The sequence below is a fragment of the Zea mays genome, chromosome 10 (genome assembly GCF_902167145.1).
Source record: "Zea mays cultivar B73 chromosome 10, Zm-B73-REFERENCE-NAM-5.0, whole genome shotgun sequence".
NCBI classification, from domain to species: Eukaryota; Viridiplantae; Streptophyta; class Magnoliopsida; order Poales; family Poaceae; genus Zea; species Zea mays.
In genome coordinates this window covers 150,459,985-150,531,871 of record NC_050105.1, presented here as the reverse complement: position 1 = coordinate 150,531,871, position 71,887 = coordinate 150,459,985, and the positions used below count along the sequence as shown (strand labels likewise).

At 45.8% G+C, this 71,887-nt stretch overlaps 2 protein-coding genes across 6 annotated transcripts; both read left to right on the top strand.

Moving 5' to 3' along the window:
* Positions 1 to 25,182: 25,182 nt before the first annotated feature.
* On the top strand, positions 25,183 to 29,413 carry LOC100283899 (pyruvate kinase, cytosolic isozyme). Its single transcript, NM_001156797.2, has 3 exons — positions 25,183 to 25,708; positions 27,108 to 27,569; positions 28,338 to 29,413. The coding sequence occupies exons 1-3, from the start codon at positions 25,436 to 25,438 to the stop codon at positions 29,148 to 29,150; spliced, it is 1,548 nt and encodes a 515-aa protein (NP_001150269.2). The 5' UTR covers positions 25,183 to 25,435; the 3' UTR covers positions 29,151 to 29,413.
* Positions 29,414 to 29,635: 222 nt separating this feature from the next.
* LOC100502151 (uncharacterized) lies at positions 29,636 to 33,558 on the top strand. Of its 5 annotated transcripts, none has more exons than XM_008664070.3 (10): positions 29,636 to 30,157; positions 30,285 to 30,513; positions 30,630 to 30,722; positions 30,812 to 30,981; positions 31,100 to 31,242; positions 31,342 to 31,522; positions 31,666 to 32,266; positions 32,490 to 32,602; positions 32,744 to 32,987; positions 33,083 to 33,558. In XM_008664070.3, exons 1-10 carry the CDS (start codon positions 29,988 to 29,990, stop codon positions 33,320 to 33,322), a joined length of 2,184 nt encoding a protein of 727 aa, XP_008662292.1. In that variant the 5' UTR covers positions 29,636 to 29,987; the 3' UTR covers positions 33,323 to 33,558. The 5 variants fall into 5 exon arrangements, with proteins under 5 accessions (XP_008662292.1, XP_008662291.1, XP_035819066.1 ...); XM_008664069.4 differs by having other exon boundaries at positions 31,663 to 32,266; XM_035963173.1 differs by having other exon boundaries at positions 33,065 to 33,508.
* Positions 33,559 to 71,887: the final 38,329 nt, after the last annotated feature.

Genomic DNA, 71,887 nt, shown 5'->3' with positions numbered 1-71,887 from the left:
ACCGTTGGCCCGGCCGACCGTTGGCTCACCGGACAGTCCGGTGCACACCGGACAGTCCGGTGAATTTTAGCCGTACGCCGTCAGCAAATTCCCGAGAGCGGCTGAGAGCACCTAGAGGGGGGGTGAATAGGTGATCCTGTAAAAATCAAACTTATAGCCACAAAAACTTGGTTAATCGTTAGCACAATAATTGCCAAGTGGCTAGAGAGGAGCCAAGACACAATAATCACAAGAAATCAATCACAGAGATGACACGGTGGTTATCCCGTGGTTCGGCCAAGTACAAAACTTGCCTACTCCACGTTGTGGCGTCCCAACGGACGAGAGTTGCACTCAACTCCTCTCAAGTGATCCAATGATCAACTTGAATACCACGGTGTTCTTCTTTTCTTTGATCTTTTCCCGTTTGCGAGGAATCTCCACAACTTGGAGTCTCTCGCCCTTACAATTGAATTTCACAAAGAAGCACGGAGTAAGGGAGGGAAGCAACACACAAATCCACAGCAAAATGCGCACACACACGGCCAAGAAACGAGCTCAAGAGACTATCTCAAAGTTCACACTAGAACGAGCTCGAATCACTGAGAATGACAAACGAATGCGCAAAGACTGAGTGTGGATGATCAAGAATGCTCTAAGGTTGCTTGGTGTCCTCCTCCATGCGCCTAGGGGTCCCTTTTATAGCCCCAAGGCAGCTAGGAGCCGTTGAGAACAAATCTGGAAGGCCATCCTTGCCTTCTGTCATCGGGCGCACCGGACAGTCCGGTGCACACCGGACACTGTCCGGTGCCCGATTTATTTCCTTAAACAGCGCAGCCGACCGTTGTCGACTGTTGCAGATCTGGCGCACCGGACAGTCCTGTGCACACCGGACAGTCCGGTGCCTCCTTCCGACCGTTGGCCAGACCACGTGTCGCGCGCAGATTCCGCGGCCGACCGTTGGCTCGGTCGACCGTTGGCTCACCGGACAGTCCGGTGCACACCGGACAGTCCGGTGAATTTTAGCCGTACGCCGTCGGCAAATTCCCGAGAGCGGCGTCTTCAGGTCGAGGCAGCCTGGCGCACCGGACACTGTCCGGTGCCCCAGACCGAAACAGCCTGTTGGCTGTACACAGCCAACAATCTCCTTTTCTTCTTCTCTCTGTTTCTAACACTTAGATAAATATATTAGTACACAAAACCAATGTACTAAGGCTTAGAAACATACCTTTACTTGTGATTTGCACTTTGTTCATCCATGGGCGTAGATTCACATTTAAGCACTTGTGTTGACACTTAATCACCAAAATACTTAGAAATGGCCCAAAGGCACATTTCCCTTTTAATCTCCCCCTTTTTGGTGATTTATGCCAACACAACATAAAGCAACTAGAACAAGTGCAAAATCACTTGAAATAGAACTCAAATCTATTTTGATTCATTTTTGGCATATATGGATCATCCTTTGCCACCACTTGGTTTGTTTTTGCAAATCAAACTCAAATCTCTATCTCTAAGTCAAACACTCATGTTGAAGCATAGGGAGAGTCATTCCAAAAGAGATTGATCAAAGATTTCAAAAACTCCCCCTATTTCCCATAATCAATACTTCTCCCCACTAGAAGCAAACTTTTGACGAAAGAGACAATTCAAGAGTTTTGAACAAACCAAAAGCTCTATTTTACTATTTTCAAAATCTCTCAAGTGGTAGCTGATCCATTTATTGCTTTGGCCTTTATTTTCTCCCCCTTTGGCATCAAGCACCAAAACGGGATCAATCTTGGCCCCTTAACCCCATTGCCTCACCAAAATCTTCAATTAAGAGTACAAAGGCAATAAAATCATAGAGATGAACTTGGAATAAGTTACCCTCTCATCGGAGTGCAGTGGAAGTCTTGCATGGTCCAAGTTCACCTTTCCCTTTCAATCCACCTTCGAGACTAAATCAAGCAAACTCAAGCAAATGGTTAGTCTGAAAGGGTCAAGTTGTTACACATCTCCCCCTAAACATGTGCATCACTTTGCAACGGACTTGTGAGGTCCAGGGAGTGTTTGTACAACTTGAGCACCACAATAAGCAACAAAATGCATAAAGGAACATGATCAAAAGCATAACTACATGTATGCTACAATTCAATCCAGGTTCCGCGAATCTAAGACATTTAGCTCACTACGCAACCTGCAAAAGGTCTTCTCATCTAGAGGCTTAGTGAAGATATCGGCTAGCTGGTTCTCGGTGCTAACATGAAACACTTCGATATCTCCCTTTTGCTGATGGTCTCTCAAAAAGTGATGCCGGATGTCTATGTGCTTTGTGCGGCTGTGCTCAACAGGATTCTCCGCCATGCGGATAGCACTCTCATTATCACATAGGAGTGGGACTTTGCACAGACTGTAGCCAAAGTCCCGGAGGGTTTGCCTCATCCAAAGTAGTTGCGCGCAACACTGTCCTGCGGCAACATACTCGGCCTCAGCGGTGGATAGGGCAACAGAGGTTTGTTTCTTAGAATTCCATGACACCAGGGACCTTCCTAAGAATTGGCACGTCCCCGATGTACTCTTCCTATCGACCTTACATCCAGCATAGTCGGAGTCTGAGTATCCAACCAAGTCAAAGGTAGACCCCTTTGGATACCAGAGCCCGAAGCAAGGCGTAGCAACTAAATATCTAAGAATTCGCTTCACCGCCACTAAGTGACATTCCTTAGGATCGGATTGAAATCTAGCACACATGCATACGCTAAGCATAATATCCGGTCTACTAGCACATAAATAAAGCAAAGAACCTATCATTGACCGGTATGCTTTTTGATCAACGGACTTACCTCCTTTGTTGAGGTCTGTGTGTCCGTCGGTTCCCATCGGCGTCTTTGCGGGCTTGGCGTCCTTCATCCCAAACCTCTTTAGCAAGTCTTGCGTGTACTTTGTTTGGGAGATGAAAGTGCCATCCTTGAGTTGCTTCACTTGGAACCCAAGGAAGTAGTTCAACTCGCCCATCATCGACATCTCGAATTTCTGCGTCATCACCCTGCTAAACTCTTCACAAGACTTTTGGTTAGTAGAACCAAATATTATGTCATCGACATAAATTTGGCACACAAACAAATCACCATTACAAGTCTTAGTAAAAAGAATTGGATCGGCTTTCCCAACCTTGAAAGCATTAGCAATTAAGAAATCTCTAAGGCATTCATACCATGCTCTTGGGGCTTGCTTAAGTCCATAGAGCGCCTTAGAGAGCTTACACATGTGGTCGGGGTACCGTTCATCCTCGAAGCCAGGGGGTTGCTCCACGTACACCTCCTCCTTGATTGGCCCGTTGAGGAAAGCGCTCTTCACATCCATTTGGAACAACCTGAAAGAATGGTGAGTAGCATATGCTAGCAAGATACGAATAGACTCTAGCCTAGCCACAGGAGCAAAGGTCTCCTCAAAGTCCAAACCTGCGACTTGGGCATAACCTTTTGCCACAAGTCTAGCCTTGTTCCTTGTCACCACCTCGTGCTCGTCTTGTTTGTTGCGAAACACCCACTTGGTTCCCACAACATTTTGCTTGGGACGAGGCACCAGTGTCCAAACTTCATTGCGCTTGAAGTTGTTGAGCTCCTCCTGCATGGCCAACACCCAGTCCGGATCTAGCAAGGCCTCCTCTACCCTGAAAGGCTCAATAGAAGAGACAAAAGAGTAATGCTCACAAAAATTGACTAATCGAGATTGAGTAGTTACTCCCTTGCTGATGTCACCCAGAATTTGGTCGACGGGATGATCCCTTTGAATCATCGCTCGAACTTGGGTTGGAGGTGCCGGTTGCGCTTCTTCCTCCATCACATGATCATCTTGTGCTCCCCCTTGATCACACGCCTCCTGTTGATGAACCTGTTCATCGTCTTGAGTTGGGGGTAGCACCGTAGTTGAGGAAGATGGTTGATCTCGTTCATCTTGTTCCTGTGGCCGCACTTCTCCAATCGCCATGGTTCGTATAGCGGCCGTCGGAACATCTTCTTCATCTACATCATCACAATCAACAACTTGCTCTCTTGGAGAGCCATTAGTCTCATCAAATACAACGTCGCTAGAAACTTCAACCAAACCCGATGATTTGTTGAAGACTCTATACGCCTTTGTATTTGAGTCATAACCTAACAAAAACCCTTCTACAGCTTTGGGAGCAAATTTTGAATTTCTACCCTTCTTCACTAGAATGTAGCACTTGCTCCCAAATACACGAAAGTACGATACATTGGGTTTGTTACCGGTTAGAAGCTCATATGACGTCTTCTTGAGGAGGCGGTGAAGGTAGACCCTGTTGATGGCGTGGCAAGCCGTGTTCACGGCTTCCGACCAAAAGCGCTCGGGGTCTTGAATTCTCCAAGCATAGTCCTCGCCATGTCGATTAGCGTCCTGTTCTTCCTCTCTACCACACCATTTTGCTGTGGTGTGTAGGGAGCGGAGAACTCGTGCTTGATCCCTTCCTCCTCAAGGAACTCCTCCACTTGAAGGTTCTTGAACTCGGAACCGTTGTCGCTTCTTATCTTCTTCACCTTGAGCTCAAACTCATTTTGAGCTCTCCTGAGGAAGCGCTTGAGGGTCCCTTGGGTTTCAGACTTATCCTGCAAAAAGAACACCCAAGTGAAGCGGGAAAAGTCATCAACAATAACTAGACCATACTTACTCCCTCCTATGCTCAGATAGGCGACAGGTCCGAAGAGGTCCATATGCAGCAGCTCCAGGGGTCTTGAAGTGGTCATCACATTCTTGTTGTGATGTGCTCCTCCCACTTGTTTACCTGCTTGACAAGCTGCACAAGGTCTATCTTTTTCGAATTGCACGTTAGTCAAACCTATCACGTGTTCTCCCTTTAGAAGCTTGTGAAGGTTCTTCATCCCCACATGTGCTAAGCGGCGATGCCACAGCCAGCCCATGCTAGTCTTAGCTATTAAGCATGCATCTAGACCGGCCTCTTCTTTTGCAAAATCAACTAAATAAAGTTTGCCGTCTAATACACCCTTAAAAGCTAGTGAACCATCACTTCTTCTAAAGACAGACACATCTACATTTGTAAATAGACAGTTATACCCCATGTTGCATAATTGACTAACAGATAGCAAATTATATCCCAAGGACTCAACTAAAAACACATTAGAAATTGAGTGCTCATTTGAGATTGCAATTTTACCTAATCCTTTTACCTTGCCTTGATTCCCATCACCGAATATAATTGAATCTTGGGAATCCTTATTCTTGACGTAGGAGGTGAACATCTTCTTCTCCCCCGTCATATGGTTTGTGCATCCGCTATCAATAATCCAGCTTGAACCCCCGGATGCATAAACCTGCAAGGCAAATTTAGGCTTGGGACTTAGGTACCCAACTCTTGTTGGGTCCTACAAGGTTAGTGCAAATTTCCTTAGGGACCCAAATGCAAGTTTTGTCTCCCCTGCATTTTGCCTCTAACTTCCTAGCAACTATCTTCCTATCCTTTCTACAAATAGCAAAGGAAGCATTTAAAGCACAATAAATTGTAGAAGGTTCATTAACTACTTTCCTAGGAGCATGAATAGTATTCTTTCTAGGCACGTGATGAATAGCATTTCTCCTAGTCATACTTCTACCATGCATATAGGAAGAACTAGAAGCAGTCATGGCATAAGAATCATAAGCATGTGAATCAAAAGCATCATAACTTCTAAAAGCATTTCTAGAATTTTTCCTATCATGATACAAAAAGGCATGGTTCTTTTTAGCACTAGTAGCCATAGGGGCCTTCCCTTTCTCCTTAGCAGGAATGGGAGCCTTATGGCTTGTTAAGTTCTTGGCTTCCCTTTTGAAGCCAAGTCCATCCTTAATTGAGGGGTGTCTACCAATAGTGTAGGCATCCCTTGCAAATTTTAGTTTTTCAAATTCACTTTTGCTAGTCTTAAGTTGGGCATTAAGACTAGCTAATTCATCATTCAATTTTGAAATAGAAACTAAGTGTTCACTACAAGCCTTAATATCTACATCTTTACACCTAGTGCAAATTTCAACATGTTGAACACAAGAGTTGGATTTATTTGCTTCTACTAGTTTAGCATTTAAATCATTGTTAACACCTTTTAAAGTAGAAATGGTTTCATGACAAGTGGATAGTTCAAAAGAAAGCATTTCATTTCTTTTAACTTCTAAAGCATAGGATTTTTGAGCTTCTACAAATTTATCATGCTCTTCATACAATAAATCCTCTTGTTTCTCTAAGAGTTTATCTTTCTCATTCAATGCATCAATGAGTTCATTTATCTTATCTATTTTAGATCTATCTAAGCCCTTGAATAAGCATGAATAGTCTATGTCATCATCATCACTAGACTCATTATCACTAGAGGAAGCATAAGTGGAGTCTCGAGTACTCACCTTCTTCTCTCTTGCCATCAGGCATGTGTGACGCTCGTTGGGGAAGAGAGATGACTTGTTGAAGGCAGTGGCGGCGAGTCCTTCATTGTCGGAGTCGGAGGAGGAGCAATCCGAATCCCACTCCTTTCCGATATGTGCCTCGCCCTTGGCCTTCTTGTAATGCTTCTTCTTTTCCCTCTTGTCCTCCTTTTCCTGGTCACTTTCATTATCGGGACAGTTAGCAATGAAATGACCAATCTTACCACATTTGAAGCATGAGCGCTTCTCCTTTGTCTTGGTCTTGTTTGGCTGTCCCTTGCGACCTTTAAGCGCCGTCTTGAAGCGCTTAATGATGAGGGCCATCTCCTCATTATTTAGTCCGGCCGCCTCAACTTGCGCCACCTTGCTTGGTAGCGCCTCCTTGCTCCTTGTTGCCTTGAGAGCAATGGGTTGAGGCTCATGAATAGGACCGTTCAACGCGTCGTCCACGTATCTTGCCTCCTTAATCATCATTCGCCCGCTTACGAACTTCCCAAGAACTTCTTCGGGTGACATTTTGGTGTACCTGGGATTCTCACGAATATTATTCACCAAATGAGGATCAAGAACGGTAAAGGACCTTAGCATTAGGCGGACGACGTCGTGGTCCGTCCATCGCGTGCTTCCATAGCTCCTTATCTTGTTGACAAGGGTTTTGAGCCGGTTGTATGTTTGGGTTGGCTCCTCCCCCCTTATCATAGCAAATCTTCCAAGTTCGCCCTCCACCAACTCCATCTTGGTGAGCATGGTGACGTCGTTGCCCTCGTGAGAGATCTTGAGGGTGTCCCATATCTGCTTGGCATTGTCCAAGCCGCTCACCTTATTGTATTCTTCCCTGCACAAAGATGCTAAAAGAACAGTAGTAGCTTGTGCATTTCTATGGATTTGTTCATTTATAAGCATAGGACTATCCGAGCTATCAAATTTCATTCCATTCTCTACAATCTCCCATATGCTTGGATGAAGAGAGAATAAGTGACTACGCATTTTGTGACTCCAAAATCCGTAGTCCTCCCCATCAAAGTGTGGAGGTTTGCCGAGAGGAATGGAAAGCAAATGCGAATTCGAACTATGTGGAATACGAGAATAATCAAATGAAAAGTTCGAATTGACCGTCTTCCTGTAGTCGTTGTCGTCGTCCTTTTGGGAAGAAGAGGATTCGTCGCTGTCGTAGTAGACGATCTCCTTGATGCGCCTTGTCTTCTTCTTCTTCCCATCTTTACGTCTGTGGCCCGAGCCAGAGTCGTTGGATTTATCATCTTTTGGCTCGTTGACGAAGGACTCCTTTTCCTTGTCGTTGATCACGATTCCCTTCCCCTTAGGATCCATCTCTTCGGGCGGTTAGTCCCTGTCTTGAAGAGAACGGCTCCGATACCAATTGAGAGCACCTAGAGGGGGGGTGAATAGGTGATCCTGTAAAAATCAAACTTATAGCCACAAAAACTTGGTTAATCGTTAGCACAATAATTGCCAAGTGGCTAGAGAGGAGCCAAGACACAATAATCACAAGAAATCAATCACAGAGATGACACGGTGGTTATCCCGTGGTTCGGCCAAGTACAAAACTTGCCTACTCCACGTTGTGGCGTCCCAACGGACGAGAGTTGCACTCAACTCCTCTCAAGTGATCCAATGATCAACTTGAATACCACGGTGTTCTTCTTTTCTTTGATCTTTTCCCGTTTGCGAGGAATCTCCACAACTTGGAGTCTCTCGCCCTTACAATTGAATTTCACAAAGAAGCACGGAGTAAGGGAGGGAAGCAACACACAAATCCACAGCAAAATGCGCACACACACGGCCAAGAAACGAGCTCAAGAGACTATCTCAAAGTTCACACTAGAACGAGCTCGAATCACTGAGAATGACAAACGAATGCGCAAAGACTTAGTGTGGATGATCAAGAATGCTCTAAGGTTGCTTGGTGTCCTCCTCCATGCGCCTAGGGGTCCCTTTTATAGCCCCAAGGCAGCTAGGAGCCGTTGAGAACAAATCTGGAAGGCCATCCTTGCCTTCTGTCATCGGGCGCACCGGACAGTCCGGTGCACACCGGACACTGTCCGGTGCCCGATTTATTTCCTTAAACAGCGCAGCCGACCGTTGCCGACTGTTGCAGATCTGGCGCACCGGACAGTCCGGTGCACACCGGACAGTCCGGTGCCTCCTTCCGACCGTTGGCCAGACCACGTGTCGCGCGCAGATTCCGCGGCCGACCGTTGGCTCGGCCGACCGTTGGCTCACCGGACAGTCCGGTGCACACCGGACAGTCCGGTGAATTTTAGCCGTACGCCGTCGGCAAATTCCCGAGAGCGACGTCTTCAGGTCGAGGCAGCCTGGCGCACCGGACAGTCCGGTGCCCCAGACCGAAACAGCCTGTTGGCTGTACACAGCCAACAATCTCCTTTTCTTCTTCTCTCTGTTTCTAACACTTAGATAAATATATTAGTACACAAAACCAATGTACTAAGGCTTAGAAACATACCTTTACTTGTGATTTGCACTTTGTTCATCCATGGGCATAGATTCACATTTAAGCACTTGTGTTGACACTTAATCACCAAAATACTTAGAAATGGCCCAAAGGCACATTTCCCTTTCAGCGGCCTCTTCGGCCGAGGCAGCCTGGCGCACCGGACACTGTCCGGTGCACCACCGGACGGTCCGGTGCTCCAGACCGAAGCAGCCTTCTGCTGTACACAGCCAATTCTTTTCTTTTCTTTTTCTTCCTGTTTCCAATACTTAGACAAGTATATTAGTACACAAAACCAATGTACTAAGACTTAGAAACATACCTTTGCTCTTGATTTGCACTTTATTCATCCATGGCATAAATTCACATTTAAGCACTTGAGTTGGCACTCAATCACCAAAATACTTAGAAATGGCCCAAGGGCACATTTCCCTTTCAATCTCCCTCTTTTTGGTGATTTATGCCAACACAACATAAAGCAACTAGAACAAGTGCAAAATCACTTCAAATAAAACTCAAATTTATTTTGATTCAATTTTGGCATATATGGATCATCCTTTTCCACCACTTGGTTTGTTTTTGCAAATCAAACTCAAATCTCTATTTCTAAGTCAAACACACATGTTGAAGCATATAGAGAGTTATTCCAAAAGAGATTGATCAAAGATTTCAAACCCCCCCTTTTTTTCATAATCAACACTTCTCCCCACAAGAAGCCAACTTTTGACAAGAGAGACAACAAAAGAGTTTTGAAAAAGCTCTATTCTACTATTTTCAAAATCTCTATTTTCAAAATTTCTCAAGTGGTAGCTGATCCATTTATCGCTTTGGCCTTTATTTTCTCCCCCTTTGGCATCAAGCACCAAAACGGGATCAATCTTGGCCCTTTAACCTCATTGCCTCACCAAATTCTTCAATTAAGAGCAAAATAGGCAATAAGAATTTAAAGATGAACTTGGAAAAGTTACTCTTTTCATCGGAGTGCAGTGGAAGTCTTGCATGGTCCAAGTCCACCTTTTCCCTTTCAATCCTTCTTTAAGACTAAAGCATCAAACTCAAGCACAGGGTTAGTCTCAAAGGGTCAAGTTGTAACACATCTCCCCCTAAACATGTGCATCACTTTGCAACGGACTTGTGAGGTCCAGGGAGTGTTTGTACAACTTGAGCACCAATATTAAGCAACAAAATGCATAAGAAATATGATCAAAAGCATAAACACATGTATGCTACAATTCAATCCAAGTTCCGCGAATCTAAGACATTTAGCTCACTACGCAGCCTGCAAAAGGTCTTCTCATCTAGAGGCTTGGTAAAGATATCGGCTAGCTGGTTCTCGGTGCTAACATGAAACACTTCGATATCTCCCTTTTGCTGGTGGTCTCTCAAAAAGTGATGCCGGATGTCTATGTGCTTTGTGCGGCTGTGTTCAACAGGATTTTCCGCCATGCGGATAGCACTCTCATTATCACATAGGAGTGGGACTTTGCTCAGATTGTAGCCAAAGTCCCGGAGGGTTTGCCTCATCCAAAGTAGTTGCGCGCAACACTGTCCTGCGGCAACATACTCGGCCTCAGCGGTGGATAGGGCAACGGAGGTTTGTTTCTTAGAGTTCCATGACACCAGGGACCTTCCTAAGAATTGGCACGTCCCCGATGTACTCTTCCTATCGACCTTGCATCCAGCATAGTCGGAGTCTGAGTATCCAACCAAGTCAAAGGTAGACCCCTTTGGATACCAGAGCCCGAAGCAAGGCGTAGCCACCAAATATCTAAGAATTCGCTTCACCGCCACTAAGTGACACTCCTTAGGATCGTATTGAAATCTAGCACACATGCATACGCTAAGCATAATATCCGGTCTACTAGCACATAAATAAAGTAAAGACCCTATCATTGACCGGTATGCTTTTTGATCAACGGACTTACCTCCTTTGTTGAGGTCAGTGTGTCCGTCGGTCCCCATCGGAGTCTTTGCGGGCTTGGCGTCCTTCATCCCAAACCGCTTTAGCAGATCTTGCGTGTACTTCGTTTGGGAGATGAAGGTGCCGTCCTTGAGTTGCTTCACTTGGAACCCAAGGAAGTAGTTCAACTCGCCCATCATCGACATCTCGAATTTCTGCGTCATCACCCTGCTAAACTCTTCACAAGACTTTTGGTTAGTAGAACCAAATATTATGTCATCGACATAAATTTGGCACACAAACAAATCACCATCACATGTCTTAGTAAAAAGAGTTGGATCGGCTTTCCCAACCTTGAAAGAATTAACAATTAGAGAGTCTCTGAGGCATTCATACCATGCTCTTGGGGCTTGCTTAAGTCCATAGAGCGCCTTAGAGAGCTTACACACGTGGTCGGGGTACCGTTCATCCTCGAAGCCAGGGGGTTGCTCTACGTACACCTCCTCCTTGATCGGCCCGTTGAGGAACGCGCTCTTCACATCCATTTGGTACAACCTGAAAGAATGGTGAGCGGCATATGCTAGCAAGATACGAATTGATTCTAGCCTAGCCACAGGAGCAAAAGTCTCCTCAAAGTCCAAACCTGCGACTTGGGCATAACCTTTTGCCACAAGTCGAGCCTTGATCCTCGTCACCACCCCGTGCTCGTCCTGGTTGTTGCGGAACACCCACTTGGTTCCCACAACATTTTGCTTAGGACGAGGCGCCAATGTCCAAACATCATTGCGCTTGAAATTGTTGAGTTCCTCCTGCATGGCCAACACCCAGTCCGGATCTAGCAAGGCTTCTTCTACCCTGAAAGGCTCAATAGAAGAGACAAACGAGTAATGCTCACAAAAATTAACTAATCGAGATCGAGTAGTTACTCCCTTGCTGATATCACCCAGAATTTGGTCGACGGGATGATCCCTTTGAATCATCGCTCGAACTTGGGTTGGAGGTGCCGGTTGCGCTTCTTCCTCCATCACGTGATCATCTTGTGCTTCCCCTTGATCACACGCCTCCTGTTGATGAACCTGTTCATCGTCTTGAGTTGGGGGATGCACCATTGTTGAGGAAGAAGGTTGATCTCGTTCATCTTGTTCCTGTGGCCGCACTTCTCCAATCGCCATGGTTCGTATAGCGGCCGTTGGAACATCTTCTTCATCTACATCATCACAATCAACTTGCTCTCTTGGAGAGCCATTAGTCTCATCAAATACAACGTCGCTAGAGACTTCAACCAAACCCGATGATTTGTTGAAGACTCTATACGCCTTTGTATTTGAGTCATAACCTAACAAAAACCCTTCTACAGCTTTGGGAGCAAACTTAGAATTTCTACCCTTCTTTACTAGAATGTAGCACTTGCTCCCAAATACACGAAAGTAAGATACATTGGGTTTGTTACCGGTTAGTAGCTCATACGAAGTCTTCTTGAGGAGGCGATGAAGGTAGACCCTGTTGATGGCGTGGCAAGCTGTGTTCACGGCTTCCGACCAGAAACACTCGGGGGTCTTGAATTCTCCAAGCATCGTCCTTGCCATATCGATTAGCGTCCTGTTCTTCCTCTCTACCACACCATTTTGCTGTGGTGTGTAGGGAGCGGAGAACTCGTGCTTGATCCCTTCCTCCTCAAGGAACTCCTCCACTTGAAGGTTCTTGAACTCGGACCCGTTGTCGCTCCTTATCTTCTTCACCTTGAGCTCAAACTCATTTTGAGCTCTCCTGAGGAAGCGCTTGAGGGTCCCTTGGGTTTCAGACTTATCCTGCAAAAAGAACACCCAAGTGAAGCGGGAAAAGTCATCAACAATAACTAGACCATACTTACTCCCTCCTATGCTCAGATAGGCGACGGGTCCGAAGAGGTCCATATGCAGTAGCTCCAGGGGTCTTGAAGTGGTCATCACATTCTTGCTGTGATGCGCTCCTCCCACTTGTTTACCTGCTTGACAAGCTGCACAAGGTCTATCTTTTTCGAATTACACGTTAGTCAAACCTATCACGTGTTCTCCCTTTAGAAGCTTGTGAAGGTTCTTCATCCCCACATGTGCTAAGCGGCGATGCCACAGCCAGCCCATGCTAGTCTTAGCTATTAAGCATGCATCTAGACCGGCCTCTTCTTTTGCAAAATCAACTAAATAAAGTTTGCCGTCTAATACACCCTTAAAAGCTAGTGAACCATCACTTCTTCTAAAGACAGACACGTCTACATTTGTAAATAGACAGTTATATCCCATATGACATAATTGACTAACAGATAGCAAATTATATCCAAGACTCTCCACTAAAAACACATTAGAGATAGAATGCTCATTAGAAATTGCAATTTTACCTAACCCTTTTACCTTGCCTTGATTCCCATCACCGAATATAATTGAATCTTGGGAATCCTTATTCTTGACGTAGGAGGTGAACATCTTCTTCTCCCCCGTCATATGGTTTGTGCATCCGCTGTCGATAATCCAGCTTGAACCCCCGGATGCATAAACCTGCAAGGCAAATTTAGGCTTGGGACTTAGGTACCCAACTCTTGTTGGGTCCTACAAGGTTAGTCACAATTGTCTTAGGGACCCAAATGCAAGTTTTATCATCCTTGCATTTTGCCCCTAATTTCCTAGCAATCACCTTTCTATTCTTTCTACAAATTGCAAAGGAAGCATTCAAAGCATGATATATTGTAGAAGGTTCATTTACTTTCCTAGGAACATTAACAACATTTCTTCTAGGCATATTATGAACAGCATTTCTCCTACCAACATTTCTATCATGCACATAAGAAGAGCTAGAAGCAAACATGGCATGAGAATCAAAGGCATTATATGCATTACAACTACTATAAGCATTTCTAGGTTGTCTTCTATCATAGTACATAAAGGCATGGTTCTTTTGCACACTACTAGCCATAGGGGCCTTCCCTTTCTCCTTGGCGGAGATGGGAGCCTTATGGCTTGTCAAGTTCTTGGCTTCCCTTTTGTAGCCAAGTCCATCCTTAATTGAGGGATGTCTACCAATCGTATAGGCATCCCTTGCAAATTTTAGCTTATCAAATTCGCTTTTGCTAGCCTTAAGTTGAGCATTAAGACTAGCCACTTCATCATTCAATTTAGAAATTGAAACTAGATGTTTACTACAAGCATCAACATTAAGATCTTTACACCTAGTGCACGTTTCAACAATTTCTACACAAGATGTTGATTTACTAGCTACTTCTAGTTTAGCATTTAAGTCATCATTAACACTCTTTAAAGTAGCAATGTTTTCATGACAAGAAGATAATTCACTAGAAAGCACTTCATTTCTTTTAACTTCTAAAGCATAGGATTTTTGTGCCTCTATAAACTTATCATGTTCATCATACAACAAATCCTCTCGCTTTTCTAAAAGCCTATCCTTTTCATTCAAGGCATCAATCAATTCATTGATTTTATCAATTTTATTTCTATCCAATCCCTTGAACAAACTAGAGTAATCTATTTCATCATCACTAGACTCATCGTCACTAGAAGAATCATAAGTGACATCATTACGAGTGATTACCTTCTTCTCTCTTGCCATGAGGCAAGTGTGACGCTCGTTGGGGAAGAGGGATGACTTGTTGAATGCAGTGGCGGCGAGTCCCTCATTGTCGGAGTCAGACGAGGAGCAGTCCGAATCCCACTCCTTGCCAAGATGAGCCTCGCCCTTGGCCTTCTTATAATTCTTCTTCTTCTCCCTCTTGTTCCCTTGGTCCTGATCACTATCATTGTCGGGACAGTTAGCAATAAAATGACCAAGCTTACCACATTTGAAGCACGAACGCTTCCCCTTGGCTTTGGTCTTGCTTGGTTGTCCCTTGCGACCTTTAAGCGCCGTCTTGAATCTTTTGATGATGAGGGCCATCTCTTCATCATTAAGTCCGGCCGCCTCAATTTGTGCCACCCTGCTAGGTAGCGCCTCCTTGCTTCTTGTTGCCTTGAGAGCAAGAGGTTGAGGCTCGTTGATTGGTCCATTCAAGGCGTCGTCCACGTATCTTGCTTCCTTGATCATCATCCGCCCGCTTACGAATTTTCCGAGTACCTCCTCGGGCGTCATCTTCGTGTACCTGGGATTCTCACGAATATTGTTCACGAGATGAGGATCAAGAACGGTAAATGACCTTAGCATTAGGCGGACGACGTCGTGATCCGTCCATCGCGTGCTTCCGTAGCTCCTTATTTTGTTGATAAGGATCTTGAGCCGGTTGTATGTTTGCGTCGGCTCCTCGCCCCTTATCATCGCGAATCGTCCGAGCTCGCCCTCCACCAACTCCATCTTGGTGAGTAAGGTGACATCATTCCCCTCATGAGAGATCTTGAGGGTGTCCCAAATTTGCTTGGCATTGTCCAAGCCGCTCACCTTGTGATACTCGTCCCTGCACAAAGAGGCTAGCAACACAGTAGTAGCTTGTGCATTTTTATGGATCTGTTCATTAATAAACGAAGGACTATCCGAGCTATCAAATTTCATTCCACTTTCCACAATCTCCCAAATGCTTGGATGGAGAGAAAATAGGTGTGTACGCATTTTGTGACTCCAAAATCCGTAGTCCTCTCCATCAAAGTGAGGAGGCTTGCCAAGTGGAATGGGGAGCAAATGAGCATTTGAGCTGTGCGGAATGCGCGAATAATCAAAAGAAAAGTTTGAGTTAACCGTCTTTTGTTTGTCGTAGTCGTCGTCCTTGTGGGAAGAAGTAGACTCGTCGCTGTCGTAGTAGACGATCTCCTTGATACGTCTTGTCTTCTTCTTCTTCCCATCTTTACGTCTGTGGCCCGAGCCAGAGTCGTTGGATTTGTCATCTTTTGGCTCGTTGACGAAGGACTCCTTTTCCTTGTCGTTGATCACGATTCCCTTCCCCTTAGGATCCATCTCTTCGGGCGGTTAGTCCCTTTCTTGAAGAGAACGACTTTGATACCAATTGAGAGCACCTAGAGGGGGGGGGGTGAATAGGTGATCCTGTAAAACTTAAACTTATATCCACAAAAACTTGTTAAGTGTTAGCACAATAAATGCCAAGTGGCTAGAAAGGAGTCTCAACAAAACACAATACCACAAGAGATCAATCACAGAGACGACACAGTGGTTTATCCCGTGGTTCGGCCAAGACCAACGCTTGCCTACTCCATGTTGTGGCGTCCCAACGGACGAGGGTTGCAATCAACCCCTCTCAAGCGGTCCAAAGACCCACTTGAATACCATGGTGTTTTGCTTGCTTTTTCTCAATCCCGTTTGCGAGGAATCTCCACAACTTGGAGCCTCTCGCCCTTACAATTGAAGTTCACAAAGAACACAGAGCAAAGGGGGAATGAGCAACGCACACAAGACTTCAAAAGATCAGAGCAACAACACGCACACAAGTCGCAACAAGAGCTCGCAACACAACTCAAGGAGTTCGCAACTCAACAAGAGCTCTAGATGCTATCACAATGAAACGAGTGCGTGAGATCGATGTCTTGGTGCTTAGGAATGTTGTAGGAATGCTTGTTATCCTCCTCCATGCGCCTAGGGGTCCCTTTTATAGCCCCAAGGCAGCTAGGAGCCGTTGAGAACAAATCTGGAAGGCCATCCTTGCCTTCTGTCATCGGGCGCACCGGACAGTCCGGTGCACACCGGACAGTGTCCGGTGCCCGATTCCTTTCCTTAAATGGCGAAGCCGACCGTTGCAGATCTGGGAGCCGTTGGCGCACCGGACATGTCCGGTGCACACCGGACAGTCCGGTGCCCCCTTCCGACCGTTGGCTTGGCCACGTGTCGCGCGCAGAATCCGCGGCGGACCGTTGGCCCGGCCGACCGTTGGCTCACCGGACAGTCCGGTGCACACCGGACAGTCCGGTGAATTTTAGCCGTACACCGTCAGCAAATTCCCGAGAGCGGCCTCTTCGGCCGAGGCAGCCTGGCGCACCGGACACTGTCCGGTGCACCACCGGACGGTCCGGTGCTCCAGACCGAAGCAGCCTTCTGGCTGTACACAACCAATTCTTTTCTTTTCTTTTTCTTCCTGTTTCCAATACTTAGACAAGTATATTAGTACACAAAACCAATGTACTAAGACTTAGAAACATACCTTTGCTCTTGATTTGCACTTTATTCATCCATGGCATAATTTCACATTTAAGCACTTGAGTTGGCACTCAATCACCAAAATACTTAGAAATGGCCCAAGGGCACATTTCCCTTTCACTTACCTCCTTTGTTGAGGTCGGTGTGTCCATCGGTCCCCATCGGAGTCTTTGCGGGCTTGGCGTCCTTCATCCCAAACCGCTTTAGCAGATCTTGCGTGTACTTCGTTTGGGAGATGAAGGTGCCATCTTTGAGTTGCTTCACTTGGAACCCAAGGAAGTAGTTCAACTCGCCCATCATCGACATCTCGAATTTCTGCGTCATCACCCTGCTAAACTCTTCACAAGACTTTTGGTTAGTAGAACCAAATATTATGTCATCGACATAAATTTGGCACACAAACAGATCACCATCACATGTCTTAGTAAAGAGAGTTGGATCGGCTTTCCCAACCTTGAAAGCATTAACAATTAGAAAGTCTCTAAGGCATTCATACCATGCTCTTGGGGCTTGCTTAAGTCCATAGAGCGCCTTAGAGAGCTTACACACGTGGTCGGGGTACCGTTCATCCTCGAAGCCAGGGGGTTGCTCTACGTACACCTCCTCCTTGATCGGCCCGTTGAGGAACGCGCTCTTCACATCCATTTGGTACAACCTGAAAGAATGGTGAGCGGCATATGCTAGCAAGATACGAATTGATTCTAGCCTAGCCACAGGAGCAAAAGTCTCCTCAAAGTCCAAACCTACGACTTGGGCATAACCTTTTGCCACAAGTCGAGCCTTGTTCCTCGTCACCACCCCGTGCTCGTCCTATTTGTTGCGGAATACCCACTTGGTTCCCACAACGTTTTGCTTGGGACGAGGCACCAGTGTCCAAACTTCATTGCGCTTGAAGTTGTTGAGTTCCTCCTGCATGGCTAACACCCAGTCCGGATCTAGCAAGGCCTCTTCTACCCTGAAAGGCTCAATAGAGGAGACAAAAGAGTAATGCTCACAAAAATTAACTAATCGAGATCGAGTAGTTACTCCCTTGCTAATATCACCCAGAATTTGGTCGACGGGATGATCCCTTTGAATCATCGCTCGAACTTGGGTCGGAGGTGCCGGTTGTGCTTCTTCCTCCATCACATGATCATCTTGTGCTCCCCCTTGATCACACTCCTCTTGATGAACCTGTTCATCATTTTGAGTTGGGGAATGCACCATTGTTGAGGAAGAAGGTTGTTCTTGCTCCAATTGTTCCTGTGGTCGCACATCACCAATCGCCATGGTGCGCATAGCGGTCGTTGGAACGTCTTCTTCATCTATATCATCACAATCAACAACTTGCTCTCTTGGAGAGCCATTAGTCTCATCAAATACAATGTCGCTAGAGACTTCAACCAAACCCGATGATTTGTTGAAGACTCTATACGCCTTTGTATTTGAGTCATAACCTAACAAAAACCCTTCTACAGCTTTGGGAGCAAACTTAGAATTTCTACCCTTCTTTACTAGAATGTAGCACTTGCTCCCAAATACACGAAAGTAAGATACATTGGGTTTGTTACCGGTTAGTAGCTCATATGAAGTCTTCTTGAGGAGGCGATGAAGGTAGACCCTGTTGATGGCGTGGCAAGCCGTGTTCACGGCTTCCGACCAGAAACACTCGGGGGTCTTGAATTCTCCAAGCATCGTCCTCGCCATATCGATTAGCGTCCTGTTCTTCCTCTCTACCACTCCATTTTGCTGAGGTGTGTAGGGAGCGGAGAACTCGTGCTTGATCCCTTCCTCCTCAAGGAACTCCTCCACTTGAAGGTTCTTGAACTCGGACCCGTTGTCGCTCCTAATCTTCTTCACCTTGAGCTCAAACTCATTTTGAGCTCTCCTGAGGAAGCGCTTGAGGGTCCCTTGGGTTTCAGACTTATCCTGCAAAAAGAACACCCAAGTGAAGCGGGAAAAGTCATCAACAATAACTAGACCATACTTACTTCCTCCTATGCTTAGATAGGCGACGGGTCCGAAGAGGTCCATATGTAGTAACTCCAGGGGTCTTGAAGTGGTCATCACATTCTTGCTATGATGCGCTCCTCCCACTTGTTTACCTGCTTGACAAGCTGCACAAGGTCTATCTTTTTCGAAATGCACATTAGTCAAACCTATCACGTGTTCTCCCTTTAGAAGCTTGTGAAGGTTCTTCATCCCCACATGTGCTAAGCGGCGATGCCACAGCCAGCCCATGCTAGTCTTAGCAATTAAGCATGCATCTAGACCGGCCTCCTCTTTTGCAAAATTAACTAAATAAAGTTTGCCGTCTAATACACCCTTAAAAGCTAGTGAACCATCACATCTTCTAAAGACAGACACATCTACATTTGTAAATAAGCAGTTATATCCCATATTACATAACTGACTAACAGATAGCAAGTTATATCCAAGAGACTCTACTAAAAACACATTGGAGATAGAGTGCTCATTAGAAATTGCAATTTTACCTAACCCTTTTACCTTGCTTTGATTCCCATCACCGAATATAATTGAATCTTGGGAATCCTTGTTCTTGACGTAGGAGGTGAACATCTTCTTCTCCCCCGTCATATGGTTTGTGCATCCGCTGTCGATAATCCAGCTTGAACCCCCGGATGCATAAACCTGCAAGGCAAATTTAGGCTTGGGACTTAGGTACCCAACTCTTGTTGGGTCCTACAAGGTTAGTGCAAATATCCTTAGGGACCCAAATGCAAGTTTTGTCTCCCTTGCATTTTGCCCCTAACTTCCTGGCAACAATTTTCCTATCCTTTCTACAAATAGCAAAGGAAGCATTTAAAGCACAATAAATTGTAGAGGGTTCATTCACTACTTTCCTAGGAGTATGAATAATATTCTTTCTAGGCACATGATGAATAGTATTTTTCCTAGACATATTTCTACCATGCATATAGGAAGAACTAGAAGCAAACATGGCATGAGAGTCAAAATCATCATAAGCATTATAACTCCTATAAGCATTTCTAGTTTGTCTCCTATCATGATACATAAAAGCATGGTTCCTTTTAGTACTACTAGCCATAGGAGCCTTCCCTTTCTCCTTGGCGGAGATAGGAGCCTTATGGCTTGTTAAGTTCTTGGCTTCCCTCTTGAAGCCAAGTCCATCCTTAATTGAGGGGTGTCTACCAATCGTGTAGGCATCCCTTGCAAATTTTAGCTTATCGAAATCATTCTTGCTAGTCTTAAGTTGAGCATTAAGACTAGCCAACTCATCATTAAGCTTGGAAATTGAAACTAGGTGTTCACTACAAGCATCAATGTCAAAATCTTTACACCTAGTACAAATTACAACATGTTCTACACAAGAATTAGATTTATTTGCTACTTCTAATTTAGCATTTAAATCATTGTTGACACTTTTTAAAGTAGAAATGGTTTCATGACAAGTAGATAGTTCAAAAGAAAGCATTTCATTTCTCTTAATCTCTAATGCAAGTGATTTTTGTGCTTCTACAAATTTGTCATGTTCTTCATACAACAAATCCTCTTGTTTTTCTAAAAGCCTATTCTTATCATTCAAGGCATCAATCAATTCATTAATTTTATCTATCTTAGATCTATCTAAGCCCTTGAACAAGCATGAATAATCTATGTCATCATCATCACTAGACTCATTATCACTAGAAGAAGCATAAGTGGAGTCTTGAGTACTCACCTTCTTCTCCCTTGCCATAAGGCATGTGTGATGCTCGTTGGGGAAGAGGGATGACTTGTTGAAGGCGGTGGCGGCGAGTCCTTCATTGTCGGAGTCGGAAGAGGAGCAGTCCGAGTCCCACTCCTTGCCTAGATGTGCCTCGCCCTTTGCCTTCTTATAGTTTTTCTTCTTCTCCCTCTTGTTCCCTTGATCCTGATCACTATCATTGTCGGGACAGTTAGCAATAAAATGACCAAGCTTACCACACTTGAAGCATGAGTGTTTCCCCTTTGTCTTGGTCTTGCTTGGTTGCCCCTTGCGGCCTTTTAGTGCCGTCTTGAATCTCTTGATGATGAGAGCCATCTCTTCATCATTAAGTCCGACTGCCTCAATTTGTGCCACCTTGCTAGGTAGCGTTTCCTTGCTTCTTGTTGCCTTGAGAGCAAGAGGTTGAGGCTCATTGATTGGACCGTTTAGAGCGTCATCGACGTATCTCGCCTCCTTGATCATCATCCGCCCGCTTACGAATTTTCCGAGTACCTCCTCGGGCGTCATCATCGTGTACCTGGGATTCTCACGAATATTGTTTATGAGATGAGGATCAAGAACGGTAAAGGACCTTAGCATTAGGCGAACGACGTCGTGGTCCGTCCATCGAGTGCTTCCGTAGCTCCTTATTTTGTTGATAAGGGTCTTGAGCCTGTTGTAAGTTTGGGTTGGCTCCTCTCCCCTTATCATTGCGAATCGTCCAAGCTCGCCCTCCACCAACTCCATTTTAGTGAGTATGGTGATGTCGTTCCCCTCGTGAGAGATTTTGAGGGTGTCCCATATCTGCTTGGCGTTGTCCAAGCCGCTCACCTTATTGTACTCTTCCCTGCACAAAGATGCTAATAGAACAGTAGTAGCTTGTGCATTTCTATGGATTTGTTCATTTATAAGCATAGGGCTATCCGAGCTATCAAATTTCATTCCATTCTCTACAATCTCCCATATGCTTGGATGGAGAGAGAATAAGTGACTACGCATTTTGTGACTCCAAAATCCATAGTCTTCCCCATCGAAGTGTGGAGGTTTGCCAAGAGGAATGGAAAGCAAATGCGAATTCGAACTATGTGGAATACGAGAATAATCAAATGAAAAGTTCGAATTGACCGTCTTCCTGTAGTCGTTGTCGTCGTCCTTTTGGGAAGAGGTAGACTCATCGCTATCGTCGTAGTAGACGATCTCCTTGATGCGCCTTGTCTTCTTCTTCCCGTCTTTGCGCTTGTGGCCCGAGCCCGAGTCAGTAGGCTTGTCATCCTTCGGCTCGTTGACGAAGGACTCCTTCTCCTTGTCGTTGATCACGATTCCCTTCCCCTTAGGATCCATCTCTTCGGGCGATTAGTCCCTTCTTGAAGAGAACGACTCTGATACCAATTGAGAGCACCTAGAGGGGGGGGGGGGTGAATAGGTGATCCTGGGAAACTTAAACTTATAGCCACAAAAACTTGTTAAGTGTTAGCACAATAATTGCCAAGTGGCTAGAGAGGAGTCTCAACAAAACACAATACCACAAGAGATCAAACACAGAGGTGACATAGTGGTTTATCCCGTGGTTCGGCCAAGACCAACGCTTGCCTACTCCACGTTGTGGCGTCCCAACGGACGAGGGTTGCAATCAACCCCTCTCAAGCAGTCCAAAGACCAACTTGAATACCACAGTGTTTTGCTTTTCCTTTCAATATCCCGTTTGCGAGGAATCTCCACAACTTGGAGTCTCTCGCCCTTACACTTGAGATTCACAAAGAAATACGGAGTAAGGGAGGGAAGCAACACACACAAATCCACAGCAAAATGCGCACACACACGGCCAAGAATCGGGCTCAAAAGACTATCTCAAAGTTCTCACTAGAATGGAGCTCGAATCACTGAGAATGACAAACGAATGCGCAAAGAATGAGTGTGGATGATCAAGAATGCTCTAAGGTTGCTTGGTGTACTCCTCCATGCGCCTAGGGGTCCCTTTTATAGCCCCAAGGCAGCTAGGAGCCGTTGAGAGCAAATCTGGAAGGCCTTTCTTGCCTTCTGTCGTCGGGTGCACCGGACAGTCCGGTGCACACCGGACACTGTCCGGTGCCTGATTTCCTTCCTTAACTGGCGCTGCCGACCGTTGGGCGCCAGAGAGCCGTTGGCGCACCGGACAGTCCGGTGCCCCCTTCTGACCGTTGGCTCGGCCACGTGTCGCGAGCGGATTCCGCGGCCGACCGTTTGCCCGGCCGACCGTTGGCTCACCGGACAGTCCGATGCACACCGGACAGTCCGGTGAATTTTAGCCGTACGCCGTCGGCGAATTCCCGAGAGTGGCCACTTCGCGCCGAGGCAGCCTGGCGCACCGGACAGTGTCCGGTGCACCACCGGACAGTCCGGTGCCCCAGACCGAAACAGCCTTTTGGCTGTACACAACCAACTCTTCTCTTTTCTTCTTCTTTCTGTTTCTAATACTTAGACAAGTATATTAGTACACAAAACCAATGTACTAAGACTTAGAAACATACCTTTGCTCTTGTTTTGCACTTTGTCCATCTATAAGCATGAATTCACATTTAAACACTTGTGTTGGCACTCAATCACCAAAATACTTAGAAATGGCCCAAGGGCACATTTCCCTTTCAATGATGAATCCGCAGGTATATGTACCACTGAGCTTATTTGGTCAATAAAGGTCAAACCTTCATCATATTATTTTTTGCAAACAGTTCAAAAAATTGGCAAGAAGTTAAATTTACTTTTAATGTTGCTAAGTGTGACAAAATATTTGATAAGCTAGTGAAAAATGCAACATTAAGGTAACTCATACTATTCCTCCTCTAGATAAATGAAAGAGACATGCTTATTACAAGTGGCATAATTCTTTTTCCCATACCACTAATGATTGTAATGTTTTTCACGAACAGATACAATCGGTCATAAATGAAAGCTGGTTAAGTTTTCAAGAAATGTAAATTAACATGTAACCATTTTCTGTCAATATAATAGAACTAGCAAACAAAAAAGTCTTGGTTCGGCCTAAAATTGCCGATAAGGACAAAAACAAAAGCATTGTCATTGGTGATCCTCGCACGTCACGAGAAGTGGTTGCTTAGAAGGCTCCGGGCAATAAGACTATTAAGATCGGGGTCGTTGGAGGCAAGGACGATCGAACAGCTGATATCACGAGAAGTGGTTGTTTCTCGAAGGGTGCTGATATTGCATATGTTTTTGGTTTGTCAACCTCTAGCAAAAGACAGAGAGGTATACGTCGAGCACCGTTTTTGACAAAGACGGACGGATAGTCTGCACGTGTGCGGAATCAATTACAACTGTTTATTTCTTGTTGGATTTGTTAGCAAAATCCACAGTATAAGCTCGAGGACCGATTTATAACGGATCCAAACCTTTCTGTTTATATCATGTTATTTTATAATAACCTGATGTAGTATTATTTTATAATAACATGATATAAAACTTAATTGTTGAAGCTGCAAAAGTTTTTGTTTGCCTAAACGTTTTGATGTTCTATTTTAAAATTGAGAATGCATATATAAGATTTGTTTTAATTGGAGATGCTCTTACAAAGACAAGAATACTACTCACCGTGATCTAGATTTTAATTGGAGATGCTTTTACAAGAATACTGTGTTCAGGGCTTCGGGCAAAGGGATCTCAGGTATGCTGCCTGCTGTGGACGGTTCCAAGTAAAATACTAGCATATGATGACTGTATGAAATAGATTTCACGAGCAACGACTCGAATATATATGTTCTTTGCGAACGTATCTGGTGCAAACCAATCTCTTTTTGTAACCTTGCAAACTTTTAATCTAAACCACATGATGTTGATTCAAGGGGACGTGCGGAGGAGTGGGAGATGATTTGAAAAAGTGTGATTAGCAGGAGTGATTAAGTGTAAAACTATCCACACCCCTATGTCACTTGTATTAACATCATGTGACATAGATTAGAAGTTTGCACGGTTACACAAAGATATTGGTTTGTACCAAATACGTTACCATGTTTTTTTTTGTTTAGAGTTCAGACTCAAATGATCTAGAACTAGTGTTTTCTTTCCTCGGTCTTCTGATAGCTGTCAACAGGACCAGGGGGTTTTGAAGATCGTAGGAGTGGCGAAAACGGAAAGAAAGAAGAAGGTTCTTCTACTCGGCGCCTTCTTTTGTGGAATGGAGGACTGGGAATGGGATATTTGAATTCTTTCTCCTCTCACCAGCGAAAAAAAAAGACAAAAATATTCTAGAAACAATTAGAGGCTGACAAGGATTAAACCAAACCAAGCGAACATAGAGGGAGAAAACGACCGTGATGACAGAAAAATGAAAACGAATCGAGGAAAACGAAGGGCGAGACGAGACCGCGAAAGCAAAGCTGTATTCAAAACAGAGGGCCAGGTCAGATCCCGGTTTCTGACGTCGCCGGTTTTGCCGTCCGTTTGGCGCCGCCGTCCAGTGCGGTGCTGTGCCGGCAGCCGCCGCGGCATATGCTGGGTTTCGCCCAGGAATCGCCATGACGGGGCGAATCCCACTGTCCGCTACAGCAGCACTGCGAGCCACTGACCGGTGGGCCCGCCTTGCTCTCTGCATGTGTATATGCCGGTGGGACCACGTGTCCAGCGACTCCATCCAGTCCTGGAGCCTGCGCGGCTGCGCCTTGCATCGCATCTCCGTCGTCGTCCTCGCCCACGGAATCCGTCCAATTCCCCACGCCGCCCGTCGTCCTTTTCTATAAAATTCACTCCGCCACCAAATCTCGAATCCCCATCGCGCTGCTTTTCCACCGACCCCGACGCCGACGCCGACGCCACCGCCGCTCCCTCCCCAGTCCCCACTCCCCTTCCCGGGCCGCGGAGCAGAGATCCGGGGCGCCGCGCGATGGCGAACATCGACATGGCGAAGATCCTGGCGGACCTGGACCGCGGCGCCAGCGGCGGCGACGCGCGGGTGCCCAAGACCAAGCTCGTATGCACGCTCGGCCCGGCCTCCCGCACCGTGCCCATGCTCGAGAAGCTGCTCCGCGCCGGCATGAACGTCGCGCGCTTCAACTTCTCCCACGGCACCCACGAGTACCACCAGGAGACGCTCGACAACCTCCGCCAGGCCATGCACAACACCGGCATCCTCTGCGCCGTCATGCTCGACACCAAGGTCCTCCTCTCTTTCTCTCTCTTCTCTCACTCTCTCCTAGGCCTTGTGGTGGGTTACGAATGCGCTTGCTCTGCTGCCGTTGCTCCTGCACCTTTGGCTGCACGTGCGGGTTGGCTGCGCTTGCCAATTGGTCGGATCGGGGCTGACGGGGTATGTTTTCGTTTGCCGCTGGAGGGATCTAGTCTAGCGATCTGTCCAGTGGGACGAGCTAGAGTTAGTCCCTTTTTTTTATCTAAGTATGGTTTCCACTCAGGGAGCTTGGTGTTTCTGATCTCAATAGTTTTTCGGTACAAGGTTTGTATTTTATTTTTGCTTAATTAGTGCATGCGTGCAAGCGATTTGTTCCTCGAATAACATGTGCTGACTTTTGGCAAGTCTGATTTAATGGTGCCAAGGGTTAGATTTATTTGCATGCTGCTCTAGCCTGGCCCCCTTGCATGTTTTGTGCCTTGAAGCTACTTTCAGATTTGTCTGCTTGCTGTTCACGTTACTGCAAGTCTGGAATGTTTTTGGACTTGAATGCTTTGGCTGTTTTCTATGGAGTTCACCTGCATCGAGCTTCCAAGGTCTTTATTCCTTGATTTATTGACAGTTACTGCTACTCTAGTCAAGATGTTGTTGGTTATTATGTTTGTGAAAAAGGAAACAATACTTTATGTTGGTTAAAGTTAGGCCAATGCACTAGATCTAATAGTTAGCTGTTAAAATTAGCTAAAGACATTCAAACAGTCTAGCTGATAGTCCACCTATTAGCTACTTTTAGCAAATTAGTTAATAGTTAGCTAGCTATTTGTTAGCCAGCTAATAATTTTACTAGCAATTTTTAGCCAACTAACTTTTAGCTCTAGTGCATTTAAACAGGCCCTTAGTTTCAGATTTTTGTCAGTATGTTTAATCCTTTTACTTTGTACATTACCACTTTTGGTTGTACGTTTTAACTTTTAACTACCCGAGTGTGCTGTAATGCTGGTGGGCCTTAAGAAAACAATTCCCTCACTAGACTTGAAGATTGAGAAATTGTAAGAACAAATAGTTTTTTCTTGGACATCTGAGGTTGGTTTGGTTGTCTCTGAGGTTGCAATGCAAAATGATTCAGTCTACCTAGATATTCAGGGTCGATCAATTTTCAATTGATGTTTCATTTTCTTGACATGATAGTTGGTCTATAACGGAACTTCTAAGGTTCTCTATCCCTTAATTTCTTGTCAGTTGCCACTAAATTGCTACCTCTTTGTTTTCCTATGTTTAACTTCATGGGTCACATGTTCTTTTTTGTGTGTTTGGCTTCATCATTAAAGTTAAGTAGCTATGTGTAGCAAAAATTCTGACTTTATTATTCTTTGTATGACATTTAAGGTGGCTATATTAAGTGTTCTTAATCAGTTTTTTGTGGCTGCAGGGTCCTGAGATCCGTACAGGGTTTTTGAAGGATGGTAAACCGATTAAGCTAACCAAGGGTCAAGAAATCACTGTCACCACTGATTATGATATCAAGGGTGACGAAAATACGATTGCTATGAGTTACAAGAAACTGCCTGTTGACGTGAAGCCTGGAAATGTCATACTCTGCGCAGATGGTACTATCTCTCTGGCCGTTCTATCTTGTGATCCTGATGCTGGAACTGTGAGGTGTAGATGCGAGAACACTGCAATGCTTGGTGAGAGAAAGAACTGCAATCTGCCAGGAATTGTTGTGGATCTTCCTACATTGACTGAGAAAGATAAAGAAGACATTTTGGGCTGGGGTGTTCCAAATGATATTGACATGATTGCTCTATCCTTTGTCCGTAAAGGATCAGATTTGGTGACTGTGAGACAGGTTCTTGGGCAGCATGCCAAGCGCATTAAGTTGATGTCAAAGGTTTGTATATACTATCACTGTCAACCTTTAATTTTGCAGACTCTATTTTTTGTTCTGTGTTGAAACCATAGATGCAGAACAATGCTTTGCTTGCATCTCTCGTATGAAGCCTTCCCATCTAATTTTTTTTTTTATTGTGTACAACATGATAACCAGTCTTTGCCATGTAATGTATGAAGTAGTGTATGCTGAGTACTCTTTTACCAACTAGGATATAGTGCTTGCCTTGGCTACAACTTCACTAGATTTTTACTTGGCAGTTGGTTAGTGAAATGCAATTCTATTACTTCCACCTGGTAGACTGTTTTACTCGTAGCCAAATTCTCTGAAATACTGGATAGTTCCTTCACTGTAAAAGTGGGTTTTCCCTATCTGTCAAAGTTAGAAAGGCCATATTCTCTATGAAGTACAAGGAATCTTGGAAATTCACTTCTCAAACTAGTTCATATCAGTGTTCTTAAGGCGTCGCCTAGGCGACGCTTTGGCGTCCAGGCGCCCGGGCAAAACTGGCCGCCTTGCTCGCCATCCCCGCCTAGGCGCCGCCTAGGCGCTAAGGCGGTTTTCTGGTCCACTTGCTCGCCTAGGCGCCTTAAGAACACTGGTTCATATCATATATTGCTTCTCTACTGCAATGTCTGAAATCTAGCTGGTTTCCTGCTATATTGCTGTTCATATTACATCATGATAATGTACATATAGAACTTATGATCGTGTTGGTTATGCTGTCATGGATCTGATTCCTTTCATGATATGGTTTCCGCTATGCAGGTTGAAAACCAAGAGGGTGTTGTAAACTTTGATGAGATCTTGAGGGAGACTGATGCTTTTATGGTTGCTAGAGGTGATCTTGGAATGGAGATTCCTGTTGAGAAGATTTTCCTTGCGCAGAAGATGATGATCTACAAGTGCAACATTGCTGGCAAACCTGTTGTTACCGCTACCCAGATGCTCGAGTCGATGATCAAATCCCCTAGGCCCACCCGCGCAGAGGCCACTGACGTTGCAAATGCTGTTCTTGATGGAACTGACTGTGTCATGCTCAGTGGTGAGAGTGCTGCTGGAGCCTACCCCGAGGTGGCTGTGAAGATCATGGCTCGTATCTGCATCGAGGCAGAGTCTTCCCTGGACCACGAGGCAGTTTTCAAGGCCATGATCAGGTCCGCGCCTCTTCCAATGAGCCCTCTGGAGTCTCTTGCATCATCTGCTGTGCGAACTGCCAACAAGGCCAAGGCCGCACTGATCGTCGTCTTGACTCGCGGTGGCACCACGGCCAAACTGGTCGCCAAGTACCGCCCCAGGGTTCCCATCCTCTCTGTTGTGGTACCCGTGCTAACGACGGATTCTTTCGACTGGACCATCAGCTCCGAGGGCCCAGCTAGGCACAGCCTGATCTATAGAGGCCTCATTCCCCTCCTCGCTGAGGGCTCCGCGAAGGCTACGGATTCAGAGTCAACCGAGGTGATCCTGGAGGCTGCGCTCAAGTCGGCCGTGCAGAAGCAACTTTGCAAGCCTGGTGATGCCATTGTGGCTCTCCATCGTATCGGCGTCGCCTCCGTCATCAAGATCTGCATCGTGAAGTGATCACCGTGACTTGACTCCTAAGTCCCAGGGGGGTGGTTCTCACCGCTGGGACCTATGAAACAACTTTTCTGCCTCCTTTTTAACTGCATTTTTCGGAGACAGATAATTACTGTATGTTGTAAGCCCGCTTCTGTTGTTTGCAGCTGCAAGATGTCTTTTTTTTTGTTTACATAGTTTTTGAGCTGGTAAATGAGGAGGGAGAGGACTCCATTGATGTTAGTGGTAATAAGATTTGTATCTACGGAGTTCAGTTAAAAGGCTTTTCTACATGAAAATGGTGGAATGTGCTGTATGTAGGTTCATGCCCTTGTTTAGTGTAAAGATCATGTAGATAGATGTCGGGTTTCTTTATATTTGATCTTGAGGATCGCAGATCTTGCACACATACGTGGAGATACAAACTGTGAACTGCTATGTCTGTCTTAAAAAAGGTCCAATTCTGAGTCAAATGATTAGAAGTTTGATAAATCAAATTTATATAAAGAGATACTAATATTTCATCAGATTTGTTATGCAATATTATTGTATATATGTGGAGTCATATATCGATAATTTATAGTCAAAGTTAATATAGTTTTGCTCTGACGAGATCTGAATTCTTGCATTTTTTTCGAAAGAAAAATTAACATGAAATCCGTCACTCACCGATGACTTGAAGGGACAGGAACGTGCAACTTATACTTTGCAGGCAAGTATCTCAGATAGGTATAGGTTCGCGGCGCGCGCGCGGCGCCTTACTTCACTGGACGTCCGACACCGGCGGGAGTGCACGCGTAGGCGTAGCCATCCGTCCACGGAAAGGGAAAGACATGCATCCCAGTCCGGCGGCCACCACGGATGGGTCTCTTTGATCGCCTCCTCCTCGGCGGCGGCGATCGCAGCAGGGGGACGGAGGACCAGGAGCGCGGCGGCGCCGAGGCGGCCGCCATGGGGTCAGACGTGCCGCCGCCGTCGGCCATCCCTCCCCTCTCAGCCGCCGCGGCCTCCGTCGTTCGCCAGTGCGCCCGGTCCGTCCTTCCCGATCGACGTTACGCTTACTTGCGCTCGTTCCTTGGCTCTGCTTCTTTTTTTCCGTTCACCGTAACTGACAGACAGACATAACAACGCACTGCGTTTTGCGTGACCGTGACACAGGATCGCGGGCGTGCCGGTGGACCAGCTCCTCCGGCGGGTGGACGCGGAGGAGCAGGCCCGCGGGCCGCTGGAGTACGCCAGGAGCGTCGTGGAGTACTGCTCCCACGTCGCCCTGCGCGTGGAGGCCAGGCGCCCGGACCACCTCGGCGACAGGGAGTTCCACACGCTCACCTACGACATGATGCTCGCCTGGGAGGCGCCCGACGAGGAGACCGACGCCGTGTTCCAGGTCAGAATTCAGATCGGCTGTCTCCCCCCTCCCGTTGTTAGAACAAACAGGCATGTAATCCTCACCAGAGAGATACCGATCAAGATTCAATGTTGGTTTTTTTTTCCACGATGCAGAAAACGGCATTCAGTGTTCTCCGTGGAGACGACGCGGACGACGACGACAGTGGGTCCATCTTCTATTCAAGCCCGACGCAGATGGCCATTCAGGTTTCTGGTTTGTTTCTCCTGTGTTTCTTTCCTTTCCATCGGTCAGATCATCCCTTGGTGTCTGTTGCCTGATCTTGATCAATGGCTAGGTCGATGGCAGGCGGACAGTTGGACCCGAGGCATTTGCCAAGATTGCTCCTGCATGCCCTGCCATGGCACACCCCATCACCGTCCGTAACCTGTTCGACGCGATCACCAACTCCACCGGAGGACGGCTGCATTTCCTTATCTACCACAAGTATCTCAGAATCCTGAACGAGTAATACATCCCCTCCCTCACCATGTTCACATCCTTGGAAGGAAGCTATCGCGTTCTTCTGGATTTGTTTATCATCGCCGCTCAGCGCTGCATGTTTGTATCATCTCTGACGCTGTAGGGCGTTCTGCTCTGCGAAGCGTGTGCTAGGGGGGCACAGAGCCCCAGCCCTCCAGCTCTCCGACGACGAAGTGATCCTTGACATCCACGGCGCTGCGACGACCAAGCCAGTTCTCCAGCACATCGGCACGTCCACATGGCCTGGTTAAGAACCCTCCTCCTTTATGGTAATTTCGGTCAGCGCTGCCGAGCTGTGCTTCTTCACGAGTTTCTCAATGCGCATGGGACTGCGCCGTTCTGCAGGGAGGCTCACGCTGACGAACCACGCGCTCTACTTCGAGGCTATCGGCGTCGATTTCTCGTATGGAGAGGCCGTCGTGTATGATCTGGCAAGGGACTTGAAACAGTCGGTGAAACGAGAGTCCACTGGGCCATGGGGTGCTCACCTCTTCGACAAAGCTGTCATGTACAAGTCCAGCCTGACGTGAGTAGCTTTTTTCTTCTTCTTCTCTTTGCACAACAGCTACATTATTACGTGTTTATGTTGTATGTATATAAGAAAAGGCGATCGTTTTATTTATCATAATCGCGATCTGCACCTATCATGTTTGCTGCTGCCCACAGAAGTGAACCCGTGTTCTTTGAATTCCCACAATTCAAAGGCCACACCCGCCGAGACTACTGGTTTGCGGCCATCAAAGAGGTGCTGCACGCACACAAGTTCATCAGGAAGTACAAGCTCGCCGGTTTCCAGAAGGCGGAGGCGCTCTCCGTCGCAACGCTAGGGATTCTGCGGTACCGCACCGTGAAAGAGGGGTTCCACATACTGCCGGCGCATTTCAAGACCATCCTCGCCTTCAACCTGGCGGAGAAACTGCCCAAGGGGGACAAGATTCTGGAGGCACTGTATGGCCAGCTCAAGCAGCACTGCCCGAGGTTCAGAGGAGGCCAGGATCTTGGCCAGAGCAGTTCCGAGGAACTGATGCTTGCTGACCCCTTCCCGCTCTCTGCGTATACCATGGTGACGATGGGTTTGCTGAAGCTGAAAGAGGAGGACAACGCCGAGGAGAGGGATTTCGCTGTGCGTGACGTGCAGATTGGAGGGACTAGCTCAGTTCAGATGGCTCTAGAGCGTTCGGTTGGGTATTCGGGTAGAGTGGAAGCGGCAAGGGCTACGCTTGATCAGGTCAGAGTGGAAGACATAGACACTAATGTAGCTGTCCTAAAGGTATTGTTTTTTTTTGCTTGAAAACAGTTCATTATCTTGCATAGGATTTAATAATTCTGGTGAATCTGAAACTAAAACTGTGGCACATGGCAGAATCTAAATTTCCCATTGAATTACTGTTCCAAATAGCAGTGCATATTTTCAGCATGTGTCATCCAGGTAGCTCATAATCTGAGCCTGTTTAAGGATTACTAGTGTAATAACACTGGTTAACTCTTTCCAGGAACTACTATTTCCTCTGATTGAAATAGGCAAAAGGTTGCTCGCTTTGTCTGGGTGGGAAGAGCCCTTCAAGTCTTATGTCTTCTTGTTATGTTTCCTCTACATGGCTTACAGGTATTGTTTTCTGGTATGTGATGATATCAATGCAGTACCTTCAAAAAAAATTCTCACAAATTCGGGTTGGAAAGAGGGGTCTTAGTGCAAGTAGCAAAAGTTGCCTGTTTTTGAGGAAGCCGCTGTCGTCCTTTGCTGCAGTGGTTGGATCTGGCTCATGTTTCCTGGCTTCTTGCTTGGCTCTACTATCTTCATGCTATGGAACAAACACTATAGGCATGGGCGCTCGGTAGGAGCGTTTGAGATCATAACTCCTCCTCGAAGAAGAACCGTGGAACAGCTCTTAGCTCTGCAACAGGCCATCTCGCAGCTGGAAGCGCACGTGCAAGCAGGAAACATTTTTCTCCTGAAGCTCCGGTCCCTCATGCTTGCAGCGTTTCCTCAGGTGCCTCCTGGTCTCTTCTGCTATGTAGCCATACTGTGAGTCATTGCCACCACCCTGACCTGACCTGACCAGTGAAGTTTGTTGCATGAATTCAGAGCACCAACAGAGTTGCAGCTGCACTGGTTGCTGTGGCTGCGATATTCACGTTCGTGCCCTTGAGGACCATCGTTCTACTAATCCTTCTAGAAGAATACACAAGACAGATGCCGGTGAGGAAGAAGAGCAGTGAGAAGCTGGTGAGGAGATTGCGGGAGTGGTGGCTCCGGATCCCGGCTGCGCCTGTACAGCTTGTAAAGCCTCGGGAGACGAGGAGATGGAGATCCAGGTTGAGATGAGATAAGTAAGCCAAAAAATGTTGGTTTGTTTGCTTTTAGTTTTACACCATGTTCCGTGCACATTCTTTGAGCGGTAGGGATCTTGGTATCACGCCTTCAAGTGAAAGCAAGACCTTGGTGTAAGCTGGGACTGGTTTTAACAAGCAGAAACAGATGAAGAAATCGTGTCTTATTCGGTGCAACAAACGTATACTAACTCTGTTCCAAATTAAAATTCGTTTCAACCTTTTAATATATTCATACAGTAATTGATGTGTGTGTTTTCCTTTGCTTAGACCCAGCATATCTCTTCCACTCTATTTGAGACTATGAGTCGAACAACTGATAACACTGATTCCGATGATACACCTTATGTATAGTAGTTGGAGCTCAACACTCATGTCTCAGTAGCCGACACATACATCTCCTTGCCGCTTATACATCTTTAGGTTTGGTGCTTGATGCTAAAACCTTGTGTTTGAATACTCTAAGTACTCACCTTAATCCACATTGATTGAGGTAGTATCCAAACAAAGCCTAAAGAGAGAGATTATACTGGGAGAGTATGTGAGATAGGGGAAGAACAGGGGGGGGGGGGGGGTATTTTGTTACTCACACAGAACTGAATTTAATTTCGCATGGAAGATACACACAAAGGCACTCTACTACCCTAAACTAAATTACCCTTTGCAGACTGCAGCAGCAGTGGGCTCAAGTTCTTCTTGGCTCCTCACCTTGCATCTTGCGATCCCGTGTCACCATATCTTCCTGCACGCCGGCAACGGCTTGCCGCAGAGGCACAGGTTGTGCGCGTACGCGGCCGCACGGAACAGGTTGAACGGCCTGGCCTGTGGTATCTGGCCGCACAGCTTGTTGCCTCTAAAGCTGGCGTGCCGCACGCCCGTCAGTCTCGTGAAGTTGTCAGGTATCCTCCCGACGAGCTCGTTCCTGGACAAGTCCAGCCACCGCAGGCGCACCATCTCCGCCATGGACGCAGGGATGGTGCCCCTGACGCGGTTCCTGGACATGTCCAGCCTCTCGAGGCCGCTCAGCTTGGAGATGGAGCTCGGTATCTGGCCGCCGATGGCGTTGCCCGAGATGTCAAGCCACCTGAGCCCTGCGCCGCGGGCCAAGTCGGGCAGCGCGCCGGCGATCTTGTTCTCCGAGACGTCCAGGTGCTCTAGCTTCTGGGCAAGAACAATCTGTGGGCTTGTCCTGTTCACCGACAAGCTTCTCAACAGCTGGCCAATGTCGCCGGTGAGACGGTTGCGGGAGAGGTCCATGGATACCATGGAAGGCAAAGCGATGCCGGCGCCGGTGGGGAGTGGACCAGAGAGCCCGTTTCCTGACAGGTTTAGGTACCACAGCTTCTGCAGGCCGAGGAGTGATGCCGGAATGGGGCCTACAAGCATGTTGCCGTCCATGGCCAGAGAGTTGAGAGACCGGAGGGTGCCCATCTGGGTCGGAATCTGTCCGCCGAGCTTGTTATGGCTCAGCGACAGATCCGTCAGGCTGCGCAGGGTGCAGAGCGAGGCCGGAATCTCGCCGGAGAAGCTGTTGTTGCTGAGGTCCACCAAGGCCATGTTCTTGAGCTGGCCAAGAAACCCGGGCACTGCGCCGGAGAAGAGGTTGCTGCCGAGATCAAGGTACGCCAGCCTCGACAGGTTCTCGTAGCTTGGAGGCACCGCGCCGGATAGGCGGTTCCGGGCGACGTTGATCTGCTCCAGGCCGGAGACGGCACCGAGCTCCGGCGGCAGCTGCCCGTCCAGCCGGTTGCCCGCGAGCGACAGGTACTGGAGCGACCGCAGCAAGGCCAGGCTCCTCGGGATGGCCCCGGACAGCATGTTGCCCTCGAGGTAGAGCTGCCTGAGCCGCGTCAGCCGCGCCAGCGCCGCCGGGATGGCGCCCGCGATCCTGGCCATGTCGCGGACCACCAGCGCCTCCAGGAACTCGAGCCCGCCGAGGGACGCCGACAGCACGCCCTGCATGTAGTGGCGCCCCACCTCCGCCTTCGGCGCCTCCAGCTGCAGCGCCACGACCCGCCCCGTGGCGGCGTCGCAGGTCACTCCCTCCCACGCGCCACAGCAGTCGCCACCCGCCCACGTGGCCAGGATGCCCGTCGTGTCCACGGCCACGCCCGCCTTGAAGCCCAGCAGCGCCGCCCGGTCCGCCGGCGAGCACGGCGGGGACGGCCTGTCGCCGGCGACGGTGGACGACGAGTCCGCGTGGTGGCCCGCGCAGCAGCGCGGGGGCAGGGCAGCGAGGAGGATGGCGAGGACGCGCAGGAGCCTCGGGGAAAGCTGCATGGCTTCACGTAGCTAGCTGACGGCGCGGCTGAACCCTACTGCACGCGCGCCGGTGATGATGTGACCGACGCGTGTGCGATCGTCGATCAGAACCGAAAAGCGCGAGGGCGAGGCGGTAGGGAAGACGACGGTGGCTTGACGTAGCGATCACGAGTGTGTTTATATGATGGACTAATGGTGCGTGTGCGTGACTTGTGGAGCTGTGGGAGTGCGATCCGTGGTCGGCGCGCGAGTATATATAGTGCGCGACGTCATGGCGCGGCCGCGTGGAGGACGAACGGGGGAGCCGAGCCTCGCGTGCATTCAGTGTGCTCATGTGCCGGGGCCTGGGGAGCCTCGCGGGGAGCCGAGCGAGCCAAAGTAGCCCACCGTTGCTGCGGCGCGGCCGGCGCATGAGCTCATGACTTGAGGAGGGTATGGCCGTATGGGGTGCTCAGCTTTCGAATTCGCCCGCCGGGGGCAACGGGCTGGCCAGTGGGTAGGTTAGAGATGGCCAAACGGGCCGCCTGGCCCCGGCCCGGCCCGGCCCGTTTTGGGCCAGGCCCACCAGGCACGGTTAGAAAACCGAGCCGGACCGCCTAAGCACGCGGGCTCAATTTTTTGTCCGAGCCCGGCCCGCAGCGGGCCTAATCGGGCCAGGCCGGCCCATTTAGCACGAAAAAAGCGGGCCGAAAAACGGGCTATACGGGCCGGTAAGCACGTTTTAGTGTAAAAAAGCGGGCTTAACGGGCTTAGAGTTAAACGAGTCGTGCCGGGCTAGTCCACCGTGCCTAGTTTCCTGTCCGAGCTCGGCCCGCTTATTCGTGCCGGGCCAGGCCGGGGCCGCATAAAACCGGGTTGTGCTGGGCTCGGATCGGGCCCAAATAGCGTGCTTCGTGCCGGGCTCGCGGGCCTCGTGCTTATTGGCCATCTATAGGGTTGGTAGTGAGTTCGCGACGCGCAACACGTGGTGCCGGGTAGAGATGGCCAAACGGGCCGCCCGACCCGTTTTGGGCCCGGCCCGCTAGGCACGGTTAGGAAACCGGATCGGACCGTCTAAGCACGCGGGCTCAATTTTCTGTCTGAGCTCAGCCCGCAGCGGGTCTAAACGGGCCAGGCCGGACTGTTTGGCACGAAAAAAGCGGGCCGAAAAACGGGCTATACGGGTCGGTAAGCACGTTTTAGTGTAAAAAAGCTGGCTTAACGGGTTTAGAGGTAAACGAACCGTGTCGGGCTAGCCCACCGTGCCTAGTTTGCTGTCCGAGCCCGGCTCGCTTATTCGTGTCGGGCCGGCCCGGGCCGGGCTCGGACCGGGCCCAAACAGCGGGCTTCGTGCCGGGCTCGCGGGCCTCGTGCTTATTGGCCATCTATAGTGTCGGGTGCGTGTTTGTCTGGAAATAATTAGAATTTTGTCACTTGAAACGTTGTCTACTTGTTATAATTATCTTTGTGTCTATGAATTATATTATAGGTTCAACTATATCTATGAAACGTGGGCCTGATAGTAATTTTACAAACATGTTTCGTGGTGACGGCAAATATCAGATTTTTTGGATAGTCTGTGACGAATCTATAAATTTATCTTTGATATGGCGAACCAATAATTTAGTGGCTCTATACATAAACAATAAAAATTACCAAACTAAATCAGTACATAAGTATATAATATTGGTTTCAAAATAATATATTTATAACCATGATAGCATATTAATTAAATTCTACATAAACATAGATTTCACTTACTCAATGGAGATTACACACTAGAAGATTACTAGTTTTCCTTTGGCCTGCGGTTTCTAATGGTCATAAAAGTCTTGATTATATCATCCAATTGAAACAAAACATCTCGCTCAATAAATGTGAGTAGACAATCATCCAAAAAGATATCACCCATCTTATTTCTCAACTTACTTTTGATGAATGTCATTGTAGAAGTAGAAACAATACTAATTTGAGAAGCGTGTAAACTAAGTCATAAACTTTATGTCTCTTTGTTTGAACGAGCTTCACTCGGAGATCAACAAGATTTTCTAGGCCTTCAAATGAAACATCAGTTCTTATGTCAACAATATCCAACTGCAATTCAAGCTTTATTAAATCTATACCAAATATGTCCTTTGGATAAAATCAGCAAGTCTACATAACTTCTATGCATCAAAAGATGCAAATGAGTCTGTAGGATTGAAGGACGACATACAAGAAAGTAATTCCATATTAACCTCATCAAAACAACTGTGAAGCTTTTGACTAATTTGATCAATAACCCCAATATATACTTCTCTTCTGAAGTGATCATCATTTGTTTGGTTTCTGGCAAACCGAGTTGATCTTCCATAAGGCACATGATTATCCTTCATGGCAGGAACCTACACATCATTTTTGTTGCGAAATTAAGTAACCTTTTCAAGGAATTGACTCCATCCAATGGACCTTAATTCTTGCATTCTATCCTTTGCCACTCTAATAAGTGAGACCGCATTCAAAATATCTTGATCCCTTCTTTGCAAGCACTCTTTTGCGAAGTATACCAAGAGAGATAAATACATCACGTATTGTGGGATACATACCAAATTACCAATAATATTGACAACAGTTTTGTAGTAAGACCCCCAACGAGTCTAGCCCAGCCTAGGTAATCCCATCTCTTAATTTAATCCACTTCCAGTTTGAAGTTCACCACAATCAATCGTTTTCATGACATTATCAAGTCTTGCATCTCGAAGCATGCCATGAAGTTTACAAGAAACACAAACAATATTCAGCAAGAGTGTCACTTGATCAAAAAACCAAACACAATCAATATTTCCCTTTGCAACGGCAACAAGAACTAATTGAAGTTGATGAGCGAAACAATGAATATAATAAGCAGATGGTGTCTGAAAGGGAAATAAACTTAAAACATTTCCTATAATCGGTTTTGGTGTTTGACATCCATCACAAACCACGTGGACTAACTAGTTTGCCTAGATATCATTTATCTCATGTGCATAAGGTTCAACATAAACCAAGAAAGAAATTAAATTGGGGACTCGACATAGATTGTAGCAAAGATTAGCATTGGTGCTGCCTGTGGCGCACCGGACACTGTCCGGTGCCCAGGCCAAGCACCTCGCAAATTGGCCACTCTCGGGTTTCTCAGGGAGGCACTCTGCTATAATTCATCGGACTGTCGGTGTGCACTGGACATGTCCGGTGAGCCAACAGAGCAATGGTCAGATGTGCCAACGGTCGACTGAGTGTACAGTAAAAAGGTGAACAGTGCGCAGTCAGAAGTCAGAGCTACGAAGTCAGAACGCACCGGACATGTCCGGTGTGCCATCGGACTGTTCGGTGCAGCAAGAGGACAAAAGACTTCAACGGTCAATCGCTCCAAACCCCAACGGGCAGCTGACGTGGCACACACCGGACAACGAACAGTGTCATGTCTGGTGCACCACCGGACTGTCCGGTGTGCCATCGACAACAACGACTAGAATAGTGGTTGGGGCTATAAATACCCCCAGCCACCTCCATTCAAGCCATCCAAGTTTTTCTGAACTCCACATTCAATACAAGAGCAAAAGCATTCACTCCAAGACACATCCAAAAGATCAAATCCTCCCCAACCCTCAAAATCAACTCAATTGCTTAGTGACTTGAGAGTGTGTGTTTTGTGTTTCTTTTGTTGCTCTTGTTGCTTAGATTGCTTTCTCCTTCTCATTCCTATTCTTCTAAGTGCTTTGTAAAGCTAAGCAGGAGACACCTAAGTGTGTGGTGATCCTTGCGGGGTCTTAGTGACCCAAGTGATTAAGGAGAAGCTTCGATCGGTCTGTGTGATCGATTGAGAGAGGGAAAGGGTTGGAATAGACCCGGCCTTTGTGGCCTCCTCAACGGGAACTAGGTTCTTTGGAATCGAACATCAGTAAACAAATCACCGTGTTCATTTGTGTTGATCTTCACTTGATTTGTTTCCCCTGCCTTCCTCTCTCTAAAAGTTCTCTTGCTCATATTAATTTGAGTTGGCTCCCAAAGTCATCTGCATTGGTTGAGCAACTCCTAGCAAGGAGAACTATCTTCCGCACTCCGAATTATTTCCAACGCTAACCCTGAGCATAGTGTGTGTTTAAAGTTTGTAAATTTCAGGTTTCGCCTATTCACCCTGAAAGGGAATTAGGCTTACACCTAGTCCCTAATTAATTTTGGTGGTTGAATTACCCAACACAAACATTTGGACTAACTAAGTTTGCCCGAGTGTATAGATTACACAGGTGTAAAAGGTTCACACTCAGCCAATAAACAGACCAAGTTTTGGATTCAACAATGGAGCTAAGTGGGAACCGAAGGCCCTCTGGTCTGGGATCACCGGACTGTCCGGTGTACACCGGACAGTGTCCGGTGCACCACCGGACAGTGTCCGGTGCACCAGAGGACTCCAGCTCAAACTCGCCACCTTCGGGAATTTCCAGAGGCGACTCCGCTATAATTCACCGGACTGTCCGGTGTGCACCGGACAGTGTCCGGTGCGCCAAGGGAGGTCGGCCTCAGGAACTCGCCAGCTTCGGGAAACTCCAACGGCTAGTCCGCTAAAATTCACCGGACTGTCCGGTGTGCACCGGACTGTCCGGTGCGACTCCGGAGCAACGGCTATCTCCGCGCCAACGGCTCTCTGCCGCGCATTTAATGCGCGCTCTGCGCGCGCAGATGGCAGGCGCGCCCACTCCGACACACCGGACAAGGAACAGTGCATGTCCGGTGTGCACCGGACACCCAGGCGGGCCCACAAGTCAGCAGCTCCAACGGCTAGAATCCAACGGCAGTGATGACGTGGCAGGGGGCACCGGACTGTCCGGTGTGCACCGGACTGTCCGGTGCGCCATCGAGCAGACAGACTCCCAACGGCCACTTTTGGTGGTTGGGGCTATAAATACCCCAACCACCCCACCATTCATTGATCCAAGTTTTCCACTTCCCAACTACTACAAGAGCTCTAGTATTCAATTCTAGACACACCAAAGAGATCAAATCCTCTCCAAATTCCACACAACGCCATAGTGACTAGAGAGAGTGATTTGCTTGTGTTCTTTCGAGCTCTTGCGCTTGGATTGCTTTCTTTGTTCTTGATTCTTTCATTGCGATCAACTCACTTGTAATTGAGGCAAGAGACACCAAACTTGTGGTGGTCCTTGTAGGAACTTTGTGTTCCAAGTGATTGAGAAGAGAAAGCTCACTCGGTCCGAGGGACCGTTTGAGAGAGGGAAGGGTTGAAAGAGACCCGGCCTTTGTGGCCTCCTCAACGGGGAGTAGGTTTGCGAGAACCGAACCTCGGTAAAACAAATCCGCGTGTCACACTCTTATTTGCTTGCGATTTGTTTTGCACCCTCTCTCGCGGACTCGTTTATATTTCTAACGCTAACCCGGCTTGTAGTTGTATTTATATTTGTAAATTTCAGTTTCGCCCTATTCACCCCCCCTCTAGGCGACTATCAATTGGTATCGGAGCCCGGTGCTTCATTAGAGCCTAACCGCTCGAAGTGATGTCGGGAGATCACGCTAAGAAGGAGATGGAGACCGGCGAAAAGCCCACTACAAGCCAAGGGAGCACTTCATCGGAAGAGTCCCGCACCAAGAGGAAGGAGAAGAAGAAGATCTCCTCCAACAAAGGGAAGGAGAAGAAATCTTCTTCTCACCACAAAGAGAAGAAGGAAAAATCTTCTTCCCACAAGCCGCATCGGAGTGGGGACAAGCTAAAGAGGATGAGGAAAGTGGTCTACTACGAGACCGACACTTCATCGACATCCGGCTCCGACGCACCCTCCGTAACTTCTAAACGCCAAGAGCGTAAGAAGTTTAGTAAGATCCCCCTACACTACCCTCGCATTTCTAAACATGCACCTTTACTTTCCGTCCCATTAGGCAAACCACCAACTTTTGATGGTGAAGATTATGCTAGGTGGAGTGATTTAATGCGATTTCATCTAACCTCACTCCACAAAAGTATATGGGATGTTGTTGAGTTTGGTGCACAAGTACCGTCTGTAGGGGATAAAGATTATGATGAGGATGAGGTGGCCCAAATCGAGCACTTCAACTCTCAAGCAACAACAATACTCCTCGCCTCTTTAAGTAGAGAGGAGTACAACAAAGTTCAAGGGTTGAAGAGCGCCAAGGAGGTTTGGGATGTGCTCAAAACCGCGCACGAGGGAGATGAGCTCACAAAGATCACCAAGCAAGAAACGATCGAGGGGGAGCTCGGTCGGTTCCGGCTTCGCAAAGGGGAGGAGCCACAACACATGTACAACCGGCTCAAGACCTTGGTGAACCAAGTGCGCAACCTCGGGAGCGTAAAATGGGACGACCACGAAATGGTTAAGGTTATTCTAAGATCACTCATTTTCCTTAACCCTACTCAAGTTCAATTAATTCGTGGTAATCCTAGATATACAAAAATGACCCCCGAGGAAGTTATCGGGAATTTTGTAAGTTTTGAGTGCATGATCGAAGGCTCAAGGAAGATCAACGAGCTTGATGATCCATCCACATCCGAAGCTCAACCCGTTGCATTCAAGGCAACGGAGGAGAAGAAGGAGGAGGCTACACCAAGTCGACAACCAATAGACGCCTCCAAGCTCGACAATGAGGAAATGGCGCTCGTCATCAAGAGCTTCCGCCAAATCCTCAAGCAAAGGAGGGGGAAAGACTACAAGTCCCGCTCCAAGAAGGTTTGCTACAAGTGTGGTACGCCCGGTCATTTTATTGCTAAATGTCCTATGTCTAGTGACAGTGACCGAGGCGACGACAAGAAGGGAAGAAGAAAGGAAAAGAAGAGGTACTACAAGAAGAAGGGCGGCGATGCCCATGTTTGTCGAGAGTGGGACTCCGACGAAAGCTCAAGCGACTCCTCCGACGACGAGGACGCCGCCAACATCGCCGTCACCAAAGGACTTCTCTTCCCCAACGTCGGCCACAAGTGCCTCATGGCAAAGGACGGCAAACGGAAGAAGGTTAAATCTAACTCCTCCACTAAATATGAATCTTCTAGTGATGATAATGCTAGTGATGAGGAGGATAGTGAGAGCACCTAGAGGGGGGGTGAATAGGTGATCCTGTAAAACTTAAACTTATAGCCACAAAAACTTGTTAAGTGTTAGCACAGTTCTTGCCAAGTGGCTATAGAGGAGTCAAAACACAATAACCACAAGAAAGCAATCACAGAGATGACACGGTGGTTATCCCGTGGTTCGGCCAAGTACAAAACTTGCCTACTCCACGTTGTGGCGTCCCAACGGACGAGAGTTGCACTCAACTCCTCTCAAGTGATCCAATGATCAACTTGAATACCACGGTGTTCTTCTTTTCTTTGCTCTTTTCCCGTTTGCGAGGAATCTCCACAACTTGGAGTCTCTCGCCCTTACAATAGAGTTTCACAAAGAAGCACGGAGTAAGGGAGGGAAGCAACACACACAAATCCACAGCGAAATGCGCACACACACGGCCAAGAATCGAGCTCAAAGACTATCTCACAGTTTCTCACAAGAACAGAGCTCGAATCACTCAGAATCACAAACGGATGCGCAAAGACTGAGTGTGGATGATCAAGAATACTCTAAGGTTGCTTGGTGTTCTCCTCCATGCGCCTAGGGGTCCCTTTTATAGCCCCAAGGCAGCTAGGAGCCGTTGAGAACAAATCTGGCAGGCCATCCTTGCCTACTGTCGTCGGGCGCACCGGACAGTCCGGTGCACACCGGACACTGTCCGGTGCCCGATTTCTTTCCTTAACAGGCGCAGCCGACCGTTGCCAACCGTTGCAGATCTGGCGCACCGGACAGTCCGGTGCACACCGGACAGTCCGGTGCCTCCTTCCGACCGTTGGCCAGGCCACGTGTCCCGCGCAGATCGCGCGGCCGACCGTTGGCTCAGCCGACCGTTGGCTCACCGGACAGTCCGGTGCACACCGGACAGTCCGGTGAATTTTAGCCGTACGCCGTCAGCAAATTCCCGAGAGCGGCCTCTTCGGCCGAGGCAGCCTGGCGCACCGGACACTGTCCGGTGCACCACCGGACACTGTCCGGTGCACCACCGGACAGTCCGGTGCCCCAGACCGAAACAGCCTGTTGGCTGTACACAGCCAACATTCTCCTTTTCTTCTTCTCTCTGTTTCTAACACTTAGACAAATATATTAGTACACAAAACCAATGTACTAAGGCTTAGAAACATACCTTTACTTGTGATTTTCACTTTGTTCATCCATGGGCATAGATTCACATTTAAGCACTTGTGTTGGCACTTAATCACCAAAATACTTAGAAATGGCCCAAAGGCACATTTCCCTTTCAATCTCCCCCTTTTTGGTGATTTATGCCAACACAACATAAAGCAACTAGAACAAGTGCAAAATTACTTCAAATAGAACTCAAATCTATTTTGATTCATTTTTGGCATATATGGATCATCCTTTGCCACCACTTGGTTTGTTTTTGCAAATCAAACTCAAATCTCTATCTCTAAGTCAAACACACATGTTGAAGCATAAAGAGAGTCATTCCAAAAGAGATTGATCAAAGATTTCAAAAACTCCCCCTATTTCTCATAATCATTACTTCTCCCCACAAGAAACCAACTTTTCACAAAAGAGACAATAAGCGAGTTTTGACAAAACAAAAGCTCTATTTCACTATTTTCAAAATTTCGCAAGTGGTAGCTGATCCATTTATTGCTTTGGCCTTTATTTTCTCCCCCTTTGGCATCAAGCACCAAAATGGGATCAACTTTGGCCCTTTAACCCCATTGCCTCACCAAAATCTTCAATTAAGAGCAAATGGCAATAGGAGTTCATGAGATGAACTTGGAATTAGTTACCCTCTCATCGGAGTGCAGTGGAAGTCTTTCATGGTCCAAGTCCACCTTTTCCCTTTCAATTCTCCTTCGAGACTAAATCATGCAAACTCAAGCATATGGTTAGTCTTAAGGAGTCAAGTTGTAGCACATCTCCCCCTAAATGTGTGCATCACTTGCAACAAGGACTTGTGAGGTCCGGGGAGTGCTTGTACAACTTGAGCACCATCAATAAGCAACAAAATGCATAAGGAACATGATCAGAGGCATAAACACATGTATGCTATAAGTCAATCCAAGTTCCGCGAATCTAAGACATTTAGCTCACTACGCAGCCTGCAAAAGGTCTTCTCATCTAGAGGCTTGGTAAAGATATCGGCTAGCTGGTTCTCGGTGCTAACATGAAACACTTCGATATCTCCCTTTTGCTGGTGGTCTCTCAAAAAGTGATGCCGGATGTCTATGTGCTTTGTGCGGCTGTGTTCAACAGGATTTTCCGCCATGCGGATAGCACTCTCATCTCTACTAACTATTAAGCGCTTAGTGTAGACCGCCCCCGCCCCCGCTACCGCACGCCTGCCAGACCAACCGAACGACCCCACGCCCGCCGTCGCCGCGCGAGCCGCAGCCGGCCTCCGCTCGCGTCGCCCCACCGACCACGCCTCAGCCGCCCTGACCCCCGGTGCATTCTCCTCTCGGTGCCGACTGCCGAGATCTCCACAACCCTCTCCAGAGAGGAGTGCCCTACTATCTACCGTCGCCTTCCTTGGTCGCCGCGCACGGCCTTCCTCGCCGCCCAAGCCCCAACCTCGACGACGCGCCTCGCGTTGTCGTCCCGCCTCGGCCCTCTTCTCGCCCTGCCGATGGATCCAGCCGCCCCCGAGCCTATCCCCGCACCCGCCACCGACACCGATGCCGTGACCAATGCCGACACCGATGCGGAGGTTGGGGGCGAGGGCGCTGGGGCCGGGACCGAGACCGGGTCCGGAACGATGCCGGCTGGCGGTGTAGCGGAGATGAAGGAGCTGCCCGAGGAGTTTGCCAAGGGGGTGGTGTGCCCCAAATACGAGACATCGGCCGAAGCGGTGGCGGCGGGGGTTGGCAGGACCTGCCGCGTCTACGTCGTCGGCACCGCTCATGTGTCGCAGGTGAACTCCTGTTCTGTTTTGTCTGCCGATGCCGGTATGTTTTATAAGCGGTTGATGATTTCGTGGACGAACTGTAGGCGCTCGGATTGGATTATGTGTGTAGGCATTGCTTGTTTCATGCAGAGAACACTGCCTGTTCTGATTGCTTCTCATGCTGTTGTACTTTTACTACTTCAGAAACATTGAAGTTACTGCTTGTATTTTGAAAGGTACTTGCAAGGTGATAAACGGCTCACTTTTGACTAGCTGCGCAACCTTACAAAGCCAGCATGGCGAGGCGTAGACGCCACTCCAGCAGACCAGAACTCATACCAGATTACCAATGCTATTTTTCTTTACAACTCAAAGCTGAGTTCCCATACTAGGCCTGGAAGGGGGATTACTGAAGAAAATAATCACATGGCGTTACAAGAATCACAAGTAACTTCGATTCTGCCAAGTCTCCTTTCTTTCCCATATAGCAAACGGAAGCTATTGGAGCCTTTGCATACCTATATCAGATATGCTTACATTAAGTAATGTTACAAAAGACATGATGGGTAGTCACTACTTTCAGAACATCCCTAAGACTTCATTTTCCCCCACAAAGAGGCTTGCACGAGAACTTTCTTCAATGTATTAACGGAGAAAATGCATTCTGGTCTGTGGAAAACCACGGATGAGGGGTAATATACACAAAAAATCCTGCCACCAACTAAACAAGTTAAAGAAAAAGGCAAGGACGGAACATATCCATAACCACATGATATTTGTGAGGGAAGTATGTTGAAATATAGCAGGAGTAAGCTAAACCGGAACTCGTTTTCCTCTGTAGCGGTCTAGGAACTGCAGATAAGGGTATCAAACAAGGAATAAGTCTCGTCTTGAGTAAAAAAAGAAAGAATGTTTTGTGTTCTGAACTCCTTACCGGTGTGACAAACAGTTGTTGAAAAATCCATCCAATGATAGGAATCCTTTGGAGGAAAACAACAAGGGTTGGCCAAAATCCACTGTAATTAAATCCATGTAAGCATCCATATAGAAGCCAATCTTTTGACATTAATGATGGAGTAAGAGCAAAAAAAAGTTTTGTGAATAGTTATTGGTAATGCATTGAATGCTTTAGGTTGATGTTTCAACCTTGAATAGCAGATGTGTATTGTTGCATTGGGTGTACAACCATTTGAATTGCTGCTATTTGTGGGTGAGTGGCAAGGGATTTGCCACTTTGTAAGATGGATGAATGTTAGAAGTATTTCCTGTTGCAGATTGCTAAAGAGAGAACAATTAAAGAGAATCATACAACCTGAAGAGTACAACAAAGCCATATGCTTCTAAGAGCATGCCAAGAAAGGGCCACCCAATAAGAACCAGAAAAAAGCCAGCACCAAATGAGATAGTACCCTGTTTATTACATCAGATAATTAGATATCATGGATTTTAAAGCCCCTCGGTGATGGGGTGGCTCAGCCCTCAGGTACTATTCTCATAGTGAAACTCTTCTGCATTCTCCTTCTGTGTCATTAATAGGAGTTTTTCTCTTTTAGAATTTGAGGGGTGTTTAGTTCTTTAATCCCGAAAATTATACAATCTGTTGTGGTCAAATTTTTTTTTGCACCCATGATTTCTTTCTTATTTGGCTTCTGAAAAAACATTGAAGATGAAATAAGTAGGTCTTTATTTGTAAAAGCTTGTCCATGGATTTATTGCAAATCATAACACTGGACATGCAAGGTGTAGAATGATGGTTCTCGTGGCTACTGATTTTTGTAATATTGAATTTCCACGCTGAAATGAAATGTAATACTATATCTAATCCAAATTATAGTTCAATCTAGCTTTGTCTCTAACATCGACTAAGTTTTTATTGTATGCGTCTCACATGGTGTTTGCATGCATCATTTTCATTTAGATAAAGATTTGCTTACTCCTGGTCTTATCAATTATCCCATTTTTGGGGAAATACAATGTAGAAGTTATTTGTTGCTGCGAGGACATTCTGAACTATCAAGTCTGTAATTTAACTACAGTTTCCCCCTCTCCATTGACTCATTTCAATACTGCAGATACTTCTTGATATGGATTATGGAAACTTACCTATCCTTCTATCACCATCTTGGTTTGCCTTTGCAGATCTTGAGTTATCTGGATGATAGGTGCAGAGTATAGCAACAAAGTATATTGCAATTGTCTCACGAATAATATTCAAGCTTGAATCTAAATTAAGTAGGCGCATTATAGCAACAAAGTTAGAACAGTAATTTTCCCGTATGGATTTGATATACAAACTAACGTTCAGTCAAATAAAAAAGATATAACCTCTTGTTTTTCAAGGAAAGTAGTATTACTAATTACTCCACCATGGAAACCAAAAACGAGTATGATGCAATGATGATTTATCTTTTGAGAGATGAATGTTATGTGGCTGGCATAGGCAACATGGGTGCTTGTTTTTGTACTATCAGTATGACAAGAATCCTATGCATGGTATTCTACAACTTGGAACTAGCCAACACTGAATAGTTTTTCAGTTACAAGATACATAACACCCTTCTATACCTTGTCCATTTATTAGTTTCCTCATTTTCTAAATGATACATTTCCACTTTAAATATCTGTTAAACTTCATAATCTTCAGAATGTTTGGTACTATCAGTTCAGCTCTCAACCAGTAATTACCATCGACATTCTAACGATGACTATGTATTAGTCCCTCTGTTCCAAATTATAGATCGTTTTTTAGCTTTTCTTCATACCTATTTACTACCTCTGTTCTAAATTATGAAGACACTTTGGCTTTTCTATACAAAGTTTTTTTCTATACACTAAGATATACACTATGTGTGGATACATTTAGGATGAAGTGAGTATAAGGATTTGCTACTTATATTTTATAGCTTTGGCTATATTTCGGTGTTTTTCTTGATATCTATCTACAATGTGTCACATTGTATTTATTTTGCCTCTATACTAAAACTAAATTAGTAAACGTAACTGGAATTTACATGTTCTATAAACGTAACTGGAATTTACTTATATTTTTATAAACAACACAATGGGCTGGGTTAAAAGGTTTCAACAATACAAAATCATTTGTTTTCTCTCTCTAATTGTTATGACTTGCATTTCTCTGCGTTTTTGATCGATTGTAAAGTTGTTGCATTGGTAGGTCTTCTAACTTTAGATTATTATGCTGCTGCGATTGTGAGAATTGCAGAGCATGCTGCTGTTTGAGTCCCTTACTCACTTTTAGGCTTTAGCCTTCTAGATTGTTAACTTCATTCTTAAGGAAGCTTCTGGATGTATGTCTGTGGCCATTATTATTATGTTTACTAATGATATGATATGTATTTGTTGTTAGGTATCAGTATTATTAACTGTTAACCTGTTACTTGCATGATTTATTTGTCCTCACTTAATTTACTATGTGGACGACATTTTTCTCATCCCTCAGTGTTCACAGTGTCATTATGATTTTAGTTCATGGACTACTGTTATAACCTTTTCCATGAACAATTAATGTGCTAGCGAATTCATTCTTAATTCATTTTTTCTGTGCCTCAGAGTCCCTTTCTTTCACATTTGTTCCTTTATTTCTTTTCAAATGCCCTATAATATTCACTAAATTTCCACTGGACCTATGCTTATAAAGCTATTAATTTGTTTGCATCTAACTTGTTTCTAGATATTTGTATGTGTCACCAGCATTTCCCCAAGAATATCTGATCATTTTACATTTTTATTCAAGTTATATAAAGCCTATGTTGATTTGTCTCTTTATTGTTTTGATAGAACATTCTTCTCCTACCTGTACTAGAGCTCAAATCATTGCCATTGAATTAAGTGCAAACTACCTGATTAATTGCAGCAGCAGTGAAAACATTTCTGTCGGCGGCAGAGCGAGAGCGGATGTAGTCTGTGCAACGGCGGCTGTCATTGGACCTGTGGGCATCCGCGTCCACGACGTGATCATCAAAGGAAACACCAGGACGTAGGACGATCTCATCGAGGCAGAGGTTGCCGAGCTGCTCCGCGCCGCCAGTGTCTACAGTGCGGCTGCACGATCTCGACATCTTCGACGCCGTCAAGATCATGCTCGACGCGTGGCCGCTCGAGCTGCCTGGCACCTCCAACATCGTCATCGAGGTTGTTGAGGCGGCCAACCCCCTCACTGCCATTGGAGATAGGATCCTTACTCCTGCAATCTGATGTATTCAGAATAATAGTTTATGAGTAAATCTAATGCAACTGCAATCTAAGATGTAGTTTTTATATGTTATATGTAGTTCTTCTGTAGCAAGTGGAATAAGGTTCAGATCAGAACATGAGATACATGTATTTTTCCCTTCTCTGTATGGTTATATTGTTTTCATTATTGAATCTGCTGTACTATTTTCCATGATCTGATGCTGATGAGGAGTATAACTTATTTTACCTATACTGATTGGTATAATATCTTCCATTTCTGACAGATGTGGTTGTAACTGTCGCAATATTCATATTAATTGGCTTATTCTAAATGCAACACTACAAGACAAAATTGGATGGCTCTTTGCACCTTTGGTGCTACTTCGGTTTATTCTAACTGGGAGCGTTGAGTTAGTGAACATACACAAATACAACAGTTATTTTCTAAAAGCCTATAATCCAGTCTACACCTTCCGGTATTTCAGACGAGGCAATTCTGAGATTTGGACATCTCCTAGAGTGGTGATGCTTGGCATCACATGTCATTGGCAATTTAACTGCTACTTTTGTATTAATTGTATGATGAAATAGATTTATCTATATGCCTTTTCTATCGACATTTTTAAATATTTTCGTTCCGTAGCAACGCACGGGCATTTATCTAGTTATCACATAGGAGTGGGACTTTGCTCAGATTGTAGCCAAAGTCCCGGAGGGTTTGCCTCATCCAAAGTAGTTGCGCGCAACACTGTCCTGCGGCAACATACTCGGCCTCAGCGGTGGATAGGGCAACAGAAGTTTGTTTCTTAGAATTCCATGACACCAGGGACCTTCCTAAGAATTGGCACGTCCCTGATGTACTCTTCCTATCGACCTTACATCCAGCATAGTCGGAATCTGAGTATCCAACCAAGTCAAAGGTAGACCCCTTTGGATACCAGAGCCCGAAGCAAGGCGTAGCAACTAAATATCTAAGGATTCGCTTCACCGCCACTAAGTGACATTCCTTAGGGTCGGATTGAAATCTAGCACACATGCATACGCTAAGCATAATATCCGGTCTACTAGCACATAAGTAAAGTAATGACCCTATCATTGACCGGTATGCTTTTTGATCAACGGACTTACCTCCTTTGTTGAGGTCGGTGTGTCCGTCGGTTCCCATCGGCGTCTTTGCGGGCTTGGCGTCCTTCATCCCAAACCGCTTTAGCAGATCTTGCGTGTACTTCGTTTGGGAGATGAAGGTGCCGTCCTTGAGTTGCTTCACTTGGAACCCAAGGAAGTAGTTCAACTCGCCCATCATCGACATCTCGAATTTCTGCGTCATCACCCTGCTAAACTCTTCACAAGACTTTTGGTTAGTAGAACCAAATATTATGTCATCGACATAAATTTGGCACACAAACAAATCACCATCACATGTCTTTGTAAAAAGAGTTGGATCGGCTTTCCCAACCTTGAAAGCATTAGCAATTAGAAAGTCTCTAAGGCATTCATACCATGCTCTTGGGGCTTGTTTAAGTCCATAGAGCGCCTTAGAGAGCTTACACACGTGGTCGGGGTACCGTTCATCCTCGAAGCCAGGGGGTTGCTCCACGTACACCTCCTCCTTGATTGGCCCGTTGAGGAAAGCGCTCTTCACATCCATTTGGTACAACCTGAAAGAATGGTGAGCGGCATATGCTAGCAAGATACGAATGGACTCTAGCCTAGCCACAGGAGCAAAAGTCTCCTCGAAATCCAAACCTGCGACTTGGGCATAACCTTTTGCCACAAGTCGAGCCTTGTTTCTCGTCACCACCCCGTGCTCGTCCTGTTTGTTGCGGAACACCCACTTGGTTCCCACAACATTTTGCTTCGGACGAGGCACCAGCGTCCAAACTTCATTTCTCTTGAAGTTGTTGAGCTCCTCCTGCATGGCCAACACCCAGTCCGGATCTAGCAAGGCCTCCTCTACCCTGAAAGGCTCAATAGAAGAGACAAAGGAGTAATGCTCACAAAAATTAACTAATCGAGAACGAGTAGTTACTCCCTTGCTAATGTCACCCAGAATTTGGTCGACGGGGTGATCCCTTTGAATCATCGCTCGAACTTGGGTTGGAGGTGCAGGTTGTGCATCTTCCTCCATCACATGATCATCTTGTGCTCCCCCTTGATCACACGCCTCCTGTTGATGAACCTGTTCATCATCTTGAGTTGGGGGTGGCACCATAGTTGAGGAAGAAGGTTGATCTCGTTCATCTTGTTCCTGTGGCCGCACTTCTCCAATCGCCATGGTTCGTATAGCGGCCGTCGGAACATCTTCTTCATCTACATCATCACAATCAACAACTTGCTCTCTTGGAGAGCCATTAGTCTCATCAAATACAACGTCGCTAGAGACTTCAACCAAACCCGATGATTTGTTGAAGACTCTATACGCCTTTGTATTTGAGTCATAACCTAACAAAAACCCTTCTACAGCTTTGGGAGCAAACTTAGAATTTCTACCTTTCTTCACTAGAATGTAGCACTTGCTCCCAAATACACGAAAGTAAGATACATTGGGTTTGTTACCGGTTAGTAGCTCATACGACGTCTTCTTGAGGAGGCGATGAAGGTAGACCCTGTTGATGGCGTGGCAAGCCGTATTCACGGCTTCCGTCCAAAAGTACTCGGGGGTCTTGAACTCTCCTAGCATCGTCCTCGCCATGTCGATGAGTGTCCTGTTCTTCCTCTCTACCACACCATTTTGCTGTGGTGTGTAGGGAGCGGAGAACTCGTGCTTGATCCCTTCCTCTTCAAGGAACTCCTCCACTTGAAGGTTCTTGAACTCGGACCCGTTGTCGCTCCTTATCTTCTTCACCTTGAGCTCAAACTCATTTTGAGCTCTCCTGAGGAAGCGCTTGAGGGTCCCTTGGGTTTCAGACTTATCCTGCAAGAAGAACACCCAAGTGAAGCGGGAAAAGTCATCAACAATAACTAAACCATACTTACTTCCCCCTATGCTTAGATAGGCGACGGGTCCGAAGAGATCCATATGTAGCAGCTCCAGGGGTCTTGATGTGGTCATCACATTCTTGCTGTGATGCGTTCCTCCCACCTGTTTACCTGCCTGACAAGCTGCACAAGGTCTATCTTTTTCGAATTGTACGTTAGTTAAACCTATCACGTGTTCTCCCTTTAGAAGCTTGTGAAGGTTCTTCATCCCCACATGTGCTAAGCGGCGATGCCACAGCCAGCCCATGCTAGTCTTAGCTATTAAGCATGCATCTAGACCGGCTTCTTCTTTTGCAAAATCAACTAAATAAAGTTTGCCGTCTAATACACCCTTAAAAGCTAGTGAACCATCACTTCTTCTAAAGACAGACACATCTACATTTGTAAATAGACAGTTATATCCCATATTGCATAATTGACTAACAGATAGTAAATTATATCCTAGAGACTCTACTAAAAACACATTAGAGATAGAATGCTCATTAGAAATTGCAATTTTACCTAACCCTTTTACCTTGCCTTGATTCCCATCACCGAATATGATTGAATCTTGGGAATCCTTATTCTTGACGTAGGAGGTGAACATCTTCTTCTCCCCCGTCATATGGTTTGTGCATCCGCTGTCAATAATCCAGCTTGAACCCCCGGATGCATAAACCTGCAAGGCAAATTTAGGCTTGGGTTTTAGGTACCCAACTCATGTTGGGTCCTACAAGGTTAGTACAAATATCCTTAGGGACCCAAATGCAAGTTTTGTCTCCCTTGCATTTTGCCCCTAACTTCCTAGCAACTATCTTCCTATCCTTTCTACAAATAGCAAAGGAAGCATTTAAAGCATAATAAACTGTAGAAGGTTCATTTACTACTTTCCTAGGAGCATGAATAGTATTCTTTCTAGGCACGTGATGAATAGCATTTCTCCTAGTCATACTTCTACCATGCATATAGGAAGAACTAGAAGCAGTCATGGCATAAGAATCATAAGCATGTGAATCAAAAGCATCATAACTTCTAAAAGCATTTCTATAATTTTTCCTATCATGATACAAAAAGGCATGGTTCTTTTTAGCACTAGTAGCCATAGGGGCCTTCCCTTTCTCCTTAGTGGGAATGGGAGCCTTATGGCTTGTTAAGTTCTTGGCTTCCCTCTTGAAGCCAAGCCCATCCTTAATTGAGGGGTGTCTACCAACCGTGTAGGCATCCCTAGCAAATTTTAGTTTATCAAAATTACTCTTGCTAGTCTTAAGTTGAGCATTAAGACTAGCTAATTCATCATTCAATTTTGAAATAGAAACTAAGTGTTCGCTACAAGCATTAATATCAATATCCTTACACCTAGTGCAAATTTCAACATATTCAACACAAGAGTTGGATTTATTTGCTTCTACTAGTTTAGCATTTAAATCATCGTTTATGCTCTTTAAGTTAGAAATAGAATCATGGCATGTTGACACTTCACAAGCAAGCATTTCATTCCTCTTAATTTCTAATGCAAGGGATTTTTGAGCCTCTACAAACTTATCATGTTCTTCATACAACAAATCCTCTTGCTTTTCTAAATGTATATTCTTTTCATTCAAGGCATCAATTAATTCATTAATTTTGTCTATCTTAGATCTATCTAAGCCCTTGAACAAACATGAATAATCTACTTCATCCTCATCACTAGATTCGTCCTCACTTGAAGAAGCATAGGTAGAGTTGCGAGTACATACCTTCTTCTCCCTTGCCATAAGGCATGTGTGACGCTCGTTTGGGAAGAGGGTTGATTTGTTGAAGGCGGTGGCGGCGAGTCCTTCATTGTCGGAGTCGGAAGAGGAGCAATCCGAGTCCCACTCCTTGCCTAGATGCGCCTCGCCCTTTGCCTTCTTGTAATGCTTCTTCTTTTCCCTCTTGTTTCCCTTTTCCTGGTCACTATCATTATCGGGGCAGTTAGCGATAAAATGACCAATCTTACCGCACTTGAAGCATGAGCGCTTCCCCTTCGTCTTGGTCTTGCTTGGCTGCCCCTTGTGACCCTTTAGCACCGTCTTGAAGCGTTTGATGATGAGAGCCATCTCTTCATCATTAAGTCCGACCGCCTCAATTTGTGCCACCTTGCTAGGTAGCGCCTCCTTACTTCTTGATGCTTTGAGAGCAAAAGGTTGTGGTTCGTTGATCGGTCCATTCAAGGCGTCGTCCACGTATCTTGCCTCCTTGATCATCATTCGCCCGCTGACGAATTTTCCTAAGACTTCTTCGGGCGACATTTTGGTGTACCTGGGATTCTCACGAATATTATTCACCAAATGAGGATCAAGAACGGTAAAGGACCTTAGCATTAGTCGGACGACGTCGTGGTCCGTCCATCGCGTGCTTCCGTAGCTCCTTATTTTGTTGATAAGGGTCTTGAGCCGGTTGTATGTTTGAGTTGGCTCCTCGCCCCTTATCATCGCGAACCGTCCAAGCTCGCCTTCCACCAACTCCATTTTGGTGAGCAAGGTAGCGTCATTTCCCTCATGAGAGATCTTGAGGGTATCCCAGATTTGCTTGGCGTTATCCAAGCCACTCACTTTGTTATATTCATCCCTGCACAATGAAGCTAGAAGAACAGTAGTAGCTTGTGCATTCTTATGGATTTGCTCATTAATGAATATAGGACTATCCGAACTATTAAAGTGCATTCCACTATCTACAATCTCCCATATACTAGGATGGAGAGAAAATAGGTGACTACGCATTTTGTGACTCCAAAATCCGTAGTCCTCCCCATCAAAGTGTGGGGGCTTGCCGAGTGGAATGGAAAGCAAATGTGAATTTGAGCTTTGCGGAATACGAGAGTAGTCAAAGGAAAAGTTAGAATTAACCGGTTTCCTTTGCTCGTAGTCGTTGTGGTCGTCGTCCTTTTGAGAAGAAGTAGACTCATCACTGTCGTCGTAGTAGACGATCTCCTTGATGTGCCTCGTCTTCTTCTTCTTTCCTTCCTTTTGTCTATGACCTGAGCCGGAGTCGGTAGGCTTGTCATCTTTGAGCTCATTGACGAAGGACTCCTTCTCCTTATCGTTGATCACGATTCCCTTCCCCTTAGGATCCATCTCTTCGGGCGGCTAGTCCCTTTCTTGAAGAGAACGGCTCTGATACCAATTGAGAGCACCTAGAGGGGGGGGGTGAATAGGTGATCCTGTAAAACTTAAACTTATAGCCACAAAAACTTGTTAAGTGTTAGCACAGTTCTTGCCAAGTGGCTATAGAGGAGTCAAAACACAATAACCACAAGAAAGCAATCACAGAGATGACACGGTGGTTATCCCGTGGTTCGGCCAAGTACAAAACTTGCCTACTCCACGTTGTGGCGTCCCAACGGACGAGAGTTGCACTCAACTCCTCTCAAGTGATCCAATGATCAACTTGAATACCACGGTGTTCTTCTTTTCTTTGCTCTTTTCCCGTTTGCGAGGAATCTCCACAACTTGGAGTCTCTCGCCCTTACAATAGAGTTTCACAAAGAAGCACGGAGTAAGGGAGGGAAGCAACACACACAAATCCACAGCGAAATGCGCACACACACGGCCAAGAATCGAGCTCAAAGACTATCTCACAGTTTCTCACAAGAACAGAGCTCGAATCACTCAGAATCACAAACGGATGCGCAAAGACTGAGTGTGGATGATCAAGAATACTCTAAGGTTGCTTGGTGTTCTCCTCCATGCGCCTAGGGGTCCCTTTTATAGCCCCAAGGCAGCTAGGAGCCGTTGAGAACAAATCTGGCAGGCCATCCTTGCCTACTGTCGTCGGGCGCACCGGACAGTCCGGTGCACACCGGACACTGTCCGGTGCCCGATTTCTTTCCTTAACAGGCGCAGCCGACCGTTGCCAACCGTTGCAGATCTGGCGCACCGGACAGTCCGGTGCACACCGGACAGTCCGGTGCCTCCTTCCGACCGTTGGCCAGGCCACGTGTCCCGCGCAGATCGCGCGGCCGACCGTTGGCTCAGCCGACCGTTGGCTCACCGGACAGTCCGGTGCACACCGGACAGTCCGGTGAATTTTAGCCGTACGCCGTCAGCAAATTCCCGAGAGCGGCCTCTTCGGCCGAGGCAGCCTGGCGCACCGGACACTGTCCGGTGCACCACCGGACACTGTCCGGTGCACCACCGGACAGTCCGGTGCCCCAGACCGAAACAGCCTGTTGGCTGTACACAGCCAACATTCTCCTTTTCTTCTTCTCTCTGTTTCTAACACTTAGACAAATATATTAGTACACAAAACCAATGTACTAAGGCTTAGAAACATACCTTTACTTGTGATTTTCACTTTGTTCATCCATGGGCATAGATTCACATTTAAGCACTTGTGTTGGCACTTAATCACCAAAATACTTAGAAATGGCCCAAAGGCACATTTCCCTTTCAGATAGTCTACGTTCCCTTTTTGCCAACCTTAACATAGCTCAAAAGGAAAAATTAAATGAATTAGTCAGTGCTATTCATGAAAAGGATGACCTTTTGGATTCCCAAGAGGATTGTCTAATTAAAGAAAATAAGAAACATGTTAAGGTTAAAAAGGCTTATGCTCTAGAAATTGAGAAATGTGAAAAATTATCTAGTGAGCTAAGCACTTGCCGTGAGATGATTGACAACCTTAGACATGAAAATGCTAGTTTAAATACTAAGGTTGATTCACATGTTTGTAATGTTTCAATTCCCAATCCTAGAGATAATAATGTTGATTTGCTTGCTAGGATTGAAGAATTAAACATTTCTCTTGATAGCCTTAGAATAGAAAATGAAAATTTAATTGCTAAGGCTAAAGATTTTGATGTTTGCAAAGTTACAATTTCCGATCTTAGAGATAAAAATGATATTCTTCATGCTAAGATTGTTGAACTTAATTCTTGCAAACCCTATACATCTGTTATTGAGCATGTATCTATCTGTACTAGATGTAGAGATGTTGATGTTAATGCTATTCATGATCATATGACTTTAATTAAACAACAAAATGATCATATAGCAAAACTAGATGCTAAAATTGCCGAGCACAACTTAGAAAATGAGAAATTCAAATTTGCTCGTAGCATGCTTTATAATGGGAGACGCCCGGGCATTAAGGATGGCATTGGCTTCCAAAGGGGAGACAGTGTCAAAATTAGTGCCCCTCCTAAGAGATTGTCCAACTTTGTAAAGGGCAAAGCTCCCATGCCTCAGGATAACGAGGGTTACATTTTGTATCCTGCCGGTTATCCTGAGAGCAAAATTAGGAGAATTCATTCTAGGAAGTCTCACTCTGGCCCAAATCATGCTTTTATGTATAAGGGTGAGACATCTAGTTCTAGGCAACCAACCCGTGCTAAGTTGCCTAAGAAAACTCCTACTGCATCAAATGAACATAGTCTTTCATTTAAAACTTTTGATGCATCTTATGTTTTAACTAACAAATCCGGCAAAGTAGTTGCCAAATATGTTGGGGGCAAGCACAAGGGATCAAAGACTTGTGTTTGGGTACCCAAAGTTCTTGTGTCTAATGCAAAAGGACCCAAAACCATTTGGGTACCTAAAGTCAAGAACTAAACATGTTTTGTAGGTTTATGCATCCGGGGGCACAAGTTGGATACTCGACAGCGGGTGCACAAACCACATGATAGGGGAGAAAAAGATGTTCTCCTCCTATGAGAAAAACAAAGATCCCCAACGAGCTATCACATTCGGGGATGGAAATCAAGGTTTGGTCAAAGGTCTTGGCAAAATAGCTATATCCCCTGACCATTCTATTTCAAATGTTTTTCTTGTTGATTCTTTATATTACAATTTGCTTTCTGTATCTCAATTATACAAAATGGGTTACAACTGTCTTTTCACTGATATAGGTGTCACTGTCTTTAGAAGAAGTGATGATTCAATAGCATTTAAGGGTGTGTTAGAGGGTCAGCTATACTTAGTAGATTTTGATAGAGCTGAACTCGACACATGCTTAATTGCTAAGACTAACATGGGTTGGCTCTGGCACCGCCGACTAGCCCATGTTGGAATGAAGAATCTTCATAAGCTTCTAAAGGGGGAACACATTTTAGGACTAACAAATGTTCATTTTGAGAAAGACAGGATTTGTAGCGCATGCCAAGCAGGGAAGCAAGTTGGCACTCATCATCCGCATAAGAACATAATGACAACCGACAGGCCACTGGAGCTCCTACACATGGATCTATTCGGTCTGATTGCTTACATAAGCATCGGCGGGAGTAAGTACTGTCTAGTTATTGTGGATGATTATTCTCGCTTCACTTGGGTATTCTTTTTACAGGAAAAATCTCAAACCCAAGAGACCTTAAAGGGATTCTTGAGACGGGCTCAAAATGAGTTCGGCCTAAGGATCAAGAAAATAAGAAGCGACAACGGGACGGAGTTCAAGAATTCTCAAATTGAAGGCTTCCTTGAGGAGGAGGGCATCAAGCATGAGTTCTCTTCTCCTTACACGCCACAACAAAATGGTGTAGTGGAGAGGAAGAATCGAACTCTATTGGACATGGCAAGGACCATGCTTGATGAGTACAAGACTTCGGATCGGTTTTGGGCCGAGGCGGTCAACACCGCCTGCTACGCCATCAACCGGTTATATCTTCACCGAATCCTCAAGAAGACATCGTATGAACTCCTAACCGGTAAAAAGCCCAATATTTCATATTTTAGAGTCTTTGGTAGCAAATGCTTTATACTTGTTAAAAGAGGTAGAAAATCTAAATTTGCTCCTAAGACTGTAGAAGGCTTTTTACTAGGATATGATTCAAACACAAGGGCATATAGAGTCTTTAACAAGTCCTCGGGACTAGTTGAAGTTTCTTGTGACGTTGTGTTTGATGAGACTAACGGCTCTCAAGTAGAGCAAGTTGATCTTGATGAGATAAGTGAAGAAGAGGCTCCGTGCATCGCGCTAAGGAACATGTCCATTGGGGATGTGTGCCCTAAAGAATCCGAAGAGCCTCCAAATGTACAAGATCAACCGTCCTCCTCCACGCAAGCATCTCCACCGACTCAAAATGAGGATGAAGCTCAAGTTGATGAAGAAGAAGATCAATCAAATGAGCCACCTCAAGATGACGGCATAGATCAAGGGGGAGATGCAAATGATCAAGGCAAGGAGGATGAAGAGCAAAGACCGCCTCACCCAAGAGTCCACCAAGCAATCCAACGAGATCACCCCGTCGACACCATCCTCGGCGACATTCATAAGGGGGTAACCACTAGATCTCGTGTTGCACATTTTTGTGAACATTACTCGTTTGTTGCCTCTATTGAGCCACATAGGGTAGAGGAAGCACTACAAGATTCGGATTGGGTGGTGGCGATGCAAGAGGAGCTCAACAACTTCACTAGGAATGAGGTATGGCATTTAGTTCCACGTCCTAACCAAAATGTTGTAGGAACCAAATGGGTCTTCCGCAACAAGCAAGATGAGCATGGTGTGGTGACAAGGAACAAAGCACGACTTGTGGCCAAAGGATACTCCCAAGTCGAAGGTTTGGATTTCGGTGAAACCTATGCACCCGTAGCTAGGCTTGAGTCAATTCGAATATTATTGGCCTATGCTACTTATCATGGCTTTAAGCTTTATCAAATGGACGTGAAAAGTGCCTTCCTCAATGGACCAATCAAGGAAGAGGTCTATGTTGAGCAACCTCCCGGCTTTGAAGACAGTAAGTACCCTAACCATGTCTATAAGCTCTCTAAGGCGCTTTATGGGCTCAAGCAAGCCCCAAGAGCATGGTATGAATGCCTTAGAGATTTCCTTATTTCTAATGGCTTTAAAGTCGGAAAAGCCGATCCTACTCTCTTTACTAAAACTCTTGAAAATGACTTGTTTGTATGCCAAATTTATGTTGATGATATTATATTTGGGTCTACTAACGAGTCTACATGTGAAGAGTTTAGTAGGATCATGACACAAAAGTTCGAGATGTCTATGATGGGGGAGTTGAAGTACTTTCTAGGATTTCAAGTGAAGCAACTCCAAGAAGGCACCTTCATTAGCCAAACAAAGTACACTCAAGATATTCTAAGCAAGTTTGGGATGAAGGATGCCAAGCCCATCAAGACACCCATGGGAACCAATGGACATCTCGACCTCGACACGGGAGGTAAGTCCGTGGATCAAAAGGTATACCGGTCGATGATAGGTTCGTTACTCTATTTATGTGCATCTCGACCGGATATTATGCTTTCCGTATGCATGTGTGCAAGATTCCAAGCCGACCCTAAGGAAGCTCACCTTACGGCCGTGAAACGAATCTTGAGATATTTGGCTTATACTCCTAAGTTTGGGCTTTGGTATCCTCGGGGATCCACATTTGATTTGATTGGTTATTCGGATGCCGATTGGGCAGGGTGCAAAATCAATAGGAAGAGCACATCGGGGACTTGCCAGTTCTTGGGAAGATCCTTGGTGTCTTGGGCTTCAAAGAAGCAAAATTCGGTCGCTCTTTCCACCGCCGAAGCCGAGTACATTGCCGCAGGCCATTGTTGCGCGCAATTGCTTTGGATGAGGCAAACCCTGCGGGACTATGGTTACAAATTAACCAAAGTCCCTTTGCTATGTGATAATGAGAGTGCAATCAAAATGGCCGACAATCCCGTCGAGCATAGCCGCACTAAGCACATAGCCATTCGGTATCACTTTCTTAGGGATCACCAACAAAAGGGAGATATCGAGATTTCTTACATTAATACTAAAGATCAATTAGCCGATATCTTTACCAAGCCTCTTGATGAACAATCTTTTAACAAACTTAGGCATGAGCTCAATATTCTTGATTCTAGGAACTTCTTTTGTTAAAATTGCACACATTGCTCTTTTATATACCTTTGATCATGTCTCTTTTATATGCTATGACTAATGTGTTCTCAAGTCTATTTCAAACCAAGTCATAGGCATATTGAAAGGGAATTGGAGTCTTCGGCAAAGACAAAGGCTTCCACTCTGTAACTCATACTTCGCCATCACTCCAAGCAACTCTCTATTCCTTGGGGAGAAATGAGCATCAAGGAAAAGGACTTCGTCTTTGGTATACTCTTAACTCATTCATCTATGACCAAAGGGGAAGAAGGTACGTTCAGGGCTCTAATGGTTCCGTTTTTGGCGATTCATGCCAAAAAGGGGGAGAAATGAGGCCAAAGCAAAAGGACCGCACCACCAACCAATTTCAAAAACTTAGTGTTGAATATTTTCAATTGGTATCCTATTGTGTTCAAAAAGGGAAGAAAGTAGCATTTCAAAAAGGCATATCAAAACCCTCTTGAACACTAAGAGGAGGATCTCATTTAGGGGGAGTTTTGTTTAAGTCAAAGGAAAAGCAGTTGAAACAGGGGGAGAAAATTTCAAATCTTGAAAATGCTTTGCAAAACTCTTATTCACTACCTTTGACTATTTGCAAAAGAACTTAGAAAAGATTTACAAAAGATTTTGCAAAAACAAAACATGTGGTGCAAACGTGGTCCAAAATGTTATATAAGAAAGAAACAATCCATGCATATCTTGTAAGTATTAATATTGGCTCAATTCTAAGCAACCTTTACACTTACATTATGCAAACTAGTTCAATTATGCACTTCTATATTTGCTTTGGTTTGTGTTGGCATCAATCACCAAAAAGGGGGAGATTGAAAGGGAATTAGGCTTACACCTAGTCCCTAATTAATTTTGGTGGTTGAATTACCCAACACAAACATTTGGACTAACTAAGTTTGCCCGAGTGTATAGATTACACAGGTGTAAAAGGTTCACACTCAGCCAATAAACAGACCAAGTTTTGGATTCAACAATGGAGCTAAGTGGGAACCGAAGGCCCTCTGGTCTGGGATCACCGGACTGTCCGGTGTACACCGGACAGTGTCCGGTGCACCACCGGACAGTGTCCGGTGCACCAGAGGACTCCAGCTCAAACTCGCCACCTTCGGGAATTTCCAGAGGCGACTCCGCTATAATTCACCGGACTGTCCGGTGTGCACCGGACAGTGTCCGGTGCGCCAAGGGAGGTCGGCCTCAGGAACTCGCCAGCTTCGGGAAACTCCAACGGCTAGTCCGCTAAAATTCACCGGACTGTCCGGTGTGCACCGGACTGTCCGGTGCGACTCCGGAGCAACGGCTATCTCCGCGCCAACGGCTCTCTGCCGCGCATTTAATGCGCGCTCTGCGCGTGCAGATGGCAGGCGCGCCCACTCCGACACACCGGACAAGGAACAGTGCATGTCCGGTGTGCACCGGACACCCAGGCGGGCCCACAAGTCAGCAGCTCCAACGGCTAGAATCCAACGGCAGTGATGACGTGGCAGGGGGCACCGGACTGTCCGGTGTGCACCGGACTGTCCGGTGCGCCATCGAGCAGACAGACTCCCAACGGCCACTTTTGGTGGTTGGGGCTATAAATACCCCAACCACCCCACCATTCATTGATCCAAGTTTTCCACTTCCCAACTACTACAAGAGCTCTAGTATTCAATTCTAGACACACCAAAGAGATCAAATCCTCTCCAAATTCCACACAACGCCATAGTGACTAGAGAGAGTGATTTGCTTGTGTTCTTTCGAGCTCTTGCGCTTGGATTGCTTTCTTTGTTCTTGATTCTTTCATTGCGATCAACTCACTTGTAATTGAGGCAAGAGACACCAAACTTGTGGTGGTCCTTGTAGGAACTTTGTGTTCCAAGTGATTGAGAAGAGAAAGCTCACTCGGTCCGAGGGACCGTTTGAGAGAGGGAAGGGTTGAAAGAGACCCGGCCTTTGTGGCCTCCTCAACGGGGAGTAGGTTTGCGAGAACCGAACCTCGGTAAAACAAATCCGCGTGTCACACTCTTATTTGCTTGCGATTTGTTTTGCACCCTCTCTCACGGACTCGTTTATATTTCTAACGCTAACCCGGCTTGTAGTTGTATTTATATTTGTAAATTTCAGTTTCGCCCTATTCACCCCCCTCTAGGCGACTATCACACCCCCCCCCTCTAGGTGACTTTCAGTGACTCTTGCATGATCAATGTTTTGAGCCCTTTAACCTCTCTCTTCATGTTGCTAGCACCATCGTAACCTTGCCCACGAATTTGAGTCATAGTCACACCATTAATCACAAGTAAAACCTCAATTGCTTTCTTAAGTGATAAAGAAGTAGTATTGTTCGCATGAACAGCTCCAAGAAAATGCTCACATTGTCTGCCCAATTTATCAACAAAACGCAAGCAAAGAGCACGTTCTTCTCTATGTGATATGTCACTAGACTCATCAGCTAGAATTGCATAGGGCTCATCACCAATTTCTTCAACAATTTTCTTCCTAGTTTCTGGGACACAACACTGGATAATTTGTTTCTATATCTCAGGACTGGTTAAAGTGCAATTACCTAGAAATTCCCTCTTTTGCTAGACTGTTCACTTTCATCATGTCTACGAAATGTCAAGCCTTAATGCAAAAAGAAACTTCAAACATCTAAGTGAATAAGTCAACTTGAGGAGGGTAGAGGGGCTTGGCTTTCGAATTCGCCGACGTCGTCGGGGCAATGGGCTAGCCAGATGATGGAGTGATGGGTGGTGTGTTGGCAGCGAAAGGCACTAGATGTGTGTGTGTGCATGAAATGCAACCTTCGTCCCCTCCACTCAACGGCCCTGGGTCGTGGGTGTGTTTCTGCCTCAGCAGGCCCAAGGAGAATGCAACGTGGTCTGCCATGCTACCACATCAGACCTCTGGTCCAACACACCAACCATCGTTTGCCTCTATGATTGTTGTGATTCGATTTCCGTTCTCAAACTTCAAAACCTACAGTCATCCGGGAGGACTTCTTCAGGTCTTGGATCCAACATCTGTGCTATACTGATCGGGAGAAGCTATAAAAAAACATGGCTGCTGGACACGTGCTAGGTGCTACGACCTAAGCGCATGCGCGTGCAAAAGTGTCCTACTTGGACGGCGCCCACAAGCTGACGTTGTCGCGTGCCGGTGTGGAACCTGCTGCTGGAGGTGGACGGCGAAATGTACTACCTCACGTTCGCGCCGTCGGGCCTGTCCTATACAGCAGGATTCTAGTCCCTCCAATCCCCCTCAAGTTTTCTAGCTCCCAAACTAGCCCGAAGGGATCCAGACAATGGTGAGTTGGCAAACGCCCGGTAGATCAATATTTCGGCGTTGGAGAACACCATCAACAAAGTCTCGCCTTTCTTCAGGCTTTTCGAACAACAAAGAAAAGGCCCAATCACCAATGTCTCAGCAGGCGGGTTATCTCAGTTTATCCCATCCTTTTCTACTTTATCCTTCTTTCAGCTCATCCCAAACTCCTAGACCCTCTTTGGAATATAGGAAAAGTAAAAAACAAAGGAATAGAAAAAACAAAGGATTAGTGTTAGCTATAAATTACAATCCTACACGAATTAAGAATGTAGAAAAATTTCCCACCTAGCCTTTAAATGGTGTGCAGATATTTAAATAGAGACATAAGAGTTATTGAAAAGTTTTGAAGAGGTTAGCCCTTTTGTTATTTTCCTCCAAAACTTGAATGGAGGAAAGAAATCTATAGAAATTTCAAAGGAATTGATAGAATTGAATAATGTGTTATAAAGACTCGCGTAGGATTTTTCCCCTATAGGGAATGAATCATAAAAAATCCTTCATTTTTCCTTTGTTCCAAAGGGACCCTAGGATGCGAGACTTAGGTCACATCGTGCGGATCCAAAATCAACTACCAGTCTATACTCTATAGAATAAGACGGAGTACAATTACTAAAATCCTACCTTCGTATTAGACGGATAATTGGCATAAATGGTACAAATTCTCCACTTCCATTAAAGAAATCTGAAATATTGTCAGCTCCTCCATGCCAACACCCCATTGCGCACCTGAAATCCAGCCAGTAGAAGCATAAAAACACCAGTTCATCGCATGGCGCGATCCTTAACCAATGTTTGTCCTCTTGTGTTGTTGTACAAAGAAATGAGCATTAGAAAGTGAAGCAAGAATTATAATTGATCTATAAACAAGATACAAAGTTTTTGTGCAGAATATTCATATCTTAGTGCAAAACAAGTGTTAAAAAGCATGACATCAATATACGGTATAGCACAATTGCAAATGTAAACTTGGTAATAGCAAACTTCACATCCTATATAACACAGGACAGTTAGCAAATTTGCCAAATTGATGCACGGACATTTTGGATCAAATCATGGTTCATGATTCATGCATTTTGGACCAAAGGCACTAGATGTTAGTGTGTGCATGCAATGCAACCTACACCCACTCCACTCAACGGGTCTGGGTCGTGGCTGCGTTTGTGCCTCAGCGGGCCCAAGGAGAATGCAACGTGGTCTGCCCTACTGCCACATCAGACCTCTGGTCCAACACACCAACCATCGTTTGCCTCTATGATCGTTGTGATACGATTTCCGTTCTCAAACGAGAAACCTTGAGTCTATTCGGGAGGACTTCTTCAGGTCTTGGATCCAACATCCATGCTATACAAATCAGGTAGTGGCGGAGCACCCGTTATGGCGAACAATGGCTTGAGCCATACCTAAAAATCATGTTTGGTGTAGTGGTAACTGCATACTGCTTGCAATCAACATGTTCCAAGTTCGAGTCTTATGTGTTGCATCATGTTTTTCTTTTTTTTTCCTTCTTCAGTCATATCTGGTTATTGTTTTGTCCTCCGCCAATGTAATCAGGAGAAACTATTGTAACACCCACTTTGTAAGAAAAGTCTAAAAGAGAAATTATATCACTCTACATCTATATGTACTACCACTGTTTATCATTTCATGTGGACACATTACTTACAAAAAAAAAATAACAAAAGACACTCAATTAAATCATGCATCATGCTGGATTTTGTTTTGTTTGCATTTTGTGACAAAAAAATAATTTGAAGAAGAAATAAATTAAATTCCCAAAATAGAATTTAAAATCTAAAAGGGAAATTCTAGAATTTTGGAAAGAGAGCACTAGTTATCATGAAATGAATATTAAAAATAGATAAATTTATCCATACCATGTCTAGGATGAATGAATAATGAGAAAACAAATCTACCAGAAAGTTTGAACTTGAATGACATTTAGACTTTATGAATTTTAAAAAAAAAATCTAAAAGGAAAAGAGAGATAAGAACATAAAAGGAAAAGGAATAACCTTGCTACTTGGGCCGGTGGCTTGAATTTCGGCCCATCTCGCGAATTCGCCCTCACGCGCGCAGCCCACTTTGGACCTGGCGCCGACAACCGGGACCACCCCGTCAGCCTCAGGCGTCCGTCTTAGTCGCGGAACTCTCCCACTGGTGAACCGGGCCCACTTGCACTGTGTTTCTTCTACCCGCACGATGCAGTCGTCTTCCTCCCCTTTTACCCGCGCGGCCCAGGATTCTTCACCGCGCGCGATGTCGTCCTGACGGGCGGGGCCACACTCTAACGCTCTCCACGTTGCCGCTAACGGACCTCCGCATCTGGCGTTGAGGGTCCCACTGGTCAGTCTTTGACCCGGTGGTGCACTGTAGATCTTCCCTCAAGCACGGACCCCGTCGAGACCTCCTTGTAACAGCTCCGCGGGCTTTTCGCCATCCCTGGCCTCGCAGCCGCCCCGCCAACCTTCCTGGCGACCATAAAGCGTGTGCATAAAAACCCTAGTACCCCACTCCCTGCCGCTGCGAGTATTTTCGTCTCGCCGCCGCTGTGTGGACAACTGGACATAGCAGCACCATGCCACGACCCACTGCTCTCGCGCTCGACTTTTGGAGGACATCGGGTGGTTCGTCTCGGTACGCCGGAGTCGGGCATGGTGTTCTCGCGCCTGGAGCACCGACGGTGGTCGCGGAATCTCTCGCCGGAGACGGAAGACCGCCTCATCTCCGCCTCGACTGTGGACTGCCTTGCTCGCCGCGACTTGCGTTGGTAAGAAACCCCGTAGACTGCTCGCCTAGTTTTCCTCTTCATGTATATGCGTACGGTTAGAGATTTAGCGATGTATTGCCTCGGTGCGGGGTTCGCCGGGGATGACACCGCCGCTGGAGGCCTTGCGCCGCCGCGAACTGGGCGGTGTTGGGGAGAGAAAGCTGCTGGCCGTTGGATGGGCGCGGGTCGGCCAGGATTAGATCCCTGCGTATCGTTTCACGTTGATTTGATCTGGTTCGTCGATCTGGTTTGGACGGACAGGGTTAGATCTCGGGTAATAAAATCCTCACCGTTAGAGTCGGATTCAACGGTTAGATTCTTGTACCGGTTCATTATATGTTGAATCTAATCTGGAGCGTAGGTTTTTGATCGGACGACTGAGATCATGCCATACCCCTTCGGCCAGCACAATTGCTAAAGAGACCCTCTGAAACCCTATAATCAACCCGCCGTCCACCTTGGAACTACTGAGTCTGGGGAATAAGTGTGGTTTGGCCCCTGGACTTTCCAGTAATCGAGGCCCAATCCAGTGCAGTTTAAAACTGAATAAATAAAATGGAAAATGGATTTTTAATATGAAAATAATTACTAGAACTTGATAAATTCATAGAAAATCCATTTTTAGTCCAAATTAGTCCATTCCACTTTCTAAAATTTTGTATTTTTATTCTCTATCACCTAGATCCTCTGTTATGTCATGAAAACAGTAAGGAATTTATTTACCACTTAATCCTATTTAAAGCACATAAAACCTTTGAAAATCCATAACTTAAATTCTATAACTCCAAAAATTATGATTCCTGCTCCTAGAATTTTATTTTATTATGTAGAATATCACTGTGTATTTTGTTTACATGTTTGGTGTAATGTTAATTTCTCTATATGCACTGTGCTTGTTTGTATTGTGGCGAGTAGAAGAGCCCGTTGCCGAGGATCCTGGTGAGCAGCAGGTTGACGTAGCTGAGCAGGAGCTCATTGAAGGCAAGTTGTGCCCTTGACCACTTTTTACCCAATAATGTTCTTTAATATCACTTATCCATGCATAGGTTAATTTTGATGGGACCCAATAGGTCACCCTAGATTGTTTATCTCATTACCTTGTTTACCCCTGAATCACTTGGGTAGTTTGCTATTGCTTTACATGGTTTTGGGATAATCATTTATCACCTCTATGTTCCAATTCTTGTTGTTATTCTGTTTATGTTCATGTTGTTATCATTAATGTTAATTGGAACATAGAGCTTAACTTGAGAACCACGTGCCACCATAAGGGTTTAATGGGACGCCCTTGGCTGATTAACTAGGAAAGCTAGTGGAAGACTACCTTACCCGAAAGGGGCAAGGGCAGTAGGGGAGTGGTCAGTGTAGGGAGGTCCCTGGTTGATTTTGCTGCGATGGCGGTCAGCCAGGAACCCTGTACTGGATCTTCCCATAAACTGTAGCGGGTTTTCGGAAGCTAGTGGAACTTTGTAAAGGCCTCGTAGTGTTGCCCTGCCGCGCTTCCTAGGTAGAGGTGTATGGGATTCGCGACCCCTTGGCAGATGGGTAGCATGACTTGTGGGTAAAGGGTACAACCTCTGCAGAGTGTAAAACTGGTATACTAGCCGAGCTCACGGTCATGAGCAGCTCAGGACTCTCTGATGATTAAATTATGGAACTTAAATTCAATTTGTCATTCGCATATGCATGGGTTTATTATTAATTTGTTCTATTACTTTATTTAAGGTTTGGTATTTACTTACACTTAGTAATTGCTAATAAAATTTTGACCAACTACTTAAAAGCAATGCTCAGCTTTAACCATTCTCTTTGATAAGCCTTACACTCCATGAGCTCCCACCTTTGGTGAGTTCATGTCACATTATTCCCCACAACTTGTTGAGCGATGATCATGTGTGAGCTCACCCTTGCTGTCTCACACCCCCCACAGGAGAAGAGCAGGTGGTTCAGGAGGAGCCACAAGGCGAGGAGTTCGATCTGATCTAGGTGGCGTTTCTCAGTTGACATTGGCGCCGACGATCCTTAGTTCGTTTTATGTTTATTCTTTTATTTTGTAATAAGTCTTCCGCTATGTAATAAATACTCTGATGTTTTATGACATTTATCTCTATACACTCTGTTATTATATATGTTGTCTTCTTGGCGCATGTATGAGATGCACCTGGCTTTGTTCCTTAAAGTCGGGTGTGACAGAAGTGGTATCAGAGGAAATGTTGACTGTAGGACGAAACCTAGATAGAAATGGACAACCCTCACTTACTTACCTTACTTTGATTCATTCTATACTTACCCCATCTTGATCTTGTCTCACCTTTTGCTATTTTACTCTGATTAATCTTATCTTTTCTACTCTAAGACAAGATGAATTTCACACCTTGGAATCCTACCACTATGATCTTTTTAAGAGATAGGGATCCTAAGACAAAATTCAAAACTATTTTCTTTATTTAAAAATGATTGGTTGATTGTGCTGATGCTAAATGTCTGATTTGCTTCTTTGATTGATTGAATTATTATAGATGGACATCTTAGCATGTACCAACATAAGGTATTGAATTAGCTTTAGTAGGTGAAATATTAATCTACTTAGCTAATAAATCCCCCGCAGTAACATTTCTCGTAATTACTCGCCTTGTCTACAATTCTTCCTTTCTTACCCTGTATTTCTAACCCAGATGGGCTACCCCTATAGTGTTAGAAGAGAGCACTATAGACTTGATCCTTGGTATGTCACGGTTAAGAAAGGTAAAGACAGTTTATACACTATGCTAAAGGAACCGTAGAACTCACCAGTTCTAAAGGATAAAGTTTTGAAGTTGAAGTTGCAGTAACTACCACCATCAGACTAGCGGCATTCTTAGTAGATGAGGAGTTGGTGGGTGACAACATCCGTGCGGATTGGAGATTTTTCCGGATGTCTTTCCAGAGGAGTTACCAGGGATGCCACCGGAGAGGGAAGTTGAGTTTATCATTGATCTCTTACCTGGGACTACCCCTACTTTCAAACGGTCATACTGGATGTCTGTAGAAGAATTAAAGGAACTGAAGAAGCAGTTAACGGAATTACGAGAGTCTGGATACATTCGTTCGAATTCCTCACCATGGGGAGCAACGGTTCTGTTTGTACAAAAGAAGGACAGATCACAGCAGATGTGTGTGGATTATATGTCCCTTAATGATGTTATCGTGAAGAACAAGTACTCGTTACCCCGCATTGAGGATTTATTTCATCGGATGAGAGATGCTAGGGTATTCTCGAAGATTGATCTCCGATCGGGTTACCATCAAATGAAGATTAGACCATCGGATAATCCCAAGACAGCATTCTCGACTCAATATGGATTATATGAGTTCACTGTTATGTCGTTTGGATTAACTAATGCACCAACTATTTTATGGATCTGAAGAATAAGGTGTTCATAATATGGACAGATTCGTCGTAGTGTTCATCGACGATATTCTTATTTATTCCAAGAGTGATAGTGATCATGAGGAACATCTGTGATTGGTACTACGGAAGTTGCGAGATAATCAACTCTATGCCAAGTATAGCAAATGCAAGTTTTGGATTGGCAAGGTGCCATTTCTTGGACATATCATTTCTAATGGAGGGATATCAGTGGATCCTGCTAAAGTCAAGGAGATAGTGGTGTGGAGCATACCCACTACAAGATTCAGAGTTTCTTGGGACTTGTAGGATATTATTGGAGATTTATTGAAGGATTTTCTAAGATTGCTAAGCCTATGACCTCACTTCTGGAGAAGGGAATAGAGTTTAAGTGAGATGAGAAGTACCAAGATAGCTTTGATCGATTAAAGAAGAGATTGATGTCACCACCAGTGTTGGTTATGCCAGATCTACAGAAAGGATTTGACATTTATTGTGATGCATGTGGCCAAGGACTTGGATGTGTGCTTATGCAAGATGGTCATGTGATCGCCTACGCGTCTCGTCAATTGCGGAAACATGAGTTAAACTACCCCACTCATGACTCAGAACTGACAACCGTAGTGCATGCGCTTAAGATTTGGAGACATTATATCATGAGAAGTGCCAAGTATACACGGATCATAAGACTTTGAAGAACATATTCATACAGCAGGATCTCAACCTTAGGCAACACCGTTGGTTGGAGCTTATTAAGGATTATGATTTGGAGATTCACTATTACCCGGGCAAGGCAAATTTGGTTGCAGATGCCTTGAGTCGCAAGGAGCATGTTCATTCAGCTATTGTTGCCCAGCTACCTGATGAGATTGTAGAGGACTTCAGGAGACTTAACCTGGGGATAGTTGCTCATACTGAAG

Excerpts from the sequence above, each read along its gene's own strand:
- LOC100283899 (NM_001156797.2), top strand. The coding sequence starts at position 25,436 with ATGGCGAACATCGACATGGCGAAGATCCTGGCGGACCTGGACCGCGGC. Across the intron at positions 25,709-27,107 it reads CCGTCATGCTCGACACCAAG|GGTCCTGAGATCCGTACAGG; the intron begins GTCCTCCTCTCT and ends TTGTGGCTGCAG. Across the intron at positions 27,570-28,337 it reads GCATTAAGTTGATGTCAAAG|GTTGAAAACCAAGAGGGTGT; the intron begins GTTTGTATATAC and ends TCCGCTATGCAG.
- LOC100502151 (XM_008664069.4), top strand. The coding sequence starts at position 29,988 with ATGGGTCTCTTTGATCGCCTCCTCCTCGGCGGCGGCGATCGCAGCAGG. Across the intron at positions 30,982-31,099 it reads TATCTCAGAATCCTGAACGA|GGCGTTCTGCTCTGCGAAGC; the intron begins GTAATACATCCC and ends CTGACGCTGTAG. Across the intron at positions 32,603-32,743 it reads TTCCTCTACATGGCTTACAG|TGGTTGGATCTGGCTCATGT; the intron begins GTATTGTTTTCT and ends CCTTTGCTGCAG.